This window comes from Echiichthys vipera (genome assembly GCF_963691815.1).
Source record: "Echiichthys vipera genome assembly, chromosome: 2".
In the NCBI taxonomy this organism is placed as follows: Eukaryota; Metazoa; Chordata; class Actinopteri; order Perciformes; family Trachinidae; genus Echiichthys; species Echiichthys vipera.
In genome coordinates this window covers 15,901,035-15,973,123 of record NC_139827.1, presented here as the reverse complement: position 1 = coordinate 15,973,123, position 72,089 = coordinate 15,901,035, and the positions used below count along the sequence as shown (strand labels likewise).

Below are 72,089 nucleotides of genomic sequence, written 5' to 3'. Positions count from 1 at the left end.
TTTCCCATTCAAGTGAATGAGAAAAGCGTGCCCAAACTTTTGACTGCCACTGTATATAGTGTACATAGTTCAGCAGACTACTGTATTTTACAGTGAAATGACTACCGCCCTGCAGCATTTCTGCCACGGCCTGTCAGAGGAGCGCAGCATGTTCACTAGCTGGAGCACATGTAGCCTAAAGCAGTAATCAATTGTTATTTGTTGTGTTTGTTTGTTATATTGATAGTATATTGACTTTGAGTTCCTCTAAAGAAGGTTATGGAAGGCAGGCAGCTGAGTGTGCATGATGACAGTAGAAAGAAGAATAATGATACATGGAAGACATTAATGGATTGGTGGATGTGAAGGAACGAGAGTTTGGAAAGAGATAAGAGCTGCAGAAGGAATGCAGACAAAGCGGGAGAGTCTGAATAGTGATGAAAGGAAAACAACAGAGAAAACAAAAAAAAGATAAGGAGGTGGACTAAGAGAAAGAGCAGACCAACAACTGAGACGGATAAACTAAGCAGCACCCTTTATCTAATTTATTAATGTGAGTGACAGGGCCTATTAGTGCAGGTGACACTCATCAGGCCTCACTTCCAAATCAGTTCTCTACTCAGATGGGAACAAGAATGAATGATATGGTCAGGACAATATGGTCAAGTGTGTGGGGTCGGCTCTTTGACTGCCTTTCTCAAATAGATTTTGAGTGTTGGCTGATCCTGCAAATCCAGTGAATAATGTTAACTGAAGATCTAAAAAGCGGTGAAACATTGCATTTTAATTGTTGCTCATCAAGATTTTTGCTATGTTTGGGGCCTCCACAATGGTGGAACAGCTCCCCTCTGACTTTAGGGCAGTAGATACCATAACCATACACATCCTCCAAATATTCGGTTAACGCTACCTCTGTTTTACAGTTGCCTATTGTCACAGTTATTTGAATTGTAAAACTTGCTTTTATGGCATCCTATCTAACATTAAAAAGGTCTGCAGGCAGCCTGTGTTACTAGACTGGAAACTCATTCTGAGTCTCTTAGCTTTTAGTAATGATAGAGTCTATTCTTCAATGCAGCTTTTGATTTTTCATTATTTAAAGCCATCTAATCGGTTATGTCCGTGTCTCTCTATGCTGAATTGACTGTTGAAACAGAGAGTACATCTACATTTACTGAACTTGGAAAAACTCGAATGATCGCATGAAAAAACAGTAACTGTAATGCAGTATTGTGGAAAATCTGCCCAATTGTTCACCCATCGATCGAAGTGCTGCTGCAGAAGTCTCCTAAATACCCTTGAGAAAAGATGCCGTCAACCCAATACTGTGGAGTTGCTAATTCATTCAAACTCTATTCAAGCAGAGAGTGATCAATGGAGAGTATCAATGAGGAAATGCAGTGAGGCATCCTGCTAAAACTGGGACACAGTGCATGTAGCTGCAGCCATTGCTATGTTTCCCCCATATTTCTTCTTGGTGCTTTTCACTGTCAGTAACCAATATATTCCATTAAAAAATATTTAATGGAGAATATGGCAGTCACGGCTGTTTCTATTGTTAACCGTCACATTCTCAGAGGATTAGAAATGTTTACACAATAGGCTGATTGGGAAGGAAGGGAATTACATTTGTTGATTTGGAAGAGCACAAACATTGCTGCCTCACAATTATTGGCACCAGTGTGTGTGGCTTAGTCATTTAATTAGAGTTTTGAAAGACTTTCTCTCCCTCTCTCTTTTTTCTCTCTCTCTCTCTCTCTCTCACACACACACACACACACACACACACACACACACACACACACACACACACACACACACACACACACACACACACACACACACACACACACACACACACACACACACACACACACACACACACACACACACACACACACACACACACACACGCACAGTCTGGAATAGAGACAAACCAATGACAGTCAAGGACACACCACCAACAAGCTGACATGATTATCGGGGTATAAGAGAGGATTGCTAATGAACAGAAACATACCTTCTTCACCCTGAGACCCTCCACCTCCATCTCTCTCTCTCTTTCTCTCTCTCTCTTTCTCTCTCTCCATCACACGTACGTATTTTCCTTCCCCCCATGATCTCACTGACTAGCAATGGCTATAAATCATACACAACTTCTTCTCAATCATATCTGCTGTGCTGTCTTATTCCCCAGTTAATGTGAAGGGTATATTATACATTAACATATCCCCTCCCAACCTTGTTACGGCATTTCTTTCATAAATTCTCTTGTACTTTTTGTATTGTTGACCAGATCATCTCTCCGATTCTCTCTTGCTCTCATTTCACCCTCACAATCTATGAAAGCCAGATTGCAGAGCCTCATCAAACACAGAGGCAAGTGATACTCTTTAAACTATCTCATAAATTATGCCTTTCATTGTCAATTGCTCAAATCAGCCAATCCCACCATGTTGATGCATTGTGTGTGTGTGTGTGTGTGTGTGTGTGTGTGTGTGTGTGTGTGTGTGTGTGTGTGTGTGTGTGTGTGTGTGTGTGTGTGTGTGTGTGTGTGTGTGTGTGTGTGTCCCAGGGTGGTTCCTTCTATGTCATGCAGAAAAGAGTTGCAATGTTTAGCAAGTTACAAACGCTACTAAAGGTGTTTAAAATCTTTTTATAGCCACATTCATATTGCTGATATGAGAATATTACATTACGTTACATTTCGAGCTTGAGGCAGTGTTGTGAGATGAATTAGCATTTTGAATCAGACGAGCAACCCTGGAGTCTCAGAGGAAGCTGGAGAAGGTGGTTTTTATTGTAGCTATTTCTACTGTTCGTCTAACTAGTTATTCTGTAAGTTTACGTGACCTTGATTCTGACTTTGAGCAGGCTTTGAGTCTCTATATTTGTGTGCGTGTGTGTGTGTGTGTGTGTGTGTGTGTGTGTGTGTGTTGCCACGGGTCCTGACCGTCTGTTAGTCGACAGAGGCCACCTCCTGCCAGGAGCATCTGGGTTGAGAGCATGAAGCTCCGTCCCGATATTGATGAGCTTTTTCATACTTTTTTTTTTACCTTGCACACACACACACACACACACACACACACACACACACACACACACACACACACACACACACACACACACACACACACACACACGTGTACATTTACACCTGCATTTATTTTTGTGTGCTCACGTAGAGGGAAGCTGATGAATTCTGTAATGCAAGTGTTCTTATACTCACAGATAATCAGACTGAATTGCACAGGCAGTCAGAAGGCAGGCATTTTAAGGATGTATTTGAAAAGGGACAATGAACATTAATCATTATTAAAACAAATGTAAAGTTTCCCTAGTTTTCATTGGGCGGGTCCTCCACTAATCGGAAGATCAGCGATTTGTCTGCATGCTGAAGTGTCCTTGGACAAGAAACTGAATTTGCTCCGGAAGGCTTTGTCATCGGTGTGTGAATGTGAGATTAGATCCTGATGCACAAGTGGCAAGTAGTGTAAAAGCACCTTGAGTTGCTTGAAAGACTAGAAAGAGGCTTTATAAGTACAACTCTGTTTACCATTTATTGGCAGTCCCTGATTTTGTTAGGCATCCTAGAATGATGAAAGCAATACCATAAGCCCAGTAGTTACACACATATTACATTATGGTAAAAAGCATATACAATACAATTAATCAACATGAGTGCACAAAATCCAAAAAGACGAAGATACAGACACAGTATTCTGTAGTAGTTTTCAGCTTTAACTTGACTTTGCGGGGACATGGGTGTGATCGGAGAAGGGGGTAGGAACTAGGCAAGAGGCCTTTACCCGACCATTTTACGCCCCTGGTCCAATTTGGCATCGCAGCTGGTGTGATCCCATTCCAAAATGGTGTTTTAGTTTTGTTATTTCCTTGTCCAGGAAGTGTCTCTGTATTTTTTTGTGAGTCGCCAGATGGAGAGAGTAGAGATGTATTGCACACCCTCAGAGAAAAGCATAGCATTATCAGTGTGTCTTTTGAAAGACCAGTTCGTCCCCCAGGAACAACGACTGCATCAGAAGGAAACCAGGTGACATTGTTACTGAGCCACAAAGTCAGCGTAGGGAGGAATTAGTATGACCGCAATCATTCCCTAACCTTACTCCCATGTTTATTATTGCAACCTTTGACAACAAAGGTGATTTATATTTATCTTAACCCCTTCTGCAATTTTCCAGCTTGGGATCAATAAAGTATTTCTAATCTATTCTATTCTAGAGGGCACAGACAAACGCATATTTTGTTATTTAATCTGGAGGACTTGTTGGGATAAAGACAGTCTATGCCAGTAGTGTCAAACTTATTTTAATTCATCGGCCATGTACTGGAGAGCTCAAGTGTGTCATACCAGTAAAACCATTGCCTAATAACCAATTAATAACAACACTTACAGTTTTTCCCTATTCTTTTTGTGTAAAGAAGTACAAGTACATTCTGCAAACATGCATGATGGTTAATGAACAGCCTGCAATATCTTAATTGCTTCTCTGCAAATTTCACACTTTGCAAAGTCATCCAGCGGGCCGAATGGCTTTATCACTGTGTTTGACGCCTGTAGTCTATACTGTACTGTATGTGCTCATGCAGCTGTTTTGCCCTCACTGTCCATCTCAGTATGTGTGTGGGTGATCTTCTCTGGCCCTTCCTTTTTTCTTGACACCCCCTCTTAACACTTTGCTTTGCCATCACTTTTAACTGTTACTTTCCAAACAACTTCTCTTTCTGTCCGGGGGCCTCTTTCTTCATTATGTTCACAAAAAAAAAGACATGCGAACTGGCACAGCTGTTATGTGTCTTTTCTGCAAAGAATGAAGAAGGAAGTGTCACAGCACTTAGCAAAAGACAGTTAAGTGATTGTGTATGTGGATCTACATTGTTGCAAACATAAACATGGATCTGCAGACATTTTCTTCATACACTTGTCGATATAAAACACCAAATCAAATATGTGTGCGCTCAAAACGGAGCTGAGAGACTGTACTGTATATAACACACCATTATTAAATGTATTTAGAAGTGATTCCACCTAAAAGAAACCCTTAATAACCCCCACAATTGCACAGACTGCACTGTGTCTTTGTCATACTGATTCTGAATGATGCCTTTTTCAGTATCAAAGTGTCATATAGCTGAATAAGTGTGTCCAACAGGATAGATTCTGTCATTTAGTCTGGCTTAAGTATCTAGCAGAGTCTGCTTTTTTTCCTCCCATGTGGATTTCCCCCCAGTTTTATCCCCAGTTTATGCTTTAGATTATGTAGATTATACTGCAACTGGGTCTTCATAGTAGTAGGTAAAAATAAACCATCAGCCATGTGTCCTCGGTCTTATTAAATAAAATACTCTCTCTCTTACTTTATGTCCTACCCGCCTCTCTCCCTCCTTATTTTTTTTTTATCTCCCTTGACCAGTGCTGGAGGTCAGGGTAATGATCCACCGTCCGTCAGTCTGTCTTGTCCATAATTAGTATCTGGACCCTGTCTTCCTCATTTCAAACTGGATAAACTGAATTTCTTGCAGCAGCACTGTTGACCCCAACCTCTTTCTTTCTCTGCCCCCCAATCTGAGCCAGCATTTCTAATGTTGCTCAAGAGACGTGTGTAAACCTCTGCACCTATCCTCAGTACCCCTGTTACCGTCCCTCTTTTCATTCTCTTATGTTACTGTCTTTCTACTCTGCTGCTCATGTTTTATTCGGGCCTGGTTTGATTAAATCATTGATTTTTCTCCACAAGTTCTTCAGATCCTCTCCGTCTTTGATCCCCATTTTCTCTGTTTTTCTCACTAGCTTTCGATCAGTCCACACATCTTTTTTACTCCATCACTTTGTCCTTTCTCCCCTCATCTTTACTCTCTGTTTCTCTCTTTTTGTCTTTTACTCCCTCATTCTCTTTCTGTTTGTTTAATTAGGTCGCTGATTGTCCTGTGATGTGTGGACCGAATAGAAAAGCTGTCACAAGAGCTCAGTTCTGGATCACTGCCTCCTCCTTCTCTCTCTTTCGCTCTCTCTTTCCCCCCTCTTTCATAAACAACACAGATATACACACACACGCCCACTCATAGCGGGAGTTATGACATTGCAGCCAAAATAACTGCCTCAAGGGCAACAAACCTTTAAGAAACTGTTTTGTTTTGAATTTAGTTAAAATGGTGGTTTAGTATACGTTTTTAGTTTAGCTACAGTACCATTACATTTGCATTGTAATATATTGTTAAACCATTATCAGTGGTGATAGTGACTTGACCAACGTGTTCCGGCTGTGAGGAGAAAGACTGATGAACAGCACATGTAGCAAGTTTACAAGGCAATTTCACACATTAATGTTGCCGTCTCAGGGTCACAGTGCAGCCATAAAGGGTGTCTCTTGCACAAACTGTTTCAACAGGTGTTTCAGAAATTGTAGCCTCCACAGTGTCCTAACATGGTGACACACAGAAAGGCACCATTACCTCGCAGCGGGCTCAAATCCTTTTTCTGCGCAAACGAGAACTGTGAGTGAAAGAAAGCAGTTATCTTGGTGTGAATGTTTACCACAGACAACTTCCTGTGTCAGGTGTTTCTAGACCATCAAACTGCTGCACTGCTTTTTATGTGACTGTTATAAAAGTACAAAAAAAAACCCTTAGGTTAAAATTGCACTCATCATAAATTGAATAGGTTATCGCTGGTGTCCTGTTGTGAAAATACGTTTGGTGTTGGTTTCAGTGCTGATTATTTTATAGTTACAGCTGATTTGTGTGCTTTAGTACATTGTGTTTGTTGTTGGCACTTTGCAACAGCTGTAGAGTACCACTACGATGTAAAAACAGCAGCAGTCTTCATGCATAAATTAATGTTTCAATTCAAAACATGTTTGTGAACACTTTGAAAATACAGTTGTCAAGTTATCCCACTCGTTGAATTCAAATACCTCGCCTGCTGTGTGTGCGATTTGTGTTCATCTTCTGTGTTTGTTTATCTCTTTGAAAAGTGCATTTATATTCCATGACCTTGGTCAATAACTCCTTTCATGGTTCAGAGTTTTCCCCTCCTGTCTGTCGGGCTAATTAGCAGCCATTGACTAGTTGCATTGTTTCGGTTCAGCTCACACCAAGTACCCTTTCTACCCACTGTAACCTTTTAATAGAGGGAGTGAAAACCACCATTAAACCCTGCAAATCCTACCGAACCTCTGTAGCACTTCTTCTTAATCTTCTCTAAGCTGCAAATACACGTAGAAAAACTTTGAGTGTTGGTGTAAGATTTTCTTACTGTTTCTCTCTCTCTCTCTCTCTCTCTCTCTCTCTCTCTCTCTCTCTATCTCTCTCTCTCTATCTCTCTCTTTCTCTCTCTCTCTCTCTCTCTCTCTCTCTCTCTCTCTCTCTCACACACACAAACACACATACACACACTTTCCTGTCAGAGTTTCTAATCAGACTTTATCTTCCTCACTTCCTCATTGATTGTTCGCTCTGTCACTTGCTGTCCCAGTGGTCTGATCGTGATTTGATAGATGGATGGCCAGGTCATGTATTGATCATTGGGCTTTGATCTGTTGTCAGTCAGACGCTAGCTGGGCCTGCTCAGCATACAGTTGCTCTTTTTTACTCTTTTCAAGGGAGAGGTGATACAGGTGGAATCGATAGCTTCAATATAGATGCAAAGTACAAATAACACAGAAAGCCTTCCTTGCATACCTTCAAAAGCACAGCACTCTGACGTTCAATTATGAAATATTCAACATGAAATATAAAACTTATCTGCTGTTATCAATAATCATTAATTTTAGACAGAAGCGTATAGAAGCCTTCTGAACCATAACTAGCCTGTAATTTACCAGGTGTATCAATAACACAGCAAACATTTATTCAAAGTTCTATTGAAGTGCCATAAGAGAACTGAACTGTTATAACATGAACTATGATACTTTCAGTTATCAAAGACAAAAATAGATCACATCTCATTGATTGATATATTCACCATTTTCTTTCGAAGTGTATAAAGTAGCCTACTATAACTATAACTTGAACAGGAGTAAGCTCATGAATAACACAGCAAATATTTCCCAACAATCAGAAACTAGCAGTTTAATTTCAGTCAGTTTGATGACCAACTAAGAGACTCACTGGGACTGAGATTTCGGTTCTGGTTTCAGAGCTAAGAAAAGTCACATTGGCAGGTTTCGCAATCAGTTAATCTGGTGTTTAAGCGGTGCTTGTTCAGGTTCATAACAGAGTGAGTTGAATAAAGTTGATACCTTTCACTACCAGTTTGCAGAACCTTGTCAAACAGACATCATACTCGTGATGACTTGGTAAATATGACAATATATACTGTATTTCATGGCTGCATCTGCATCTACAATTTACTCTCACAGTAGGCGCTTTGTGTGTGTGTTTGCATACCATCCTCTCTGATGTCTGTTATTCATAACTGTGTCAGAGCACATTGTATCCTTCCGTAAAGAGATGCATTCTCAACCATGTCAACCACAATCAATACCTCCACAGCTGTGTGTGAGTTTTCCCTGCAGGCAACACTAACCCAGTAGCCTGGTTTCACTCATATAACAGCCATACAGTCACCAATAGATATACATATCCTGATGTAGAGAGGGCTCATTCTTTACATATTTCACTTCAAGAAATGCTTTTAATCATTAACTGTGTTATTGGATATGTTACTACTTATATTTCAATTTAACTACAATTCTGTGAACGCCAATCATACTTTGTTGTCATGACTAACGCTAATATTTCAAAGCCTCAAACGTTTTTTGTTACCAGATCTTCAGTAGAAGGAAATAATGTACACTCATCTTGCTTGCTTCCTCTGTATGTGATGTATTATAGACACACAATGGTGTATATTGTTGTATGGTGTGTGTGTGTGTGTGTGTGTGTGTCTGTGTGTGTGTGTGTGTGCGCGCACACACGTGTGTATTTATATATATGACCTTATTTTTGTTTGTCTATACAGGGTATGTGTACATTCTTTGTGTGTTGCCTCTTAATGTAGTGAAACAATCCATAATGCATAGATGTATTTTTCTGCTCTGTCTTTTCATTTGACTTTTATATTTCCCCCTTCTCTTCACACCCTCCTCTCCTCTTGTAAAATTCCTGTTATACTTTTTTTCAATCACACGTACTGAGACTCAGTTCTCATGTGTGGAAGTGCATAGATGAATGTTTACAGCACATGTAAATCTGGGCATGCATTTGAACTTTTGTATGCCTCGGTGCCAGCAGCAGCAGTGGCTGGAGGCGTTGAGTTTTCAGCTTGTCCACGTCACATTACACATTTTTGGCCACAAATCAAGAATTCATACACACATTATGACAATACTTCACACAACTGTTTAATAGGATAAAATGATAAAGTGATGACATTTTATATCCAAAAGGTCACAGGTCAACTTCACTGTGACATCATAATGTCCTGGAAAAAAAAACATTATTTTGGCCATTATTCAACACTATACCTCAGGAACAGAAGGTGAGACTGAGACCATATTTCCCATTTGGTTGGGTACTGAATTGATAAAACTAATCTTGGGTACTGAGGTGTGGTGATTGTGTAAATCTTCTGTGATGCCGGGTTGAAAATGTGTATGAAGAAAGCATTACCTGTAATACCTATTTCATTAAACTCTCTCCTAAAAGACCTCACTACATATATTATGAGTCTGGACAGAAATTTATTTCTCACTCAGCCCAAATAAGCAGTTGGTTGATAGTATCCTTGCCTCGTTTTTATTTCTTGTAAGCTTCTTCTGCTGTCCTTTCTCTCTCTTACTCTATCCATCTCTACCCCCACCCTCTTCCTCTCCTCTTCCTCTCTATCATTCGTCTTGCTGCATTGCAAACCCCAGCAGCTGGTTGAGAATCCCCACAGAGCTGTTTCAGCTGCAACATGCACATTTGTTAATCGTTGTTTTTTTTTATTACTACTGTATGTGTGAATGTACTTAAGGGTGTATGTGTGTATCTATGTGCAGTAAATTGTAGATTTGTCAACCACCACCTACCCTCACTTTAATACTGTACCTCCCATCACTCCCACCACTCATCATACCCCATTACAGAAAGTAATGTAATAATGTCTTTCTGAATAGCATCCACATAACTGTGTTAACACTTTGTGAAAGCACCAGTCCTTTGGTCCATAACTATGTTGCCGTATGAATGAGGCAGGTAGACATGAATAGAATTGTAAATGGCTTCTTTGAAAAGGGGGAAAGAGGCCAGCCCTCTAACAAATTGCACATAAACAAATAGCCAGAGGCCATTGGCTGAGCCCCTGCCAACATCTTTTAAAAGTAAAGGAGAAAGAGAGCAAGAGGGCGAGAAAGAGAAAGGAGACTGTAGGAAGGGTGCATTCCTTTCCACATAATTAGGTTTTATTTGGCTCTCACCACTTGGATCATATCTCGTCCCTCCTCTTCATCTTTCACACCACCTCTTCCTTCTCTTCCATTCACCCCATCAGCATAAGAAGAGTCATATGAAGCATCTACGTCTCCGACAAACACTTAATGAGAGAGATTGGCCAGCATGCAGAGTATGAGTCATGAAATCAACACTGAAACACTGAAAATATGTCAACAGGCAGAATAGAGAGCGAGAGAGAGAAAGAGAGAAAGAGAGAGAGAGAGAGAGTAAGAAGGTAATAAGTAATTTTAGCAGGATTAAGTTTTGGCTCAGCTGCCATCCCCTCCTGCCAGGGGCTGCTGGGTCTAGTTACTGGAACAAGAAATGAGGTGGTGAAACTTGAGCACCATACAAACAGAAGCTTGGAAACAGATATCCATACACCCAGGAAACAAGATTTTATCATTGTTATAATGACAATATAAGTTAATATAACTTAAAGACATACTGCATATATTAAAGTATCTATTAACAGCCAGAATGTGATAGAAAATAGCATGCAGAAACTATCATCCTTCTCTTTTTATTTCAAGTGGCACAGAGACCAGAGGGGATTTGTTGTGATGGCAGTAGAGTTTTTGATTTATGTTTCCACAGCACGGGGAACAGGTCCTTCAAGTAGAAGTAGGACAGCATCAATATGGGAGGCAGGGATGTTTTCAGATGACAATATTACAGTAATGAAGCAGATCATAATAGTGGCTTGTCAGTAAGCCAGAAATAAAGCAAATATATCAGAGAAAAGGGGCTTGTGGACAGTATGGCTGACATCTTCTATCCCAAGGTTATTTTATTTCTATAAAATCAAAAGTGCTGTTTTCTTATTTTATTAAGAACTTAAGAGCAAAATGAACATAGAAAAATTGTATAGCTTCTCAGACGCAGATATACTGAGTGGCCATAAAAACAATCAGTATACAGCACCCTGTCTGTAGTCATTTCATGGTAATGCCCATATGGTCCTCATTTCAGTTGTGGTTGATGGGGGATGTAAAGTTGGTTGAAATTATAATGGTAGAGCCTATAAACTCCAGCCACATTCACATTTTCACTAGGCCAACAAGATGTTAAAACAAGTTGAATTTTGAATACAAAAGGGGGACTGACACCACCAAACAATAGTAACACATGCAATAATTGCATTTTTTGGAGCTATAATTAGAAGAGGTTGCTTCAGTGCTGACTGTGAAAGTTGTTTTCTGTTTCACTGAAGAGGGTCTGGTCAACATCCAACTAGTATTGCTAACTAGCCGATGAAAGCAGATGAAAGAATGGTTGAAAACCTGCGGAGCTGACATAAGAGTTGAAAAAGAAATAACGGTCAACATTATGGGGAGCCCGCTCAGAGAGGATTTACCTACATTTATTGAAAATGTCTGTAGACTCTTTGAGGCAGAGATTAAATGCTTGATCACACATCGATGAGACCTTAAGTTCTGTGAATTTATTTAGAAATGTAGAAGAAATGGTACAGCAGGAAAAAAAGTTGTTTTTGTGAAATTAGCATAGCAAAAACAGTTATGCTTTCTAGAGGGATTGGTACAAAGGGAATTTGTTTCCATCCATCCATTCTGACATCAAATAATGAAAATACTAATATATATTTATCGGTTTACCTCATGAATTTAAAACCAATAATCAACTCCTCTGAATATGAATATGAGTAAGTTAAAATGGCGATTGAGCATATGACCCATAAATGAAAGAGCTTGTATTTGCTGCTTTGCCGAAAAATACAATCTGTGGCGACTTTGCCGCGCTAAAATTAAATGCGCCGCACAGTAGGTGACGCTTCTTACGTCATTCCCCTCCTCTCTGCAGACCTCCTATCAGTCTAGAGCATGTGAAGGCATCAAGCTGCATCACGCAGGTGATAGCTGCCAATCTACTGACGTAGGACGTCACTTCCGACACTCTTCGGTTTCGAAAGGAACTCTAGGAGATGAGGTACCAGAGGCTCGCCTGCCATTGCATCTTACCGCCAAAGCGGACGCTAGAAACAATGTACCGTATTTTTCGGATTACAAGTCGCAGTATTTTTCATAGTTTGGCCGCGGGTGGGACTTACACTCTGGAGCGACTTATGTGTGAAAATATTAACAAATTACCGTAAAGTATCAAATAATAGCCCGGGCTATTATTTATGTCAGTCACGTAAGAGACTAGGCGTATATCAGCAATCGTCACACACACACGTCAACCAATCAAAATTCGGCGGGGGCGGGTCATGGCAGAAGTGCATTGTGAAAAAAAAGATGCTACCTGCTACTTGGAGTTGGCGGCGTTGTTCAGAAGTGACACCAAGGAAGAAGAGTTCCTTGGATTTAGTGATTAGGAGTAGGGATGCTCGATATTGGCTTTTCTGCCGATATCCGATATTCCGATATTGTCCAACCCTTAATTTCCGATACCGATATCACCCGATACCGATATCACCCGATACCGATACATGCAGCCTTTTTACACCAAAATTCATCACATATCACCTATTATGGAATTAACACATTATGCCTAATTTTATTGTGATGCCCCACTGGATGCAAACATAAATGCAACATGGCTTTTCAAATGTAAACACAGTCAGTACAAAATAAGTTATTGAAAAAAGTGCCATTCATTTAATTGTTTGTGTTTTTTGAGAGAATATTTTGCCTCAAACACACTACAGACAATATCACAACAAGGAAGATGCATAGCTTCAGTCCAGAGTAGTAAACAAACATAGTTTTCTTTTTCCAGACTGAGTAAAGACTGAGCCGTATCTTGGCAAATAATACAATCAATAAGTCAGCAGTTAAGCTCAACATGCTAACCTGTATTGGATCTAACGGATACAGCACCAGAAATTAGCTTCTCGACGTGACTGTAAACAATGCTGTGCAATTCAGGTAAGCACTGGTCTGAGAAATACTTGCGACTGGGCGTTATACAGACATAACGGGGCTCGAGGAACTCCACGCGTTTGGTGAATCCGGCATCCTGAACGATAGAAAAAGTTTGTTTCTCGGTGTCGGCTGTTGCTTCTTTTCATCACTTTGCTGCACAGATGTAGCGTATCACTCCGCATGATTCTTCTTGAGGTGGGTGATCAAATGTGATGTATTAAAGGAGGACGCCTTGTTGCCTCCTCTCATAACTAACGCCTTGCAGTCATTGCAAAGCACACATTTACTGTTAGTAGATGACACTTGGAAATACTTCCAAACCACGGACATCTCATGCACCGGGAGAGCTGAAGCTTGTTAGCCACGGTTAGCAACCTACGAGTGAAGCGTGTTGTTGTTGTTATACGTCATCAAGCACGCGCCTGTAAACGGCCCGTGTTGCATTCAGGTACACTCGGAAATGCTGAAGCCTACGGCCCGTGTTGCATTCAGGTACACTCGGAAATGCTGAAGCCTACAGAACTTACATCGGTTGTAAAAACCCGATACCGATAATTCCCGATATTACATTTTTAACTCAATATCGGCCGATAATATCGGTGGGCCGATATAATCGGACATCCCTAATTAGGAGTGACAGAATGTTTGGTAAACGTATAGCATGTTCTATATGTTATAGTTATGTGAATGACTCTTACCGTAATATGTTACGTTAACATACCAGGCACTTTCTCGGTTCATTGTTTATGCGTCATATAACGTACACTTATTCAGCCTGTTGTTCTCTATTCTATTTTTATTTTAAATTGCCTTTCAAGATGAAATGTCTATTCTTGGTGTTGGATTTTATCAAATAAATTTCCCCAAAAAATGCGACTTATACTCTAGTGCGACTTATATATGTTTTTTTCCTTCTTTATTATGCATTTTCGGCTGGTGAAACTTATACTCCGGAGCGACTTTTAATCCGAAAAATACGGTATGTCAATTCTTTAGGATTATAACTTTAAAGTGACTCGTCAGCTGTTTTGTGATTATTTCCATTAATAATTAAGATATTATAAGTTCTAAGTTATTTTCTTGATTGTCAGAAAATAGTAAAATATCACATAATCGTCACAATTTGAAAATTTTCAAAGGCAAAAATCAGTGCTTGACCAACAGTCCCAAAGATGTACAGTTTAATAACATAGAAGACTAAGAAAAACAGCACACAATTTTAGCATATATTCAAACAATTGATCCATTATAGAAATAGCTTCTGATTCTGTACTGTAATGGTGAAGCTCAATTGGTGTCTTCTCCTCTTTTTAAAGGACAGTTTGCAGAAACAAGTGATTTTCTGAGCTCATTTGTCAGTTTAAGCTGAGTGAAGTGAACAAACAAATGCCTCTAGCTGCTTTTCCTCACCTATCTCCTTCTCACTAATGCCCCCCTTCTCTTTCTCCATTGTGACTAACACATTAACAGTACATCTTTTCTTTTTGACTCGTCTTGTGGAATCTGCTGCATCACCGAAGACAAACTGTTTCAGTTTAGTGACAACAATCACCTCCCTCCCCCTCCTCACAGCACATACAGACACTGGCCCTAACACAGCAGAGACAGACCCGAAGCAGGCAGGGCTTGATATGCAAATATAGCCTGAGTAGGCGGCCGAGAGCAGAGTGTGCAGCAATGTGAGGACTCTTACAAGCCCCGCCCACAGAAGCCAGTTGCTACGCAACCACCCGCAAAGGGGAGGGCAGGTGGAGGAGGAGGGGCCATGAATTCAACAACTGTTGCCTGATCTGAGCTCTCACTGTGTGAATGCAAGTCAGCCGGCGAACCAGTCAGCGAGAAAGGCAAAGTGTGAGTGTGTGAGGTGCAGAGTTTGTGTCTGTGTATATTTGTGTGTGTGTGTGTGTGTGTGTGTGTGTGCGAGTGTGTGTGTGTTACAGAGAGAGAGAGAGCGAGAGGCAGTCTCTGTGGATGAAGGAGAAGCCAGGCAGCCGGTGCAGTGTTTTAAAGTGAACGATACATCCTGCTCCGCTCTGCCTTTCTTTGGACTATACCACTAATAGGGACTCACCCTTTGGACTATCCTGACTCTTGCCTTTGAAGGGAACACCTGTGTGTGTGTGTGTGTGAGCCAAGACAACAGACTTATTCCTGGTGAACTGGGAACAGCGGATGACTTCAGTGGATGAGGGTTTTGCTGGTGGAAAGAGCGGGACTGCTGACCATGGATTCCCCTCACTAATAAACGGGGTAAGAAACCAGACTGCACCCACCCAGCTTGAAAACGGGGGTGAATGATGAAAGATCACTTGACAGAATGAGAACAAAACAGAGAAAAATACTCTGTAGAGCGGCATGAGGGTTTAGTGAAAGAAAGACAAAAAGAAGAAGGGAGCAGAGATAGTTTAGTTGAATGAAAGACTTGAAAGTTAAAGGGGGGCAGTTCAGCAGCAGTGCATAGTCCATTGTCCCCCAGTTTGTGTTTGAATGTGTGTGTAGCATGCAGCCGATCTTGCCTCACAGCTTCCCTGACTGTCTTGCTCAGCTGTCGGTGTCCGTGTCATCATCACGCCACACTGTCCTGTCTCTTCTCATCCGTGTCTGCTCTCCAGTGTCCCTTCTTATTATTTTCTCCCCCTGCTTCAGCCACTGGTGGCTCTGTTGCAGCAACATCTCACTGATGCTAATGGGATTAATTGGGAACCAGGGTGGCTGCAAGAAGAGGGTATGAAAGAGAGTGAATGAGGGCAAAAGACATGTGCAGGGAAGAGGACAGATATAGCACGTCCAGGTAAAGATTGGAAGAGACAGAGTTGTTGTTGTCCTAACAGGAGAATGATGTTTAGTAGATACATGAAAGACAGTGTATGCTGCTGTGATTTATTCTGTTATGTGTATTTTACATCTTCAGTATCCATATTTAGAAATAGTCTCAATTCATAATGCTCTTTAGTTCAGTAAATTCAGTTAAGTGTAATTCTGTTTTTTCAAGGCCATAGTTCAATGAATAGGAGGGAGTTTATACCATAACAATCATGTTGTGTTTTGAACCAACTACGCTGAAAATTAGTGCTGGCAATCACAGAGTAAGTCACGCCCACGATAACGGTAGCAACTCTGCGATACAATGCAAGACAATCGTCTACAATATATCTGTGTAACTGAAGAAGAAAAAATACCCCTAAAAAGGCAAAGAGCAGGAATTATGTATTTCTTTACTGCATTGTGGTGTCTGTTTCACAGAATTTACTAAACTAAAAAAAAAACACTATTAAAATAACGCAAAAATATGCATTTCTCTTTATTAGAAATATGCTGTGTCAATATTTTATACTGTAGACATAATACACACAAGTGAGTTAAAGTATTGTCTCTGTGGCAGTGATTTTATTTTAAGGTTTTACTGTAATATAGTAATTTGTAAACTCTGATGACACCACATCTGATACTTGCTGTACATTTTCTAACTTCTAATATCTATTCGTTATTCTATTATTATATAATAGAAAGGCAAGGTGAGTTTTATTTGTATTGTGGGGATTTCAATAGCAACACATGACGTCAAACTCTGGTCTGTGACTGGACATTACATAATGAGATTTACTTATCTGCCGAGCAAGAAATTCTCTGTAGATTGTCCCGGGCAACAAAAAAGAAGACTTATTTTCTACTAAAATCATTTTGCTTAAGGTCGTATAGTTGCTTTTTACAGTAACTTCATTTTATTTCCTTAAACAAGATTGACCTTATGGCAAGATTGTTTGACAGAACACAGTGTGTACACCAGGACTAGAATAACTAGATTAGCATGCAGTACTGAGCTGTACTGGATGAATGGAGGCTAATCTGCAGGTGTTAGAACAGTCACTCCTCTCTATTATCTCTTTCATACTTACTAAAACATCGATACTGTGAGAGAAGAACGTATCACCTCTAGACAAAACAACAAGTGATTATCTTAACACAAATACATTCACATTTTCTCAGAGTTAAAGGAATAGTTTGTTTTTCTGCTGCCCCCAACCACAGCAGTTCATTCCTTAGCTTAGTGTCGGTGCCCATGCACTGTAGGTAATGCATTGATCATGGCTAAGTACCTCCTACAACCCCACTTCAAAAAAGTGTCTTGCAGTTTTAAAGTCAAATATTGTCTCTGATCTCCTTGTTGTTTTTGTTGTCTTTTACTTTTTAAGAAAATATTTAAACAATTGTTTCACAATTCGAATCACAAAATTCACATGCAACAGCTGAAAAAGAAGCCGGGTCCTGACCACCTGCTGAGGGTCTGCCACTGATGAACACACTGAAATGCCCCCATTCAACGGCCGACAGCAAGAGGGCTGAGAAAGACAAAACACTTTGTTAAAGAAAGACTTTCTTTTCTTTTCTTGTCTTTTCACTGGGCTTGAGCTTGATAACACAGAGAGGACAGTCAACACGCTAGACACAACACACTTCACACGCTGTGAGAAGACGGACTTGAACAATGAAGGAGACAGAGTTGCATGTTTGTGCTGCTACATATGAGTCACGGTGTTGTGCTTACGTCGACCGACAGAAAAATGAATCAAAAAAGAATGTAGACATCAATTTAAAGGTCCTATAACATAAAAGGTTAGATTCCATTACATTCCCCGTCTGTTATGATTGTGCAGAGACGCCAAGAGCGCAGCCAATCAGAGCAGACAGGGCTTTTTCAGGAGGGGGTCTTAAAGAGACAGGTGCTAAAATGGAGCTTTGCCAGACAGAGGCTGAATACATTTTCGCTCCGAATAAAATTCTTTGCCGAGCTTCCTGTCTGTCATCTGTCGCAGCGTCGCAGTTACTGCTTGCGAGTCGTGTGCCTGTCTGCAGATAGTGTGGTGGTCTGTGAGAGATAGAAAGGAACGGCGAAGAACTGATGCGTCAAGAGGCAAGACGCGAGTCAACATCAGCTCTGTTTTCCATCAATGTTGGGGGCTACTGCAGCATTATCTGGAGCTAAAAAGAGATGAGATGGTCGCAGAGTTTCAGCTGGACAGGTACTTTTAGTTTGCCTAATCCTAGAACGCAGCACTACATGAGATCACGCAGCATTACATGTGATCACGCAGCATCAAGATGCTATCTGTTTCTAGTTCTGTAATACTGTGTTAATCGTGCAAGGAAGATTAGTGTTAGCTTAAGCCTCATCGCTAACTGGTAGTGTAAACAAACCAGCTGTTTCACTTGAGCTGCTCACTTTCTCACCGCACACATCGGGGGAGGAGGTAGTGTCAGATGTTAGGCAGGGAGAAGAGGGTGGGACTTTGGAGGGAGGCAGAGTTATTCATGTTCAAATCTTTACAAAGGGCTGTGCGACATGCAAGAAAGGTAAGAACTGTTTTAAAGCATGTAATAGTCTAGTAGAAACCTATAATACAAGTATGAACCTGGAAATGAGCCTCATTTTGGACCTTTAAGTCAATTGTCTAGCAAAAATTATAGAAATTCTCAGGTTCCAGCTTTCTGAAAAAACAACAGTTTGCTGCTTTAATATCATTGTATATTCATCTCATATATAATCGTTTTCGGGTTTTAAGACAACACAAGAGATCTGAAGATGTCATTTTTGGCCTTGGGAAGCTGTGAGGGTTGTTTGTGCTGTTTTTATGAATGGCGATCATCAGTTGCAGCCTCCTTTTGAGGTGAAGTACTGTTAGCAGTTGTCAAACACTTCAGAGTTTAGAACAGGTGGTTGGCACGCAAATATCAAAGGACTAATAACCCCGCACACACCTGCCTACTTGCTGTAAAAACTTCTCTTAATTACACTTCAGTATGTCAGTGATGCTGTCTGGACTACATTTAGATTTTTATAAACATTTAGTTTCCTTTTTACTTAATTGTTTTTCTCTTTCAAGGATCAGAAATACATGCACAGGTATGAGAAAGCACATCACTTTGGTTTATCTTTTGGAACAGATTGAGTGCTTTTTCTGATATAAACTTTCACATGTAGAGTATTGTTGAATGTCGTAAATATTCACTAGCAGCAGACAGCAGGATACAGTAATTGTTTTGCATGCAGCTTTGTGATCTAATAGAGCTAAATTGTCTTGTCATCTGGGAGTTGTTGCAGACACAGTTAACTCGTTGATTCAGACACAACATGCAATATACAGTAATCACTCATAATCAGGGGATGTATTTCAAGTTCTCCTTGTTGAACGGGCCACCTGTGTACACACCCACATGTCAGGATGTCAGGATCTTTGCTGACAGCACTCTTTTATTAACCGCTACCCCCAGATCTCTCCACTACCTGGTCTCAACCCATTACTCTTATCCCTTACTTTAAATTAAATCCTAATTTCAATATAAAACAATTGCCTGATTAAGTCAGGATCAGCCAAAATAAACTCACTCGTGTCCGCGGCTTTCTACTTTTCAAGGACATTTTCCTTTCATTCAGGGGATTCAGACATACAACAGAACACACAGTGACTCACACTGTTTCACCTGTTGGGGTTTCCTACATGTAGCTGACTGGGTTTCATTGATAATGCCTCCATTCAGTCTCCAGTGTGCTGCTCTAGTCCCTCCCTACACTGTCCTTTGTTCTGGTAATCCAAGCAGCTACCTATTTAGGGCGCACTCACACTATCTGTCCGTACCGTGCCCCGGGTTTTAGGGTACTTGTGTGTGTGTGTGTGCCCCCCGCATGGGCCAGGCTCGTTTGTACTCACACTACCTGGGCCTCGAGCGAATGCTTCTTGCCTCCCTATACGTCATCATGCCGTAACACATCACACGCATTGATTAACGTCATCGCGATGCGTCGCTTTGTTTACAAATCTTTCCAAAGACCTCAGAGTTTTTGTAAGTCTTGTCCGAATGTTTTTGAATATTTTCATCCGACCAAATCTGCAGTGAATCTCCACCTCCGCATCACACCAACGTGAACCTTTCGCCGGTATTTTTTAAATGTCCGCACATGGTCTCTCCTTCTTTTTCTCTATGTCCGAACAGGCGCACATAAAATGACGTCAGAAACAGGCCGTTGCTGGTAAGCGTGCCGCAGCTAGGTACGGTACGGTTGTACTCAAACTGGTCAAACGTACTAGACTTTAGCCATAAAACGTGCTAGGGCACGGTACGGATGGACAGTGTGGGTGCGCCCTTAGACTCTAAGGTGGTCACAAACTTCTATACAATACAATCACATTATTATTTTATTATTAGTGTGTTAATATGTTAATATTACACATATATTAACATCATTATTACTATTCTTCCAAATTTTTTTACCGACCTTACAGTAGGCCTACACATTCTTTATGTCGTGTTATTACTTTTAGTAAAGTTGCTTTACTAAACACAGAACAGTGGCCTCCGTAGGTGTCCCCTGTATATAAATAAAGCATGACTAAAATAATATATATATATATATATATATATTATAGCCACTATACTTTCCATACTATAAGATGTAGAATTAGCAAAGGTTGTATTTAACATGTGGTATCGAAGTAACGAGACTTTCAACAACCTTATTAGACTCAAGTCGGAGCAAATGTGTGTGTGTGTGTGTGTGTGTGTGTGTGTGTGTGTGTGTGTGTGTGTGTGTGTGCAATGCTTTTATATACTGTATTTGTACTTGTGTGTCAAGCTGCCTGAAAAAAACATTGCTTTTGTTGATGTTTTACTTGAAAGACTTAAAAAGAAAATAAGCAGGGAGGAAGAGAGGCTTTGTTGCACTGGGGAGTGTCTGGTGTTTCAGTGCAGTTGTTCTGTCTGACATATGTGTGTGTGTGTGTGATTTGCTAAAAGTTTCACTCCGTGTTGACTTAACAAAATGTTCATGAAATATGAGTCATTCCTTCCTCCTTGTGTGATATGCAAGTGTGTGCATGCGTAGGAAGAGTATTGCCTAGCATAGGAGCTGAATCATAGGTACACAGGCTGAAACATGCACACACAGACACCGACACACACACTAACAAAGTGTTTATGTTCCCTTATCATGGTATTTTGCATCGTGGTTTTGAGGCAATCAAAATAAGGTGTGAATATGATCCTCTGAATGTTCTCATTTGTCCAGGTCATCGTTATGCCCAAAGCAATTTCAGTCAGGAACCCTTTGTGCTCCCAGTGCCAACGACCGTCGTTAGAGGCCTTGTGAAAGGTTTTTGAATATTTTCATCTGACCAAATCTGCAGTAAACACTCCACCTCCGCATCACACCAATGTGAACCTTTCGTCACCATTGTTTTAAATGTGCGGGCATGGTTCGTCTTTTTTTTTCTATGTCCGAACAGTCAGAAACGCTGTAGGCCTCGTGCTCGTGCTCGTACACGTGCGCACGCTCGTGCTTGTACATGTGCAGACGTGCTTTACAAAAGCCCTCCTATCCCAAACGGTCTGTGGCCGGCAAGCTGGCCGCAGCTAGGCGCAGTGCGGTTGCACTCACACTGGTCAAACGAACTAGGCTTTTCCCGTAAAACCCGTTTGTCCACGGTACGGATGGACAGTGTGAGTGCGTCCTTAGTTGGACCAGTCCCAGCCTGGTCAGTTGCGTAAATGAACTGATGAAGCCTCTTGGATGAGAGGTGAAACGTCTTCCTAGACAAATAACCAAGTCCAGTTGCTTTTGAATTTGCTTTGGGGGTGTGAATGTGATCATCACTAAATAATTGAAGACTATTTAAAGGTTATATGTGTACATTAAGGGTTACAACTATTTTTTGAGAGAATACGGAAAATGTCAAACGCTATTTCCCAGCATAAGCTGGCAAACAACAGTTCAGAAACAAACATATAAATATACAAATATGACAAAGAAAAGCAGCAAATCCACACATTTGAAAAGCTGGAACAAGTAAAGAAGAATCCCTTTATTTTTCCCACCATTGGGAAATTCAATTTTCACTCTATTATTATTTTTCATTTTACTCACACACAGGCCCAAAATACACACACAAACAGACAGGATCTTTATACATGCAATTAATGGAGAAATGTTAGAGCGAGGGGGCCAGTGACCGGCAGGGGTTCGGTGCGTTCCTCAACAGCACCTCGGCAGTGCCCAGGAAATTAACTGGCACCTCTCCAGCAACCACTCAACACGCCATTCATGGTCCACACAGGGACTCGAACCAGCGACCGTCCGATACCCAGCCATGTCACCTATGGACTGAGCTACTGCCACTCCAATGTTAGCACAAATATTTACTCAGAGGATTGTCTAATCAAATAATTGACTAATCAGCTACACTTTGAGAAATTAAAATATCCTTTTACGGTTCTCTAAATCCTCCAGAGCTTCTTGTTGCCTACTGGTGGGATCTGAGACTCAGAATGACAGCAGCACCCAAGAGTCAAAATGCTGAATATCAAAGCAGAAGCATGGAACGATTTCACTTTATAGGTGAATATTTTTGTTTTTGCAGCACTTGGGGAGCTCAGGGCTTAGAAGAATTGAGAGAAAGAGAATAAGAGTGGATGGAATTAAGAGAGAGAGAGAAGGGGGAGGGAGAGAGAGAGAGAGAGAGAGAGAGAGAGAGAGAGAGAGAGAGAGAGAGAGAGAGAGAGAGAGAGAGAGGTAAAGCCACTGAAGAGAAATGCCTCTTATTTGTGGAGCTCGCTCTGGCAAACACAGGCAGTGAGGCTGCTGCTCTTTCTCTGCCCCTCTCTCTCTCTCTCTCTCTCTCTCTCTCTCTCTCTCTTTCTCTCCCTCCTTCTCCCTCTTTCTTCTCTCTCTCCCTGATCTGTTCTCTTTCTCCATTTGTCCATCACTCTTCTGCTCATCCTGTAGCCCCCTTTACTGCTGACTCACACTTAATCAAAGCTTCACTAGTGTGGATCGATCCAGTTGATGTCAGTTCCTGCGTCTTCTCGTCCAATCCCTCCCCACACTTGTGTAGCACTCCATTTCTCTTCGCTGTCCTCTGTTGTCTTTTGCACAACACTTGCTTTGTGTGATTGTACAGCAACAAGACGGTTACTGTCCAACTAGTTATACAACACATATGCAACAGGAACAACACCTTTTAAAACCATATAAGCTGTTTAATTCCTTTAATCTAGTTTTGCTCAAATGAAAAACCACAAAAATGTTCCTTAAATATTTTAAGAGGATGGTCCTCAATGGTGATCATAGCTCACTTAAAGCTGCATAAAGCCCTTTTTGCACAAGACTAGTGTTACCTGGGTACCTCAAATAATTGCGGAGGTCATCTGCGATCTTTATCCTGTGCAAATCTGCCATGTCCTTTAATTTGTCATGTAAAAATTCCACCGCAAATAACCAACCGTTTTTCGCGAAACAGAGGTTGTGTGATAACATTAGTCCCATATAAATCGGCATCTCTATGATTTGGGGTTGTATTGGCTGCACTGACAATTATAATTAAAAGTTTTGTCATCATATCCGGGAGATAATGCCAGTAGATTTGAGTAAAATACGATAAGAATATTGCTTATCTCATGCATCAATGCTGCAAGAAACAAAGACATGGAGGGATAATTTCTCAATCACTGCCATAGGGAAGAAGCTTAAACTTGATCTTGATTATTGTGTCTTCTATTGATATAGATTCTTTGGTAATTGGCATGTTTTTGGCAAAATTTAGCAAAAGTTAAAGAACAAGTTTATAATTAAAAGAGAATGAATCTCACTCTATGGGCAGTATTTTCAGTTTAGAAGAAAAAAGATGTTCAGGTTGCACCTCTCTTGCTCTGGCAAGTTCAAGCCAAATTCTCCGTCCTTTTACATTTAGATCAGTGGGGCCATGAAATGCATCGTCATCCACATAATTCTCCAATGTGGGCCTGAAGGGTAGATTAATTATTTATTCGGCAATAAACTTGTATTGACTCTCCGCACTCAGCGTAGACCAAAGAAGTGTGAGGAGGGGTGGATCAAGAATCTTATCTTTTTAATGACGACTGTTACAATGCTTTTGTTGTTGTTGTTGTTGTTGTTGTTTGTTACGGCCTACTGACGGCTAGACCCTAAAGCAGGGGCAGGCAGGTTAGGTAGGTGCGTCAAAAGTGTTTATTTTAACAAGGGGCTCCACAAGTAAAAGCCACAAGTGGCTGGCAAGGCATGCAGGGGAAGTCAACCGCCAGAAGACGCTCAGGCACGGGGCAAACTCAGGAACTCAGGCAACAAGGCAACTCAGGGCAAACTCAGGAACTCAGGCAATAAGGCAGCTCAGGGCAAACTCAGGAACTCAGGCAAAATGCAGCGAGGTACGAAGAAGGACAAGACAGAATTATCTTGCAGGGGAGCAGGGCCAAGACCAGGTGTATATATTGAGGTGGTAACTGGCGTCCTGTCCAGGGTGTACCCCGACTCGCGCCTGATGTCAGCTGGGATTGGCTCCAGCCCCCTGCGACCCCGACAGGGGCAAGCGGTTGAAGATGAATGAATGAATCATTTGCCCATGCCCTCTAGGGTGACACCTGTTACATTATAAATTCAGTTTCCTACAAATAAAGAGTCAAGCTCACTTCCTAAGAATAACCCTTACTGTTTGTGCATGTAAAGTATGTCCATAGGGAATTTGCATCATGTATTCAGATGGTTTGATGATTTGACTACAGGTCATGTCAAAGGAAAGAAGATTGCAAGTGTAAATGAGCAGGGGGATTTTGAGATAGCTTTTTCAGTCAGTGTATTTTTGCACGTTTGCCTTCCACTCTTATGTCTTGTTCCACATCATTCTCTTACAAAATGCAAACATACAAACATACTGTATGTTGGCCTCCCTAGTAACTAGTATGGTAGCAATAGTTGCAATACAATAACATCATTACATCTCACAATTGTCAACACTGTAATCTCCCACAGTGTTGCTCAACAACTGCAGCACGACAAATACTTTAATCCACATTTTGAGTTTCAGGGCTATGCCAACATGTGATTGGTAGTCATCATTCATGTTACATAAATATCCATCTATGCACTTCTGAAAGACAAATGTAGCTGGCTCGCTGCGAAGCTTGCCTGAAAGTTAATAAGGCATTTTAATAAGGTTAAATTATTTTCTAGTTACTTCAAAAAAGATTTCCATAGTTGAAGTGTGTGTGTTGTGTGTGTGTGTGTGTGTGTGTGTGTGTGTGTGTGTGTGTGTGTGTGTGTGTGTGTGTGTGTGTGTGTGTGTGTGTGTGTGTGTGTGTGTGTGTGTGTGTGTGTTTTGCACAGATATATAGCAGTGCTTGTTGTTTCAGTTGTCTCTGGTCTTTTCTCTCTGCTCCACCACCTGTCTCTCTTTTATTGCTTTTCACCTGACCTATGGTGATCACCTGACCTGGTCTCTCTCTCTCTCTCTCCCTGCTCTTTACTTTCTGTCTCTTTTTCTAGTCACTTCTTATATTTCTATTGCAGCTGCAGTGGATGCAAATAATACCTTTTTCCCCTGTGAGCCTTGCTGTGTTAGAGCCTCTTCTTTATTCTCATACATAACTATTAATGCTGCACAACTGTACCTTTGGAAATCTGGGCTACCGATCTTTGTCTTTGTGTTTTCTGTATTTTACCAGAGAAAGTTTACACAATGCACATGCTATTCAGCCACACATGATATGTAATAAATCTCCTCATGTCACAGTTGAGTAAGTGATGATTGAGGATGTGTAATAGCTCATGTTTAAACACCTGGACAGGGCCCTGCTATGAGCATTCGCACATAGGACGGGTCATTGTTGGTATCATACAGTTGGGTTGGGCGATTGCTGATATACAGTATTCGCCATTGTGTGTAACCAAAAGAAGTAAAGTCATGTTTAATTTTTTTCCCTTATTAAACAGAAAAATATAGCCGTTTACCTACAGAATTCAACTAAGACGTTGTTAACTCATAGTAAAACACACTTCATTCAAACTCGACAGAAACAAAATAAAACCCATCTTAGTTAGTCGCTCCACTGTTCCAACAACCACAAACTCTGGTTTGGTCAAAATAAATCCTTAATTCACGAGTAACATGTAAAAAGGCACAGCAAAGTCACCAGACTTCATTGGAAAAATACAGCTATTTTACCTCATTAATTACACACACTTCATTCAGACTGGACAGAAACAAATTAAAACTCACCAAACCACATCTGTTAGTTTTTTTACTGTTCCAACAACCACCAACTCTGGTTTGGTCGATAAATCCTTGATTCATCTTGAAAATGTGCCGGCTCTAAACACTGTTTTCCCCTGCTGTCTGAAGAGCGGCTGTCTGCAGGTGCAAACGGAGATATAATTTTGTCTCCTTCACCCCTCCATTTTTTTCTCTGACATTAGCCTCACCTGGGAAAGTGCTAAGGAAAGCAGGAAAGATAGGGTGCCTGTATTTTAACTAGGTCAGACCCTGCAGCAACAGACTCAATGAGCGATCAGAATATTTTTCCTGTTTTATTTAAAAATATAAAAAACATATAGACCATATTGCATGCTGTGCAGAGTAATGCTATAAAGCTGCATACTTTTTACATCTGTTCTGTCCCTCTATGTCTTTATGATCCTTAGACATTATGAAGAGACAATACAGTGTAAATTCTCTTTCCGTTGATACCGTTCGATTATGGATTTGGACCCATTAGAAGTCATCGTCTTTATATTTGTTATACATTTTAAAATTTTTGAAGGCATTTAACTCTTCATTGTGTTTTTAAAAATGCTATACTGTATCCTGCAAATCAAATATACTAAGGTATAAAATAGGTGTTAATACATTAGTTACTACCAAAGACAGAAAGACCTCAGACACTCATAGATTCATTCGCCTGATGAAAACTGATGACACATCATCAATGACAGACCTGATTTCGCCCAAGCAAACATTTAATGGTGATAAAAGTCCTCCTTAGACCAAAGGGTGATGTGAAAGCGCTTGAGGCTTCATGCAGAGCTGGTGCAGTTAAAAGCACAGCAGATCTTGGTGTCTTTGGTTCAAAGCCACTGGCAGTTTGGGCGCTGTTTGGCAGGCCAGCTGTGTTTGTGCTCTGGGGAATCTAGAAACTCAAAACACTCTGTAGGCTCATGTTTTGGCAGTTATAGCCCCCAGGCTGCTCTGGAGCAGGCTCTTACAGAGATAGTACATACTGTAAACACACTCACACACAGCTCCTCCCTTGATCATCACTTTCCTCATCAGAGCAATTGGCAAAGTGCAAAGTAGGATGTTACTGTCCATCAGTGTCTTTGCCTGAAGCTGTCAGAAAAGCTTTGATTGATGCCAAAAGGATGGCACGTGCACTTCTGTTTTCCCAAAAATAGTACCTGACTAACTGCTCAATGTCTGTTGTTTCTGTTTCTGGTCACTTGAGTGAACACGCGTTCACCTGAATTGGGGAAAATAAATCTCTTTAAATTCTTTTAGACAAATAAATACAACCTTTACTAGGCGTAAACAAAAAAGGAAGGTATTAATTACTATATAGATAATAATTGTATTTCATTATGGCTGTATGTTGTCGCTGCATCTGCTAGAGAATATGTTACTTTGCTAATGAAGCGATAACTTACAGTTAATGTAAATTTACTGTATAAGCAGGATTTTCCTGTTTTTGAGTTCTGTATATTGACTCTAGTTCTTCTAATATTATTTGTTTATATAACTTGAGCGAAAACTGCATTTGAAAAATGTCCTGTTCTCTCTTCCTCAGAACAGGTGTCAAACTTCACCGCTGTGTTAGCTTGTTCACTGTTTTAAATTGTTGTGATGTTGTTGAGTAGAGAGGAGGGGCCTGCCTATTGCCTTGCCTCGCCCCAAATAAAGGTCTAAGGAATGCCCTTGGTTTTATTCTTAGTGACACAGCTCCAGACCCCCTGGTGTTTCTTTGTAACAGTACAAAGCCTCATTTTATGAGTTCAATGGGTGCTTTTTAATATACTGTAGTTGTACACAGGCATGCAGGTTTGTGTGTGTGTTTGGTTGGGTATGAGATAGGAATACATGATTCGGATATGAACATTTTTTGCAGTAATATTAATAATTTACAGACCATCTCAGAAGTGCATGTGAAATGGCCGAGAGAGATTTTTGTCAATTGCTTTCTCTAAAAGTGACACAAGTCCTTCTAGACTTTAAAAAAAAAAAGTTTTAAGGTAGGGTTCAAATACAAATCATGTTTTATTATTATTTAGGAACATGGAGAAAATATTTAGTAATTTTGTTTACATACTTAAAATCTGGACATTTTCTAACAATTGCATGAAACCAACATAGATACAGATAGTAACGTTACGTTACACCTCTTGGATGGGATGGAAAAACCTGCTGTTCACTCAAGATCTCTAAATCAGAGGAGCTTAAAGGATCAGAAGTCGGAGTTTTGTGTGTGAGAGAGACAGAGAGCAGTCTGAAACATTTATTAGTCTGCAGTGTTGTCTAATACCCACCTGACTGTCCTCAAGCTACTTTTCTCTCTGTGTCTCCTATATCTTCACAGTCCCCTCTAATCTTGCCCTTACACTGTACTGCTTATTCCTCTTCATTCCTTCTTGGCTTTGTTCCTCAAGCCCTCTTTTTCTTCTCCTCACTTGTTAGCTATATTAGTTTCTGCTATACTTATTCTTCCTCTCCAACACCATCCGTACCGCCATCCATGCCTATTAAACTCCCTCTCTCCGCCTTTCTGTTAGTCACTACCCAGCCTGTTATTCACCCTGCTCTCTCTCCCGACTGATTACCTCTTCGCCTGCCCTCCTCCTTCACGCTTTCAGCAGTTCAGTCATGCTGAGATAAGTCCTTGTTCTTTGTTGCATTAGCCAAGATTTGAGTTGTTGAAGAGTGAAACTTGATGGAGCGGGACTTCTGACCTTTGACCTGTTGCCCTTTCTCCTTTTTTAGCCCTCGAGTCCCCCTATGTTAACCTAAGACCATTCCCACAGTGAAGGAATTTACTAGATGGGAAATCCAACCTATCACACAATCCACACTTGTTAATAATTGCAACAGCCATGATTTGTTAACAGCTCTTTTAAAACTAAAACAAATAAATGTCATTTTACGTAATGGATTCCAAAGGACTTCCATTGTCTATGCAGCATTGCCTTAACCCTTATAGATTGAGCCAGTATTATACCACAGAGATGTCAACAACAATTGGTTAAAGAAATAGATTATAAGCCTAAACAGGGAACAAAGAATTAAGAGAAACTCACACAGAAACAGGAACAGAGGGGGATTCATGAATATAAAGATCTGAAATTATTTTATTTAGTTCAATAGAAAACTGTTAGTAATGGAAATAATGCTATTAATGGAAAGAGTCAATTTAACATCACTGTGATCACAAAAACAGCCGCCCTCAAACCTAACTCCATTTATGCAAATATGTGTGTATGCAACCACCCCCCCCCCCCCCTTTCCATGGGTGTTAGTAATTTGGCCTAGTCCGCAAATTCAGACAGCACAAGGTATATCGCCTGATTTAGCACCCTAATGTGGCAGCTCAATAACCATGTAAGGCACAGGTGTGACTTGGGTGGAGGTGTTGACTTGAACTGTTGTGCGACCCGCAGCTGGGAGTTTTAAAAGCAGGAAACAGCTGATCACAGAAACAAGCTGTATGCCCAACTCTGTGCTTCACGTCATATCCCATGTTTAGGCCTATTCCAGAAAGTCGTCTTTTGGGAAAGGAGGAATACTACACCTCCGAATGTGACGTATTTTCTTTATAAAAAAATGTCTTTGCCTCTCTTCACATCATTCCCCAGGGTGGTGAGGAGGAGCGGCTTTGTCCGGTCATCATGTGCACGCGGGCCTATCCTGACCCTGAGTGCCAGCTGTTCCCAGGTGAGGTGGAGGAGCCTGAGGAGGAGGTGGCAGACGAGAACAGGGAGAGGGAATCAGACAGAGACAGTGCTGTGGAAAGCACCCAAGGGTCAGACACTTCAGACGGGCCGATCAGGCCTGGAGACAAGGAAGACGCACTGGGGGATCTTTTTTTCCCTGGGGAGAAGTAAGCTTTGTTCCATCTTTTTAAAAAAAATGTTTTTACTGCTTTACTGTCTGTCTCTGAATCTTACTTCCACATTCTATGATGCTCCTTTTTCCAGTCTTCTTATCCTCTAAACTCCAATAAAAATACAATATACTTATATCAGATCTGAGTCTACAATAAATTATGTCCTTCTACCATTACTTACGGAGTGCCTTTTGTTTTAATTCACCACCCAAACTGAAGATAATAAAGGCAGAGTGTAAGTAAGTATACCATCCTCTCTCTTTTTCCTCAGGTGTGGTCAGACCAGTGTCTCAGTGACCTCTGACCTATCGACACGTTCCTCGGCTTCTCTGAACGAGGAGCAGTTTGAGGACTACGGAGAAGGGGAGGAACCAGACTACATTCCCAGCAGCCCCTGCCCGGACTACGAGACTCGGACCAACGGGAACTCAGACCTCGGCTCATCTGTTCCCTCTAGGTAAGAGAGAGAAACAATGAAATATTCAACATCTTTGAATGCGGGGGGGATGAGTAAGGCACTGAAGTAAAAGTACAATATTGGTATCCGCACTGAACCTAAACATTGTGTACTATAGCCAACAAAATGATCAATTCATAAGATAAGAGAGACTTTATTGTCATCCATCCCCATGTGCATTTATTATATAGAGGAATGAGATTGTGTTTCCCTTTTCCTGATGCAAAACAAAAAACTGAACGAATGAACAAACATACAAGACAAGGTACAGAACATGGGTCTGCGCTTATTATGTTGAGCTTGGGGGCAACAGGGTATTAAGGACTCTGACAGCTTGTGGAAAGAAGCCGTTCTTGAGACTGAAGGATCGTTCCGGACGACAGCAGAATGAAAAGTACGTGGACTGTTCACCCCCTCACAAACCTTGAGCTGAGAAACATGTTGATGCTCTCTGTCTGAGGTATCAATGAAAGTGACTTCTGAGATTCTCTCACTCTTAATGGTGTGAATTCATGATGTATTTTTTTTTTTAATTTGGGTCCAGAGGTATGCAGAATTTCTGTTTTGGGCCCTTGAACTGAAATAGTTTGGGAAACTCTTGGTTAGACTGTTATGAGACAAGATGGATTACGATGTGTCACAACCACAATAAAAGTCAAACAAAATGTATGTAGCTTTAACTCTGTTAAATATTATGGACTCTAGGCTCCACTCTGCAGAATTATTACCTGATCCATAATGTGTATAGTGTAGTGTATCTTAGGAGTTTTTGCTCTTAAGGCCACATTAATATTCATCAAAGGCTTGTGTTTAATGGGATTAAGTCTCCCGGCTGATAGAGTGGCAATACTGCTACATGCTCCTTTCACACATACCAAGCAGAAGAAAGTCACCAAATGGACGTGAGATGAGATTTAATTTCAAAATGTGGCCCGCACTCAGCATGGTAAAGAAGTTTGAATGTGGTGTTTTGGGGGTTGAGAATTTTAGAATGTACTGTGTTGACTTTGACTTGACAGAAAGCTTGGAGAAAATAATTAAAGTTATAGTTTCCAACTATAACACAATTGGAGAGGTTTTCAGGTTCATGTGATGCATTGTGGCTTCTCGTTCTTTTGGCTGCCAGCAACTTTCCATCAAACTGTAACCCAATAAACTAATAAAAGTGAAGACTGCTTTTAAAGTTGTATTTCTGGATTCAATATCCACTCCAAGTGAATTATCACACACTGAGTTTGTTTTGTAGAAAGAATTTTCCTCAGAATATATGGATCATCTCATAGATCACCTTCTCTGTTTCAGTTTCAGTATTAATTATCGTTATATAGTGGAACAGTCACGTACAGAGCCGTGGTCACGTGGTATTCATGTTTCTTGTTTAAGAGAATCTTAAAAAAAAGGAAAACTATGACAAATGGAAATAAAATGTAACTCTGTGTGAAACCCCCTATCATGAAAATTTTACTTACACTATTTATTTGTATGAAGACGAAAAAGGTTTGCTATTAATTCTTCTCTCCTGTGCTTAATTGTTAATTCAATGAGATGAGCTGGTTGTTGTGATCATCTGGCTATATAGGATGTACTGTATAAGTGTGTTTGACTATAAGTGTGTGGACCCCAGGAAGAATATCCTGTTCTTATGCTAGTGCTAATGAGGATCCTAAAAAAGAAAGAAAGATAGCCTGATCAATTTTATAGTTGTCTTGGCACCGGCTACATGGTTTTATATCAGCCTCACTTCTCTACACTCTCAGATGGTGTCTCAATTGTTCACAGATGTACATGTCATCAAAGCCAGTTAAATTTAAAAAGACTCCTTCTTAGTGTATCTGCAGATTAAAAGTTGGTGTGTCTCTGCGTGTGCTTGCAGTGCGGGCCAGACTCCTCGCAAGGTGCATCAGCATTACACCGGAGAACTGATGGACGTCTACTGTTCTCAGTGCAGTAAAAAGGTCAACCTGCTAAATGACCTGGAGGTTCGCCTCAAAAACCTCAAGGCTAGGTAGGACACACACACACACACACACACATACACACACACACACACACACACACACACACACACACACACACACACACACACACACACACACACACACACACACACACACACACACAGGCACACACACACACACACAAACCCTCACACCCTCACACACAGCCACACACACACACACACACACACACACACACACACACACACCCTCACACACACACAACCCCACACACACACACACAGCCACACACACACACACACTAATTGATTGTTATATAAGGCTGTCACTCCTGTGCTTACCTCATCAACTATTGTAATAGGAAATCTATTATTAGAAACATAATCTATGTGGTGATCATTAATAGCTCCACTGGCTACCTGCAAACAAAGGTGCACACAGACACATAGTTATTTGAGAGCACTGAATGTTGTATAATAATGTTTTTGAAATAGTGTGAACTGTGAAGTCACTTTTTTTCTGTGTTCCTCGGACTAACTGCTGACTCTGCAGGATTTCTCCCCAGAGAGAAATGGCTCTATAATCAAACACGTCTCTCCCCACATGAAAAATTTGGTAGAGTTTTGGCAGAAAGAAATAATAATCAAAGAATGGAAACAACTAAATAGTATAGTGGTGGGAATGGATTTTGAAGAAGGATGAATATGACTGCCCCATGTAGATCAGTCCAAAGACTGAAGGATTTTAGGCAAAACAAAGGGATTCAGAATAGACAGAAGAAGGAGCCACTAAGCAGCATACAGTATTTTAAGGACCACAATTAATCAAATCAAATTAAATTGGCCACAGTGACGCATTGGTAATAAACTCCTGAAATTAGTGGGTTAGGTTTGGTTCATTTGAAAACAGGGCATAGAAGGGGAAGACATGTATGCATTCACAAAAAAACTGAATTTTTGCTCTTATTAACAAATATTAGAAATATTATTAAAGTATTCATGTAATATATTCTTTGTCATGCAGTACATCTCACTGTTAAAGTTAGAGTTAAAGTTTTGTAGCACAACCTTAAAACTGCACTGCTTATAATTCAAAACATTTAAAAACACAAAGTGATAGAACTTCAAAATGTCTTTTTAATTAGTATTTTATAATTATAGAAAGAAAGATTAAAGATAAATTCTGCCAGTAATAAATCTTCTTTACATTTTAGCCTCTTCGACTTCTTCAAAGAGGACATTGGGTTAAGTGAAACAATCGCAGCAGGGGAATCCTTTTGTCACTCAGGATTATAACTCCCTGTAAAACTTGAGTGGAAGATCAAGGGACTTTTAACACCCTTGACAATTATTTCTTGTTGAAGCATCTTGATATTGTACCACAAAAAGCAACATGTATTTAAGATGAATCTTTTTTGACCTTCTTCACAGTTTGCGGTACTGTTGAAGCAGAATTTTGAGAAAAACACTTTTTAAATGGCATGATCGACTACAACCCCCATAATCAGTAGGCAAGTTGTTAATTTTCAACATAGGGACGGACCCGTTTATTTAATTTCTACTATCAAACTGCCACATGAATGATTTTGTTTCTGTATTTTTTCAGAACAATGTAAAAAATATAGTTAATTTTATAGATCCGAGATGAAACTGATGGACGGAAAAAGTTATAATTTAAAATCCTTCTGCTGCTTCAGCGCCACGGACAGCCCCATGGATTTATCAAGACGCAGATAAGGCTACTGATATTTCAGAGCCATGATCCGGGCCATAGATTCTAACTTGCACAAACCTCAGTCAGATCAAGAATCACTGAGTCAGGCAGACTCGACTAACATCTTCATCTAAACAACCCCTCTGCCCCTGCACTAGGGGATGGAGAGGGGGGATGTCAACCCCCTTCACCCCCCCTCAAATCAGCTAACAACAAATTTGTTTTGACATGGATAGAAACACAGAAAGCTGTTTCACGTGGATGCAACACCGAGCATTTCTGTATTGGCACAGGAAATTTGTTTTAATAGAATAGAAACCACCTTTACTGCACAGTGCTCCTGCTGTCTCTTACTGTAATTAAGCCTTACCGGGAGTTGGTGATAGCATTACTTTCATATCAACTATCATTTGGATGGCCCTGCAGTAAGTTTGCTAATTTTTGTTAATCAGATATGAAACCCGGCACAGACTTTTCTGTGGGCTTTTTTTGTGGGCAAACCCCCACTCACTGAACCAGTCAAATTGTGTTATCATGGACATGTCCTTCGGTGTTTCTTTCTCTATCTCTTGCCTGCATGTTTGTCATAATGAAAAGCCAAATCTTAATTGCCATCAGCAGTTAATTCCAGTGCATTGTTGAGCTGTGAGTCTAGACGTATCCATGGCAATTCATTGTAATAAAAATCTGTTATTTTGCTTTTCCCTATGTAGCCCCAACAGGAAAATCTCCAGCACTGCTTTTGGAAGGTAAGCCACTGGTCTGTGTGAGTGTGTGTGTGTGTGTGTGTGTGTGTGTGTGTGTGTTAGTGTACTTCTGAGTGTGTCTACAGGGAAGGTCACTCACTTGTACTCTGTGTGTTTATGCAGTATACGGCCTGTGCTGCACGTGTTTGCTCTATTTGTTGACATAGGCACACACACACACACACACACACACACACACACACACACACACACACACACACACACACACACACACACACACACACACACACACACACACACACACACACACACACACACACACACACACACACACACACACACACACACAGCAAGATAAGTTATCACTAAGCTAACCGACCATTGCGCTCTAACAGCCAGTTAATTAGTAACTGGTTATTCAGAGAATCACATGACATCTAGATGGAATTAATCTTATCTGAATCCAGACGTGAGTTAAGAAAAAATACTTTGGACATCAGGTTTTTCAGTGTCATCCCTCCAATGTATCCCTCTTCATGGCCTGTTAGTCTGTACTGAGTGATGAAATGTTTTGTATCAGCTTTTGTCCTATCTCACCCCACAGTAACTGAGTTATAGCGACAGAGTGAAAATGGCCTGTCAGACCTGATCTATGTATTCAATATAAGGTTTGGCGCTCTCGTCTTGTTCCTTCTACTGTCCTCTCTGTCTGGTTTGATTCTTATTTCCACTTTAGTGCTCTCTCCATCTGTTCCTCTATTCTATCTCCTTCCTGTTTCCTGTCTTTATGTCTCCGCGTCAGCAACAGCCGGGGCCGGTGGCATTATGTTTACTGGTTCATCTGCACCGCTGTACGTCTCTCCCATTCTTGTGAATGTGATATCTCAGGAACCCCTGCAGGGATTTTCTTCAAATTTGGCACAAATGTCCACTTTGACTCAAGGAACTAATTAGAACCGAACCACTGTGATCTTACAAAACATTTTTTTTTTTTTATCCATACTCAAGAATTCTTACACAACATTTCACACGAATTTTTAACAGGATAAAATGATGAATTGGTGACATTTTATATCCAAAAGGTCAAACGTCAAAATAATGTTTCTGTCCATTATCCAACACCATAACTCAGGAACAGAAGGGTAGACATTTGGTCGGATACTGAAGTGATGACATTAATCTTGAAACTTTGCTGATCTAGATCTTCTGTGCAGCCAAAAAATACACTTAATACCTTTAGTTGAATTCCTTCAAAGTCTTCACTACGTATACTATATGAGTCTGGACAGACAGGGATGTAAACATACATAATTCTTGTTTTAATTTATCTCTTCTCTTTCCTCCTGTCCTCTCCATATTGCGAATCTCAGTAATGGATCAGAATCTGTTCTCAAGTCATTTCCATCAGAGGAAAAAGACAGTAGCTGTAGACACATGACAGCATGAATGTCACACTTGATTGACACAGTCAGATATACGCGTGTGTGTGTGTGCGTGTTCATTAAAATCCTGTTTGCACAAGCTTCTCTGCTTGACGCTGCCCTTATAGTCTTGAAGTAGGATCACTGCAGAGTGGAGTACACTTCCTTTCACACTCTCTCTCTCTCTCACTCTCTCTCACAAACACACAGAAAAAAACCCACCAAGAACCAGCTGGTCCTCACCTGGATCTATTCAGGGCAGATTCTTTAAGTCTGTATGTCTGTTTGTGTTTGAGCAGGCAGCTGCTTCACAACAGCAACTTGAGCAGCAGGAACGGCAGCACGGAAGACCTTTTCCGAGACAGTATCGACTCCTGTGACGTTGACATCAATGAGAAGGTATGAATGCGCTTGTCATTTCCGTGTCTGTGTTTTTTTGTGTGTGTGTGTGTGTGCGCAGTTCTGTTTGTCCATATGTTGATCTTTGTCAGCAGACCTCTTTTAAGCACTAACCAAATGTTTGTGGGAAGTTATAATAACCCTTCCTGTTTCAGTGTGACTACTGAAAACTCATAAAAAAGATTAAATATATCTCACCTTCAGCATCTTTTATGCTCTTGGCACTAAAATCACAGACTAAAGAGTTGTTCCTGGTGGTTGCACCGCTTACATTCAGAATGCTAATTTATAGGAATAACCCTGTCAGGATTACTCTTACGTCTGCAAATTCTAGGAGAGGGGTTATTATTTTTGAGGCTTTAAAACCTTGGAAGTTTCATAATTACTTTTAGGAAGTCTGGACAGTGTTTTTATTCAGTGCCAAAGTGGTATTTCTTGTTTTGTTGGAGGACATTTCGTAATCGTCGTACTGGACAGCAATTTTCAGCATACACAATCTTAAATCCCTAAATCTAAATCTGAGGCCATGCCATGGCTCCCAGCAGGAAACCGTTGGATTGCTTACTGCGGGTAGAGAAAGAGTCCATACCCCAAGTGAAGGAGTTCAAGTACCTCGGGATCTTGTTCACGAGGGAGGGGATGATGGAGCGTGAGTTTGGCCGGAGAATCGGAGCAGCGGGGGCGGCATTGCAGTCGCTCAACCGCACCGCTGTGACGAAAAGAGAGCTGAGCCGGCAGGCAAAGCTCTCGATCTACTGGTCAATCTTCGTTCCTACCCTCACCTACGGTCATACCTCGGAGTAGAGCCGCTGCTCCTTTGCCTTGAAAGGAGCCAGTTGAGGTGGTTCGGGTGAGGATGTCGTCCAGCTGGGAGGAGGCCTCGGGAGAGATTTGGAGAGATTTTATCTCCACACTGGCCTGGGAACGCCTCGGGATCCCCCAGTTAGAACTGGTTAATGTGGCCCAGGAAAGGGAAGTTTGGGTTCCCCTGCTAGAGCTGCTGCCCCCGCGACCCAACCCAGATAAGCGGTTGAAGATGAGTGAGTGAGCGAGTGAGTGAATGACATTTTATTATGTTTATGGTGCACATTCGTGTTTAAGTAACTGTCTCTGTTTTTATTAGGTAAGTTCTCTGGAGAAGAAGGTGGCAGAACTGGAGCATGAGATTCTGATGAACGGTGATCTCAAGTCCAAGCTGAAGCAGGAGAACACACATCTAGTACATAGGTAGGAGTCAGAAATCTGGCTTTTAGATTTATTTTAGAACAGATAAATGACCAGGGGCCTCATTTTTAAAACTGTAAGTAGAATCCTTCCCAAAACATTGAGTTCCCACAAAACCATGAATGTGCAGGAATGATCTCCGCCCCTTGTCATCCCACTTTTCCTCCCACTATCCACCTTGAATTGCATGTGTTAAATATCTCATGAATATGGACGCTATCTTAATGAGGACGTTACATTTACTGACATGAGGAAAATGACACAGAAGAAGGTGGAAAAAGCAAGGTTCTCCAAGAAGGAAATGGAGGCGCTTGTTAAGGAGGTTGAGCACCGCAAAAATGGCCACACCTGCTGATGTATGCAGTTCTCAAATTCAGTTTAACATGTTATTAAAAACATGTAGACTTGATAATTATGTAAAACTGCATCTTAACTGTGTGCCAACAGTATAGTCCTATATAAGTATAGCCTATCCACAACTACAGCTAGACTTTATACAGTGTGAAATACATTGCTGCCAGTTATTTTATAGTTAATGTGTGTATTTTTTCTGCTGACTGAGCTGTATTTCATAGTGTTTCCATCGAGTGTCGCTGATTCCCGAGTCGGAAAAACTTTGCGGGAGCTCTACTCATGGGTGATAGTTTGCGTGGGAATATGTACGCTTCTCCGCAAATAATTTTTTCTATAAATACCAACTTTTGCCACCGCACATATTACTACACATTTCTGCCTGTCTACGCAAGGTTTTTGTGTGCAGCAAGCTTTATAAATGAGGCCCCAGATCAGTTTCATAAAGACTGTTTTTTTTTCCAGAATGCAGCCAAGTGTATCAGTAATTTAGTATTCACTGATTTAAACCAACAGCTCAGTTATGATACTGCATTGAATTAATTTTGTGTGATATGTTCATCATCTCAGGGTTCACGAGCTCGAGGAGCAGCTGAAAGACCAGGAGACGCGAGCAGAACAAAATCGCCAGGAGGGGCTAAAACGACACAGAGAGTCCTACAGCAAGATGGAGAGAGACAAGAACACACAGATAGAGCTGCTGACCAACCGGTGAGAAACACGCAAAAATCTAGCAGACACACATACTACACATTCTTTTTTTTATATGCAAATGTGTGAATTTTAAATTAGAAAAAACTAGACATTATCCAGGGGCTCTTAAATCCCCAGGATATGGACATTGACGTGCCTGCATGTTCCAAGAACATGCAGAATGTAAAACTGTATGCTAAACAGAGCTCACAGATTCCTCCTGGGGTTAGTCCGTTGCCTCTGCAGCTACAGCATATACTGTGGATGTTTGCTTAAATCGATGCCTTAGCTGACTAAGAAACACTCTGTTTATATATAAAAGTAAGCTAATGTATACAAGTTTGTGTTTTTAGAGTTAAGCTGTTGGAGGAGGAGAACAGTGAGATGGGTCTTAACATGTGCCGGCTCAAATCACAGACTGAGAAACTGGACGAGGTAAACCATATATACTTTTTTCTTTCTTTGTATGTTTTCTTTATTTAATTTTGTTTGTCTTTTCTTTTCTCTGCCCTTATTTTTACATGAGGTGAACACCGTTTGCACCGTTTACAGGTTTACAGAGTTCTGCTATTATATGCAAAAGTAGTGAAAAGACTTTTGTGGCTCCAGAGAGAGCTGCAGGAAGTTTGATAAATTGACTCACGTGATATAATTTGAGCCAGCATCATTTCGGTCTGAAGACTACAAGTACATCTCTCCTTGAGACTAGCAACTCAAGGCTACATTAGCTGCTACTAGCCTAACACACCTGAATCTCCAACCGAACTGCCAGCAGTTACAGTTGTATTGTGGGTAATGCAGATTCGACAAAGAAGAAGAACATGTGGAATAAAAATGACAATGTCTCTCATTCCTGCTGCACTGATTTTTATCTTGTTTTTAGCTGTGCTAATTCAATAAAATGAATGCTAAATTGTTGGACTGCGCCGTAGCTTCCTTTTGAATGCATCTTTGTGATCTGGCACCTGGTCTCTACGGGTTTTTTTTTATAAAGGTTGACGCCCAGAAACGTCCCCAACACAGCAAATTAAAAAAATTCAGGCAAATTTGACAAAAAACAAAAACTGTAACTGTTTGTGGATGTCTGTCTTTCCTTAGGAGAAGCAAAGGATGACAGACAAGCTGGAGGACACCAGTTTACGGCTGAAGGATGAGATGGACCTCTACAAGAAAATGATGGACAAACTCAGACAGAACAGGCAGCAGTTCCAGAGAGAAAAGGAAGCCATGCAGGAGGTGGGATGGACTATTTTTGCAACCAGACACATGCGTGGGATGTGTGTTATACTGTTCACTCTGTTTCTTCTCTGTAACTCCTCTCTCGCTCACTGCAATAATGCTGCCTCATACACCTACAGCTACAAAATACTGCACTGGCATTATATAACATTATTCATTTGTCCTTGTGTAGCTGATAGAAGACCTGCGCCGAGAGCTGGAGCATTTACAGCTCTTCAAGCTGGAGACAGAGAGGCCTGGCCGCAGTCGCAGCTCTTCCTCTGGGCTGGCAGACTTCAACACCAGGACCAGGGAGGTGGAGCTAGAGCACGAGGTCAAGAGGCTCAAGCAGGTACTGATGAACGATTCTGTTCAAATGTCTTTGTTATGGACAGTCAGCTCAGTGAGTACTGGAGCTGCTGAGTGTGCTTTATGATACGGAGATGATCATAAAACGCTTATACATTGATTTTAGAAAACCTGTATGTGGACAGACTGAATGCTGCCTATTATATACAGTATATATGAATATTTGATCTCTTACAGAATATTCATAATGATTGTTTTTTTTCTTTTAAAGCAGCATTTTAGTTTACCAGTTTTTATTTATTTCAATCATTGAACAAATTACTTGTATTCTTATTCTTGATTTTCAAAATGACGGCGTACAGGCTCATCTTATTTTTCATGAGCTTGTAAAATTGATATTTTCCACCATTTAACATGACTGAGCATCATGTTTATTTGCTCTGGTCCAAATCAGTCTGTAAACTTTGTTTTGGTTTCTTTTGACAGAGAAAAATCCAAGTGAAATGCAAAGTACCTTCAAGAATTTGCAACTTTGTAATTGTCCAGATGAACACAAACTCAAGTTTATTTCTAAGGACAACAATTACATGCACAGTGGCCAAATTAGAGCCTTGTAATTTGGTCCAATGTACAGCACCTGTACAGTGATCCAGATGAGCTATTTGAGTTGTATTTATCCCTGCTGAACTCACTTGCACTTAACCTTGCTCTTACAGGAAGCATATTCATTTCCATTTAACACTATAAATTGTTTTGTGTACTTCCAGGAGGAACATAAAGTGTGCTGATATAATAAATCAAGCCACACTTCTGTTACTTTCATGGGTGCAGATGCTAAGTGGCTCAAAGTGAAACAGGGTGGGTTTAGGCAGAATACATTATCATACATTACCAGTGTGGTTAGGGGCTGGTAACGATCACTGTCAGTCACAGCAGCACCGTACTCTACATGTTGTACTTATTTGGTTTGGTAAAGGAGCTAAACCTTGCTTCATCGCAGTTTAATACTAGCTACAGAGGACATGTGCTCTGTATATTTTCTCTATTCTTTGGTTTCTGTAGTCCCAGATACTGTGACATTTGGCTCAAGTGATCTGCCTGCCAGACTTAAATGTCACACAGAGTTACTGTTTCCAGTCCTGCAAAGTGTACAGATGTGGTGCAAAGTAAATATCAGAGGCCAGAGGAGTAGATGAGAGTGTTTTACAGGTCTCTCTTATAAGACTAAGAAAGGTAGATGATGAAGTTGCATAGAAACCTGTCTTATTTGTCATTTTCATGACATGTGATGATTTGCATGAGAAATGATGCTTCAAAGTTCCTAAGCCAACAGAAAAGGCATTACAAAATGCAGCAATTACTAAAACCACCAAGCCTTGAAGCAAAGCGTAAGTGATGCATAGCCAGTCAGTTATAAGTGCTGATTTGTACAGTGTGTGTATCTTATCAGGGACTAAGATGATAAAGCCCATGTCCCGATGTAGCCTCGGACCAAACCTGTCACACTAAGTGCAGGCAAGCAGGAAGGGCAATTATTATAATGGTTTTATTGCTGCTTCAGTCTGCAGATACTTTTTTATGTCTTTCTCTCTCAATATATCAACTTCTTATCCTGAGCTTCTTTCGGCATTTTCAGAGTTATAACAATTCAGTTTGACTGTCCATGATTGGACAAATTATGTGGACAAATTCTCTAATTTGAGAGGCGCTGCCCTGTGACATCCATGAGGATTAGCTCACTATCTTACTATATGTCCTGCACTTCTGTAAATGTCTGTATGTGTGTGTGTGTGTGTGCAGCGATTTGTGTCCCAGGACTTTCTTCCCCCTGAATTCCAGCACCTGGTGTTATCTGGGGCTCGGCTCCGTCCCGGTCTGATGGTAAAATTGCTTCTGTGACCTCCCGATTAACAACTAATCACATCTGGAGTAGAGTGAACATTGCCCAAACTGAATTGGGGTCAGCGCTGCGATTCCCTCACTAATAGAGTGAGGGAAAAGCAAACTGACCTCCTGTCAGCACTCAAAAGGCAACATAATCATGGAGCTTTCATAACACACCAGACAAAGCAGGGGAGCAGTTCGTTCTGTAACACGCATAACCCTAGTATTGTTCTGTAGGTGTTGCCAAAATAGATTGCTGTGTTTGCTGCTGGATGAGGTACCAACTGAAGTGTTAGGTCTTATGGTTTGAGTGAGGCTTCAGTAGCGACCATTTTTTAAAAAGCATCGTCACCGCTGATACACTGATTGTGCATTTCAGATACTCATCTCAGTCTCTCTTTCTCCTCTATGTCCTTCCCTCCCTGATTCTGTATTTTTAGGAGAACCAGAAGCTGAAGGAGCAGAACGACGAGCTTAACGGTCAGATCCTCAGCCTCAGTCTATATGAAGCCAAGACCCTGTTTGCCACACAGACCAAGGCCCAGTCTTTAGCTGCGGAAATAGAAAATGCCTCCAGAGACCAGGTAAAATGAGAAACATATACACACTGTTCGTTTTGTACTGTTCGGTACTATTATTTAACGCTTCTCTGCCTGTATTGTCATTTTTGCCTGTTCTGCAAACTACGAGCTTCTCAAATGAATTTGATTTTCTTTAATTTATGAGCTGTATGCCTCACTGTGTGGAAGTAACTGGGATCATTGTTTTATGTACAAGGCAGAAACTAGCTTGCCTTAAACATTGGTTTCCCAACTTTGTAAAACAAAATGTAACAAATAAATACCTAGATAAAAAAATAATGATTCATTATTGAAAAATGAATAATAAAGAATGTAATTGAATAGATCTGCCTCATTATCACAGATACCCAATCCAGGTATTTGAGTCCGTATCGGCCCAATATTGGTATCAGTATCAGTGCACCCCTACTTAAAATAGAATAACTGAGCACTATACTATCTGTACCAATAGCAGCTAAAACAATTAGTGGACTGATCGATTAATTAATAGGTCCTTAGACAATTAATTTGCAACTATGTTCATAATCAATCCATGGTTAAAGTCATTAATAAAACAAAATTGAAAAAATACACCTTCTGTAATGTGAGATTTTGCAGCTTTTCTTTGTTTTATGTGTAAGAAAGAGTTTTTTTGTCAGTGTTTAGGGCTGTTGATTGGACAAAACAAGCTATTTGATGACAGCACCTGAGGCTTTAGGAAATTGTGATGGGCATTGTTTAGTATTTTGTGACATTATTGACCAAATTATTGATTGATTGATCTAGAAAGCATTTCACTTTTTTTTAAATGAAAATAATTGTTAATCACAGCCCTCAGAAGCATAATATAACAATTCATGTGCCTTATTATTGCAGGTGTTCCCATTAAAAATGATTTGTATGTAGCCAATTATTAGTACAGAGTATTCTAGCTGCACAAATAGTCTTAGTAAAAGTAAGAAACTCTTCTGTAGTAATGCTTTTTAACTTTTTCAACTGTTTGATGTACGTCTCTCTCCCCAGTTAATGGAAGCCCTGAAGGAGCAGGAAGAAATCAACATACGTCTGCGACAGTACATGGACAAAATCATCTTGTCCATCCTGGACCACAACCCCTCCATCCTGGAGATCAAAGGCGACTAGCAGTGACTCAACTGGGATGAGACTCGTTCCCGGTCTCGGGAGAAGATCATTCCAGTTGTTCGATCAGAACCTGCAACCCAAGTCGGGTATCTGTACAGGAAAGCAGAGAGAACCAGAGCTAGTCTTACAAACTGGAACATATAAATAGACATGCATTGCCCCCTGCTGTTTATGGTGGGGAAAGAACTTCCATAATGGGATTCTGTGTTGAACTAAAGGGAGTTTTCTCAACCAGGCATTGCTCTCTGACTGCGGGTCATACGACTGAGACTCTTCAACTTGATCTCCCCTGCTCTGTTTTTATGTTCGCTATCTATTCTTTGAACTGTAGCTACTGTCATATCTTTGATCTCATATGACAAAACAGGCTATTTCTTCCCAGGAATATCCTGCGCTCAACTTGCTTTGAGGCTTGAGGAAGTTGCTGGATGTGGTACACTGGACATACCGTATGTAATTTGGCTTAAAAACTGGAACAATGTCACAAACCTGATGTGGGTTCTACTGTATCCTGGTGTAATTTAGCTCTTTTATCAACAGATAGACAGTTTGCAATGATGTTTTAGGAAAATACAGTGAGACAGATGAACAAGCTGGCAAGACTGTAAACCCGACCCTCAGGCATGAAGGCAAACCAGTCAAGTTGTCTGTTGAGCTATTTTGAACAGGCATGTGTTAAGATAGGAGAGAGAAAAGTGTCAAAAGTGGTCAGAGAAAGAAAACAATAAGAAGCCCAATAACTACAAGGGAAGCAGATGATTTGAAGTAAAGCATCTCTTCCCCTAAAGAATTAAGGTGTCAGATGATGGACCATGTATGCAAGTAAAAGAGGGATTTAGTGAAGTGGGTGATGGTAAATTGAAGGTGAATTTTTTTTTATTCTTGAGAACATGTCTTCCAGTAACCTTGCAGCAGCACTTGCAGTGTCAATCAGTCCAATAGTGAATCTTTTTCACTGAGAAGTGGCCCTTAGTTGGTTCAGATGAGTAGTAGAGTGTCACTTTATGGAGCAGAAGCTGCAACCAAGGAGTGTCTTTTAACTGTAACTTCCATGGCTGCTACATGCTAGCACCGCATTGGCTTGAGAAGGTACATTGTTGCTAGCAATAGACCCAATGATGTTGCACAGAAATGTAAGGATATGAATGTACAGGGTGTGTGGTGGATTTACGTTGGAGTGACTGGAAGCCATCGTAACATGGTTTACTGAATCACCTCTCTATGCTCAGTGAAATCAACGCAGAAATTGTATGTGAGCACGCACAGGAGACCTTTTGGTACAGAAAAAAATGGATTAGCAATCTCATTAAAGCCTACAGGTTGTAGATTGTTTTTAAAGCCTTCTGAAACTCCCTAATACTGTAAATATCGTGAATGTACAACTGGATATTTCACTTCCTGTCAGGCCAAAAAGGATTTTTGACTTTAAATGGTAATAAGTTGTAACACACGTACAGTATCCAGTACTGTAATGAGGAAAGCATTGTTCGGGGAGGGGAGACAATTTCAATCTGCTGTATTATGTCATTATTCTAAACTTGAGTTTTGCTTCCTTGCACAAAAAAACAATGTTTCCCTTTGCATGGTTCACATTTTCTTCTGTCTGTGCCTTTTGAGGACATTTTTCAAGACGATGTTGCTATAGATTTACATAGTTTTTTGACGGTACATTCTATGTCCTTGTCTGACATATTGACTTGTAAATGTTGTAATTATATAGTGATAATTTGTATTCATGTGCCACTCACCACTGTTTTTCAGATTGATACTATGAAAACAATTTTTTACAGTTTTATCATGGAAGAACATGTAATTGCTTCAGTGTCCTATTAGAAATATGATATAGCACAATGCTTTGTATGGTACACAGGCCAGGTTAGCATTTTGGTAATATTTTGTCAATGTAATAATTTTGTTTTAATGCAGTGGGAGATGTTTTTTTTTAATTTCTCACTTTTTTCGTTAGTCACGGTAAGTCTGTTGCTTCTCAGTCTGCTATACACCTTTTATATGGTTGTAAACGGTCTTCCTAACTTAAAAATAAATGGTGAGCACTATGAGCAATATTAACTTATTTACCAATACCTGCTGATTTGTGTCTTGTTTAGCTTCACAAATCATTTCACTCTGGCTTTATACATAGGTGCTCATGCCATTCTAGATTTTCTTTTTAAATTTAACAGTACATTAAGCTGTAAAAGTTGTCACAAACCCATTTATTGTAGCTCTTAAATTTTGAATCAGTAGGGCTATCCAATGAGATGTAGTCAACATAAACAGCAATAAAAAAATGGTATTGACAGTAATTCTGTCTCATGAATTGATTGATTTATCAATTACGTTAATTTCTTCTCATTTCCACGTATACACTGCTGATGTCTTAGCTACCATTGTAATGTAAATGCTGTTTCAACCAATAAAAAGATTTGACCTGACATTAAAATAACCCATTCTTGTCCAGGTACATGCTGCATTTACATAGGTACATTTCAGAATTTACAATCACTATTGAGAGCATCTGGAATCATATCTCTATACAAATAATTAAAAGAATTCAAAAAAGCAGTAAGCCCACAAGACTGAAGTTGGAAGAAATGTTAAAGGAGGTGTAGATCTAGACATGTCTTGGTATCTTTATTTGGCCAAAAATATGTGAACAGGCGAACAAATTATTTATCTTTACCCAATATCAACACCCATGTGTAAGTGTTGAACATCTCATTACACCATTAAAATACTGCTGTAACAGACAACACTGTTCTGGGGAGGCTCTTTGAGTTAGAAGCACATTATGTCTGTACTACTCCGTGGGATAACATGAAGATTTCCTTTCATTTAAATATGACGCTTTGCCAGAGTTGCCTACATAAATGCATGAGGACAGGACAAGTTGTCCACGTGCTTTTAACAAAAGGGTATATGGACTTCATAATTAAAATGTCACTGTTGGGCAAACAAATCCATAATCATATTTCATGATATTGTAATTCAAGTGTTCTGAGAGAAAACTTTGGCCAATCAATGTCATAGCTGCAGGAAGAGGCATCCCTGCTGCTAATTCTGGCGTGTTTTTGTTTGTTTTGCTTTTTTTTTTTTTACCTTCTGTAGCTTTAAATACGCAGGGCTGTTTACTAACGGCTAAGTGATGAAAAAAATAACTATATAAATGATGTAATTTTTTACTTTTGTATGTTGAAAGGAAAAGCTTGCTTGCTTCTGTGCAGTTGACGCAGTAATGAATATAAGGAACAAACTACCTTCATACATGAAAATCTTTAAGCCCACATGTGTGTGTTGAATGTTTGATACTCAAAACAGACTACACATTTTGTTTTATTTTAACCCTTTTAAACTCGATATTAAAGTCCTAGCTCACCTGTCGGCGTATTACAGTGACGTACTACTCCCACAGTGGCGTGTGTGTGTGCGCGCGGGAGGAGGTTTGCCTCGGGCTACAGTACAGGTAAAAGGTAGCTACATTTACGACTAAACGGATACATTTTCAGTTAAAAAGCTTTGTTGGGAGGTTTCCGTAGCTGCATTTTGTTAGCTAACTGTCAACAGACACTACAACAATAACGGTCAAACAACAGTCAGTGACGCGCTGAAGTTAGCAATGGGAGATGGTAGCCTGCCAGTAACTGTAAGCTAGCGACCAACGGGCACAGAGCCAAAATGGCGAACTTAACCCCGAATTTGTGCCACCAGTTGGACAGTTTGGGGCTAATTTATTTTAAACTTTCTGTTCAGACTACAAACAAAATATGTTATGATATTTTGATTTAATTAATGGTGTAAAACTAAGGTCTAACTTATTAACAGCCTAATTTAGCGTTATATTTATGAGAGTGTAGCCTATATGTCCTCGCTGAAAACACTGGGCGCTTTCGGTCCAAATTAATACCAATGCTGTAAAAACATTCAGGACCGCATTTCAGTCCTTCACAATAAAATGACGTGCTTCAAAATATATGTTAAAACCTTATGAATTTCCATTTTTAATGTAAACCACCACCTGAGCTGCTCAGGCTGAGCGTCGCCCTGACTGCTTTCTCACCAGTGTCACTTCCGTATACTATGTAGACATGTAAATGGCCTTGTTCAAATATAAAATTTTACTTGTAGATTCTTAGAAGTGTGTTAATTAATTCTACTTGCACTTTGTTGGCGATTTCCCAGGAAAAGGACCGCGAAAACACCGGAAACTGCGTCGGACTGGATCTGTCCGGATAGGGACAATACCAGCGAACGGCGTCCGGCTTCTGCCAAGTTGATGTTAACTCTGCGGGTAACACGATGGTTTCAACATGTTGGATTAACCGTTACCGACCATCTAATTGCTTTCACGGAATCGTGGCTTACTAACGCTATATTGCGACAAACCGTAAAACTCCCAATCATCACCAAAGCAACGCAAGCACAGTGTGAAGAGCCAATAGAAATATTAATTTAGGGCAGAGATCTTCAACATGGCAAATTGTTTGATTATTTTTCCAACGTTTTTGCCCAAAACAAATGTATCTGAAAGTATGCGTTAACAAGAATGCAACGTATTATTAACAAAGATATATATTTTTGGGGGAAAAATACATTTGCACAACCTTTATGATATGCTTACCGGCTTAAAGGCAAGGTAGCCACTAAGGTAGCCATGCACCGATACAACTGAGCTGAAGGATTCAATGCGGCTTCCAAATATATGTTTAATATTAACATATGGTTTATAAATTATATGAAAATGTCAATGATCATTGTTATATCTTAGTATTGTATGCATTATGCACCATAACAAGCTGTGTGTAAAGGCTTTAGACCACCCTAGCTGCTAATTTAATGTGCAACTCAATTTAATACATTATTTATAGTACAGGCTCCCTGCTTTGTCTCTCTTTCAGCTAAGGGGTCTTTGGCCTAAAAAACATTGAAGACCCCTTATTTAGGGGGATTTGTCGTAGTCATACTAGTCTTCGGTGTCAGCTTCACAATTGATCGTTTGGTCAGTTTAGATCCTAATTCACACAAACGGTAAACATTTGTCTTCTAGTTTTCTGCCAATGATATTGAAGTAACTTGTATAGGTTGATGATATAACAGGTTTATATTGTGGCTGTTAGTTTTAATTATTTCAATTTACTCACGTCAGATTGCTTGGTGAATGGCTTAAATACTACAATACCTTAGCCGAGCAAAGATGTGGTTCAGATTGAACAATAGTTGCTTAACACATCTAACATTGATCCAAATAATTAAAATTGTTGCAGTTATTCTTACCTACTTTTTAAAAGATGTTTTAAATCAACTAACGGCATAGTCTCTAGTGCAGTTGCTCATTGGAGTTTCATGCCAATCCAAGTCTTGGGAATACTCTCACTGCAAGTCATCTAACAGCCATGTCATTCATGTCTATGCAGAAAATAAACTTTTAATTCCATAACCCTGGATGCCCAACATAAATCCGCCCACTTTTCTACTCTATTGAAAATAGCTTTGCAAGGGCATCAAAAAAAATTGGGTAAATTAAAGAAAATTCTAGTCAAATTCCATCTAAAGTGTATGTAAATTAATTCAGGGTGCATTTCATGCAAGTGCATTTTGCAGCAGATTTTAAAATATTCCAGGCTCCATATATATTATTACTGGTTTTATTATCATTTGCAGTTTATTCTTTTTTACCAATACCACCTAGATGTACTAAGCACAAAGAGGTCTAGGTAAGAGGGTCACCAAAGTCATAAGGATTCATCCTCCAGCGACCATGATTCAACCTAATTTCATGGCAATGTATCCGATAGTTACCATGTATAATATTTTCACAAATATCTAAAATAATTCATTATATCAGTTTTCTATATATGTTCATGTTTTGATGATTATCCAGTTGATTTCTTTCACTCTTTGCACTTCTATCAAACCCTCCAGATACATTACTGGTGACGTGATGCCTCAGAATGGTATGGTCTATGATGGTAGAAGAGGAGACACACGTCACAACATCTGTACAGCCAACGGTCAAATCCCAGGAACAGATTTGGTTAATGGAGCTGTTTTTCACAGTGACTGCCCAGCTGCTGCCATTAAAACCAGTGAGAGCACAAAAGCTGGCACATCCAATGGTACCAAACCACAAAGTATGATTAATGGTCATATTAACCATGGGTACAAGGGCAAGAGTAAAAAAGCAATACCTCAAAAGAAACATGGAAGCAAGATTTCAGCTGTCACTGATTCCTCAGCCGCTGGCAGAGTCCCCAGTGCAGGAACTCCATGTGGCATCTCAGTGAATGGGGCCACCAGTTTAGACACTGTTGCTATTTCGATTAACTCTGACCAAATGGCACCACCCAGCCTTTCAGCAGCAACAAAGAACCAGAGGAGAAGGCCGAAATTCAGACGGCAGAAAAGGTACGTCACCTACCGAAACATCTCCTTTGAATAAAGTACATTCATGCATAGTTACTCACATCTGTTGATTTTATCTGGAATTGAATTAAGGCTGGTGTAGATGATTGCATTGGAAATGTATCTGTTTAGTCATACAGGTGACTTAAAACGTGACTGTAGTCCGTGTTAGAAATACTGTCTCGCTGTGTCTTTGGTGGATTTCTGCTCTTGTTAGAATTGTGTGATTCAAATTAGTGCAGTATTAAAGGATTAGCTGTACATTTTAGGCAAAACTCATAATGCCCTTCCTGCTGAGGTTTAGATGACTAAAATGTATACTACTTTCTTATCTCTATTAAAATATAAGGCTGCAACCAGTTAGCTTAGCATAAAGACTGGAAACAGCAAGGCCATCAAAAGTCCCCTACGTAACCCCCTGCAAAACCACAAATTGTTGTTTATGCACAGTATTTTTATGGCTTAAAGAGAGAGATACTAAAGGGATAATGTAGAGGGAGCGGGTCATTATTCACCTTAGGATCCTACATCACTTCAGCCTGGAAACCAGACAAATTGGTTGATTGTACATCTATCCAACTGTAACCAGAAGCATTTTGCTCTGCACTGTTGATAACACCCTTTGGATATTGGAAATGAAGAGAGCCCAGACTAATATGTATTTGCAATATTACACAGCCACTTAAAAAGGAAATCAATAATTTGACACAAACTATTGATAGAAAACTGTTCCTCCAGAGTCTATTAGAACTGTGTCCATAGCGGCGGTTTGTTATACATAACGGCGATCTGCTGTTCAGAAATAATGGATTTTGGTATTTTGCAATTGACCAATCAAAATTTAATTATTACATCCAAGCTTTGTAATTGATGTAATAAAGAGCAGTATCAATATTTTCATCTGATTCGTGGCAAGAAGGCAAATAAACGATGCTCCCACTACTTCCTGACTAAATATTTAACAAGCATATATTAACAAAAAAAACCACAGCATCAGATAATCAAAAATGTAAAAAAAAGTAATTTTCCTTGGGGTCTTTGCGAAGAAGAAATTTCCCCGATTGTGGTATGCTGAAGTAAGCTTGAGACCTATCAATTTTCCAACTTTTATAGAGTAACTGAAGTCGTCTGTCCAGAGAACCCTACAGCCCCACTGATGCCTCCACAAGAGGAGGAAGATTGGGAAAATGAGATCAAAGAGGTCACACAGACTGACTGGGAAAAGATGTGTTTTGGCAACACACCCTATGGTAAAGAAAAAACTTTTTAATATTACAGTTTCTCCCTCCAAGCACTGTGTACTATGTGCGGATGTCACAAAATGCCTGAAATACATATACAAGTGAGTATATAAACTTGAAGAATTTGCATTTACTTATTTTTACAGTAAGGGTATTTACAGTAACTATTGCACTCAAATAAAGGAAACTAGAAATGCATAGAGCCAATTTCAGCTTTTTTAAGGTTTATTTCAGGGTATTTCTACACAGGCTGACGTTTGGTTTCAAAGCTGTTGTTAGGATTGACATCAGGCCAAGTTCAAATGTTCTTCTGGTAATTTGTGGCTCTTCAGGTCCAGAAGATGTTCTCCATTTTGCCTTGTGGGATTTGACGCTCAAGCAAAGGGACGCAGTTGACCCGCCGATGACAACCAAATATAGCCCAGCAGTACATCACCGACGCCCTACCCCATGGTCCTGCCACAACATTCCCTCTGAGACGGACCAGTTCGCAGACGCTGACGAGTAAGCCAGACACATGCTGCTATGTTAGGGGATTGGTAGAAATCGATGTTTATGCACCAAAAGTAACTAAGGAGTTCTTCTGTGAATCTAGCTGGCCCATATTTGCATTTGTGCAGATTTGGGGTTCCTGGATAACACTTGTGTTATCAGCATACGTTTTATTTTCCTCATTTAAAACATCAGTGAAAGAAATTAAAAATAAAATATTCTAGGTTAGTATGTATGCAAAGCTTCAAAATCAAATAGGTTAATGTTGTCTTAGGTCAGAGGTTGTAGCATGGAGCCTAGGTGGCATTCAGGGGTTTTTGTTTTGTGTGTGTGTGTTTTTGTTATTATAGGTTTTAATTTTTGTTTTATATTCAGATTTTATATTGCAACGTATTCATTTCTTTGGCTTCTGTGTTCTTAAGGAATGATTTTAAACGAACAACTATACTTTGCTGTTGTACCACTTCAGTGACTGTTGTTACTGAAAATGGGCATGCATTTACTGTTTACTTTCATTTTATATCTTCATCATTTTGCTAGTACTCCAAGAACTAAAAGCATTTTTATGCCTTTTGTGTTTTAAAATTACTGAAATGGAAACACTGATGTCATAATTTGGTCTTTTGAGCTATCAGTTCTTTGTTTAAAATTTGCACATTCATGCCTGCCAACCGAATTTTCTGCCCTTTCAGAATTTGCACAACCACAATAAATCAAATGTTCTTCTACCTCATGGTCAAGCTTTGCATGTTTGTCTCCACTAGTCCACCGCTCTAGTGAATGAGATTCACCTGTGTAACAGGGCTTTCCAGGAACAGTAGGTCCTCCTCTGATCAGATCTCTCACTCCTGTTTTACTACATATACTTATGTCATGTGGCCTAGTTTTAAATCCAACTGCTTTCTTTTATGAAGACTTTAGAGGTGATGACAGCTGTAGGCCACTAGATGGCAGAGTTGGTGTAAGCTCTCAGTTATTTCACACACCTTTGGGAGTTCAATGGGTTCATCCCTCAAGGACTTGAGGGATACAAGCACTTACTTGCACAGTTGTTTAAGTCCCTTTTCTCCCTGGTGTTTCATTCAGAATGCAACTAAAGATGGTGTTGCAGGCAGCTGTTACTAAGATGATTAATGTCATCTAATAGTACTAAATCATTCATGTCCACAGACACCATGTCAATAATATACTGAGGTCATAATCTCTTGTGAAATCTACTCATGTACTCTGAAGAGACTTTGTAGTTGAATTCTAAGAAGAGCTCTCCATTTTCCCCAAGTATACAGCATCAGACCATTCACTATCAAAGAGATGAAGTATCTTTTGATGTTCCCCAGCCATCTGTGTGAGTTTCATTGTTGATGTAGAGGGAAACTGTGACTGTAGCAGTGGTGATGATAAGGGGAAGATAATTTGGTACTTTTCTGGTGTGTGCGCAAATACTTAAGAAAATGGAGTTTGAAAGGTCACTGCATTTGAATCCTGTTGAGTTGTTCACTGGGGCTTCAGACGGTGAAGAATGCAGTTCGCGAAGTAAGAAACATGACATACTAAAATCAAGGGTGTCGGGTAAATCCTGCCTCTCAATCAGTACATGTAGGTGTAGCCCATCAGCCCATCCACCCCTGAACAGCACGAGTAGTATACAAAATGGATGGATGGATGGATCAATGATTGTCAGAATTTTAATTTTAATCTGCATTTGTCTTTGTCTGTTTATGAAGCATTAGTTTCCAGTAAACTGACCCACATTGAATGTCATTGTCAATTTACCCTACTGATGGATCATTCTTTGCAAACATGGCTTGTCCCGAAGTGAAACTTAACTCCAAAGCAGAGTTCACATATGCTATTTGTTTGATTGTAGACGTTTTAAGATGCATTTGTGAGTATGAAGAACTTTTCCAGATCCCGGAAACCAGAAAACCCAGACTAAAATTTGTAACGTCGTGATGAGTTTATGTCTTGTAGCTTCTTTTTTGACAGGAAATGTAACTGTTGCTGTTTTCACATCCATGTGACTTATTAAAGGGATAGTGCGGATATGTTATAGTTTGGTTGTATGAGTTACTTACCCATAGTCGATGCATTACCTATAGTAGATGGCTATCAGCAGACCCCAGTTTGGAGAAAGCAGGCCGGAGAACAGGCACGGATGTTAAGTATATATACAGCTATAGATAGTGTTGGGAGTGTTACTGTTCCTCATGGGTGTGTGGTGGACATCCTCAACAATAAACATAAAAGAGAATAACAGTCTGTTTTTCTCTTCCTGATATTTGACATCCTGCAATCAAACACATTACAGGTGACTAACAGCAGCTACTACTCATTACATTTACCAATAACATTTCAGTATCTTCGAATCTATCTATTTATCTAGATCTATCCATCTATCCCTCCATCCAGCCATCCATCCATCTCAGCCTTCATGATTGACAGGGTGTTACGACTGTCCCTGGACCGGATCGGCCATGTTTTGACCTCATGTGGCCTAGCTTAACTGCTACATGGCAGATGTTAGATATTTTTTATTTATCTTATATAACAGTGATTCTAAAAATGTGAGTTTTGATTTCTGTGCTATTTAAGATCAGGACAGTATCCAAAAATTTATTTTTAACGTCAATAACACACTTTTTGTTGATAACATACTTTCTGAGATCCTGATGTGGCTCCTTTTTTACAGCAAGGAGATGTGTTCAAACAATCTCCAGAATGAGTGATGTCACTGTAGCTTGTGTCTGATTGGAGCAATCTATGGTGTTACAACCGTCCCCAGTTATGACTGTACCTGATCTCCCCTACTACGAAATGTATTTTTCAAAGGTGGCAGTAATGTAGTGCACACTTACACAATCATAGCTCAGATTTACCACACACACACACCCACACACCCCACCCCCACCGTAGTGGCTCGCTACCACGGTCCCACCTGCGTGGGTGCAGTAAAGTAATTTGTAACATCATCTTTTTTTAAGAAAGTAACTATTCTGAATACACCAATTTAAATACAGTTACCCGTATTTTGTATTTTAAATACGTAACACAGTTACAAGTAAGCTGTTACTCCTCAACCCTGGCTATAGATGGGGGCAGCAGCCACACGATTTTAGCCACCCAAGAAGGCCCACCTAAAAAAAATCGATATCCGTTTAAGTTTGCTTGGAAGGGGTGTCACTGAAGCTATTCTATGCTCTTGTCAAAGCCAACAGGCTCCATTAACAAAAACATTCATTTTACCTTGCAGAACAAATAAGTTTCTCTGTCTCGATCAGTTTGTTAGTTTGTGTTATTGTGTGACTTTAGTGCTTTAAATGGTTAGGGACTAACTATCCCTTTATCACTACTTAACGCGTTTCACTAAAAATATGCCTGCTTCCTCATTTAAAGTTTCCCTCAACACTGGGAATCTGTTCACAAAATCCATCTGTTATTCATTGTCATTGGAGCAGCTCACATTTAGCTGTGTGGGAGGCTGCTTCACATTCACAAATCTTGACTAATCCAGCGTCATTAAAAAAAAGTGTTTTCTTTAAGGTGGATTTCCCCTAGAATGCTGCAGTAGCTGTCATAGTCTTGCAATAATTTTGTGGGGGTGGTATCAGAGTTGAATTGTTAAGAAATATTGTGCATAAATGTTGCAATTCTCATGAGTGATAAATGTCCCTATATGTCTCAATGGACCTTTCTCCACATCCAGCGCTTGGCTAAATAAGCAGACTGCTTTCTCTATTACATTCACACTGCAGTTTCTTGTAAGAGTCAAGTTCAGATCAGTGCTTCATGTTTTAATTGAGTTCGAGTACATTATAAGAGTACTGGTAGTACTGACCACCTGTGATATTTTGTTGTATTTATAGCCAAATAGACTTTGAAAAGTTACATTTCCCAGTGCTGAGATGACTTTGGGAAATCAGTTCAAGGCCTTTTAGCGCCACATTTCTCAGATGTGAATCACTGCCAGTTGTTTCATCTGGTTCCAGTGTGACCAGTCATTTAACATTCAGCATTTTGATTGATCTGGCAACATAATGGTTTGTTAGCCTGGCACAGGAAGAGACCGAGGAGGAGACAGGAAGGAGGATTGTGGTCAGTTTAACCTCCTGCAGCTAACCAAACCAAACACACTGCAGTATTGGATAGACATTTGTGACAAAAAATTCCCATTATTCTAAAAATGTTGTGCTAAATTGCTGATCCTTCCTGTCCTTTCACGTGGAAACTGCAGCCAAATGCTTTTTCTTCTTGATGTAAACCACGGGTGTCAAACTAATTTTAGTTCATATGAAGCCCAATTTGATCATAAGTGGGTAAAGTAAGTAACTCCACTCCAGTAAGATCCAAAAACCTTTCTGATTTGCTGTTTTTTGGCAAAAGCCTGCTGCTTGTTACATCACATGATTTCTGTGCCTTCAGTGTGCATGTCTTCACAAACTCACCCTCACAGTATGGCTTTGGTGCTGATGCTATTTTGTTAGCTAGCTTTCACAACTGTATAATCTCTTGGCTACTACTGCAAACAGACTTCTGTTTCATCAGACCTGCCAACAGTTTATCTTCTCTGTTCTCAGTTGTCCTTAGAAGTTATTGTATTTTCGTCATGATGAGCATAGCGGCGCTGAATATTCCTTAAGCACTGAAAGGTGCTGTGAACACACTATGCACCCTGGCTTCCCATTGAACTCTGTGAAGAAATAGGAACTCCATTTCACTGTGACTGCAAGTTTTTTTTCCACCGGGAGCTCCTGCATGAACAGTAGCCTACGCTTGACAGTTTCACCGATGACCCACACCTGTGCACGTTGCCATGGCATGTTCCTTCAATATGATGAACACATCCAGTGTAGTTTATAATGAGCTATTCCCAAATATACCTCCCTGCTGTCGTTACTCACTAGAGAACCAGATCTATATTTATCCGCTATTTAAAACAGTCCCAAACAAATTTAATATTATCTGCTGTTTGAGTAATGTTTGCTAACACCTACAGTGCCCAGCTGTTAAAGGAAATTTCTGAGCCTTTTTCCTACATGAAAATGTATATTTGTGAACCTAAGATTTAGAACTAAAGTTATGCATAATCAAGGGTTGGCTGCTTTGAATGAAAGGTGGCGGCCGTCACAGGTGGCGAGCATAGACCCTAGGCCCATTTTGGCCCGCCTCAGCTCCATCTCATTGCCCATATTTGGATTAGCTGGAGTTGGGCGGCACTTCTAAGATGGCGACAGCCAGAGCCACCCACATTGAGCTTCACATCGGCTCTTCAGAAACTAAAGCATGTCCATGTTTTATACAGACTTTTTATGGGATTTGTTGGCAGAAAGAAAATATAGAATATCAAAAACAGATATGGCAATATGGCTGAATATTGACTTTCTGCAATGTTAATTCAAGCAAGTTATCAGATTTGAGCTTGGGTTTCCTAAACTCTATATATAGTGTGTATGGGAACTAAGAAACTGAACCAAAACGTAACCAAATACTGTATGTGACAATGAGGCTATGACCAACCGGACAGAGCCCTATGTTCCTTCACATTTTTCTATACACAAAGCAAGTAATGTGTGATATATCAATACGCTCCTTGCCCCCTTCCTCCTCCTTCAAATGACCTCCTGCGGTGAATGATAAATTGCACAACCAGTTCAGAGTCGCTAAGCTCTGTGTTTCTCCTCTGTGACTCACCTCCAGTCATGGCTCTCTTCAGTGTGTCCAGTCATTTGCCTATGCCTTCTCTTGATTGATCTTGTAACAGTATGTTGGCAATTACAGGAAGATGCTTGTGGTTAGCTAACCACAGCAGGACCGAGACATAAATACATTGTCTGATTTAGGGGGTTAGGGATTCTGGTAAATTAGAACAATTATCAACAGTCCACTAGTGAAAATTGGTAAAAGATTGAAACTGCACGGCCCTTTTGGAAAATGCGCTTCAGTCAGGATAGATCCACAGCAGTGGTATTTAATTTGGGGTTTTTTTTCACCGAAATTTTGCAGCATTCATTTTAATGACTCCTTGGCAGTTATCAATCCCTTAACTTTCCAGAAATAGTGGATAGTATTTAATTGTCTGTTTTTAGGCTGTGAGGAATATGAACACATTAATTTCTGAGGTTCTATAAAGCCAATTGTACTGCTTCCAAAAGAGAGGGTTCGTGGTTTCCTGTCATTGTGACTCGACCCAGTAGGAAGACATCCAGGGTGTAGGGATGTGGGTGACAGACCATCGAGAAAAAAAATGCACATAGCCTGTGGAAATAGCTGGCAGCAGTGACTGTGAAGGTTACAGCAGCCTGAGGACCAAGCACACTGTTTCTTAACATTGTGATGAAATAAGAAATGGTGCTGCAATGCTCCTGATTGATACTTCCAAGTAGGTTAGCTTACATACTGTGGGCCTAACCCTGGGTTAGTTTATTGGGGCTCTGTAATTACATTTAAGAATACATAGTTTTTTTTAGGGTGGATTATGCTGAAAGAAACCATTACCACATCTGTTAAACAGAAGAAGGCCAACTGATTTTGCTGAGTCAGAGTGATTGGAATCAGAGGGCGTTTGTCTGGAGTAAAATCTTCACCATATGGTGAAACTCGAGCCCAGTGCCAGTGCTACAAGCCTGGGTCTGGTAAATTCACTCCCTGAGTGTCACTGCAAAACTATTCTATGACATTCTTGTTGTAACATGATGTTTTTTATTTTTGACATGCTCTGCCTGACTCGAATTATAGCAACATATTTCATCTATGTGTTTATGGACGCTCACAGCACAAGCTTTCATTAAGACTTGTTTGTGTTCTTTTCATGGTTATACAACATAGGAGTAATATTTTCATTTTATATTGACTGCAGTTCCTCTTCAAGGTCTTAGTATAGAAAGCCACTGGGACTGTGGTCAGCTATGTCAATTAATGGGGAAAAATGTCCATCACAATTCCCTTATACCCAAATTGACAGAAACCCCAAACCCAAAGATATAAAAGTTTCTGGATGAAAAACTGCCAAAAATATACATTTTCACATTTCAACATTTTCGAAACTGGAACCAGAATATTTAAATGACTATTTGACTATTAAAATGGTTGCAGATTCGTTTTTAACTAATTGAAGAAAAAAATAAATATTATTATTATTATTATTATTATTATTACCGAGAGAAACCCATTGAGATTAAAAATCTCTCTTTCAAGCCAAGACAGGCTGCAGCAGAGTTACAACATATAGTTACAAAAGAAACACAAGGACAAAATCTAAATAATAAAAAATAGGCAACACAATTTACTATACATCATTTCAATTACAAATAAAAGTAAAGGAGACATTTTTGCAACCAAGAATACATTTAAGAACAATGACATGATCGGGAGTTTGACACGATTTATTTCATTTTCTGATTTAAAACCACTTAAAGGAATTTATGCAAGTTTCAAAGTTTTAAGTCATTCTGCAGCAAATTCCATGTTGAGAGAAAGCAAGCACACTTTTTCCCTGTTCTGTGCTTCTATGAAGCAGTTGGTAAGCAACAACTGTTTCAATCTTATTTAAATTGGAAACTTCCCACTAACATTTTGATTGTTCTATGTTGAGTTGAACCCCAAACCCAAGTGACCTTAATGTTATGTACTATAATATACTACATTCCTCAATTATCCTTATCCAAAGCCTGTACTTCTGATTCTAGGAGGAGATAACCTCTTTTGAGTCTTTGACTGAACACAACAGTAATTGATGTGTTATTCATATCTATGCAGGCATCCTTAATGCCTGTAGTACTGTCGCAGGCCCAGACAGAGGCAGTGTTTATCAGCCATGTAGCTACTGACCCTCTGGCCTGTTGGGATGCTGGGCTCGTAGCTCGACTGGCTGCTACGCACCGGCCCGTGACGACCTGCTTGTGTGTCTGCTCTACCTACCTGCCTACCTGCTTATATCTGTCTATCTACCCGTTTGGTACTCTCTTACTGACGGCATCTCTGTCTTCTTGTCAACTACTCGCCTGGGTGTCTCAGTGCTGCCTCTCTGGACGTCTCTAGTCCAATTTTTTCTTCTGCCTTTACTCCTGTCTGTCAGTCTTACTGCAGTAACTGCCGAGCTGTCAGTCTTTTCTCCTCTCTGGTTGTCTTTTGTCATTCTGTCTGGCTTCCCAGCTGAGGGGTGTCTGGATAGGTGCTGGATAACAAGGACCCCGCAGACCCACCGCTCATATACAAGAACAGAGACGAGAAGGGAGTGTGAGAGAGGGGAGGAGGAGGAGGAGGCTGTGACAGATGAAACGAGATATAAATGGAGAAAAATAAGCAGGAGAGGAATAGGGAGAGAGCGCATACAGTAAGAGAGGGTGTGGAGAGAAAGGGTGAGAGGCAGGGAAGGAATGACCAGAATGAGATAGACATGTGTTAAAGAGGAACAGAGGGAGAGGACGAGGGCAGGATAAAGCAGATGGATAGGACGGGCAATGAAAAATAACAGAAGCTTTAAATGATACATTGCATTGGTTATTTTTTGTTCAATTCTCTCCTTATACTGTGTTTGTTCCTATCAAATGAACATTAAATGGGTGTGCTAAGCAGAGCGGAGTGATGCTGGTGGTGGTGGTGGTGGGGGGGGGGGGGGGGCATATAAATGAGGCACATTGCTTATTGGGAGGCTTACACTCTGCTGCTGTTCCTTTAATTTAAATTGAATTAAATGCAAACGTACTGTTAGACTGAAGAGCAGAACCATGACTCTGTAGGGGCTTAATATGCACAAAAACTGTCTCACCTTCTCATACACACGCACACCCACACAGATAGTCATGTAGCGTCGGACTCCTGGGTGTCTGCACACAGTCATTGTGATGAGACCTGCATCTGAATCACCGATGGTCCGTTAAGTGTAAAGTGCTGCAGTCGGACCTACAAATTTACATTAACTGTGACTGTAGTTATTCTCATCAGGCAACCTGGACCCAAAGTGTCTCTTCCTGCATGATGCTGTGGCCAATTACTTATGTATACCTAAAGTGTAATTCTGAAGCAAAATCTTCCCATGGTCCTTTTCGGCACTTACATAAATCAAATAAGCCATCAAGACAGTTTTTTTGTGTATAAACTATTAACGGTAAAATTCCGGAGAGTCGCAAACAGCCGGACGTGGCTTACACTGATTTGCTCGGGGCAGTACAGTGAAGGCATTAAAACAGCTTTTTTAACTACTAATACTGCTCAAAATAACACCTAAACTCTGCAGAAGCATGATAAGTATCCCTACACATAAAAAAAAAGCACCAGCAACGTAGTTAGCAAACCCGGCATTTATTAAGTGTTTTTAAAGAATTACTACTGGCCCCAGTACCAGCTCCTCTTGTAGTAAAGTCCATTCAAGTCGTTTACCAAACGCAATCCAAAAGGAAGGAGCCCATTGATGATTTATTCCAGCAAAACACATAAACTTGTGGCAGTTTGGTAAAATATTAGTTTATAATAGATGTAAAAGGTTTGGAAAAGTCCCAGACAGAAACTCTCCCTGCAGCACTGAAATGTCACGCAAGGGGGTGGGGATGTCTGTTGCCCGAAGGGGCTACAGTACAGGTAGAGGTAGCATTGGCAAGTGTGCAGGCATTTTTTGGTGTGTCTGTGGGTACCGAAGAAGAATGTTTATGCAGCTGGGTGGGACATTTTTCGCCATGGCCTGCAATAATTGAATACTGCAACACGCTGTGTGACTGCTATGGAGGATTCCACATCCCTCATCAACTGCACCGTACTGGACACTTTTTTTCCATCTCCCCAAAAGAAATTGGAAGAGGCGACGATTCCTAAATAAGTCATCAATGGGTTCCTTCTTTTTGGATTGCATTTAAGTTATGCAGGGATGAGATAATTAGTCAATCAATTGGTCAAGCAACATAGGATTAATCACTGTTTTGATAACTACTTTTTCTAACCTGGAAACCCAACAAATCTCCAAGCTCATGCTTAATTTATTCTGGCAGTATATCTGGCCCTCCTTCCATTCAGATTTCCACCAGACCAGGCCCTCTCCGGATCAATCAGAACTGGTTATCTCGTGTGATGGGTTTAAGACGATAACTGACATAAGAGCCTCATGCTAGAATATAGTTACTGCGTCCAGGGCAACTTACCAGGCTCAGGAAACTCAGATCAAACTGTCAAAATATGAATCAAGATTCTGTTACTGTATTGCTTATTTCTCACCTACAATGTTTTCAGAAACACATTTTAGTGTACCGTCTAGCTGTAATTTGACAGTTTGTTATCCAGCTGCAGTTTTTTTACTCAGCACCACATTGTGTCGTTGCTCTGATTGGTTGTAGTTGTGTCTATCTGGGGCCCAGAGACATGTTGGTCTGTCCCCATTGAGAACCTGTTAGAAATGAGTGTTCCGGACTAATTCACGAATTAAGTCTTGTGATGCCAGGCTATGAGAAAATGCCATTTGAACACATACCCTTGGGCTCAAAGAAATTGTGATGGTAATTTTTCACTTTTTTAGAACATGTTATAGGTTAAACAGAACAAGTGCTTGATTACTTAAAAACAAGTAAATTAATTGAAAGTGAAAATCATTGTTATTTGAGATCTAATCCTCTGCACTCCAATGTGTGAGATGCGGAGAACAGACTCTTCAATAATATACAGTAAAATGTAGTCAGTAGAAGCTAAAACAGGTGGTAGGTGGTATTTTTCATTAAAAATGTACAATTCACATATTTAGCTCCCTCTGCCTTTTATTTGTTGTAGAGTGGTTGCTCATGGCATTAGCCTGCATGCTATTTGCTGAGCATGCGTGTGTGTGAGAAAGCTGAAAAGAAGAAGAGGGTGGGAGTTTTTTATTATTTTTTTTTTAGATCAGCCTCTCTATGTGTCTTTGATCAGCAGGGCTGAACCCAGAATCCTCATTCTCCACATTGCTCAGTGGAGTGATAAGAGGAGTTGTTGCTAGCTAGCTTCCACGCCCATTTCTACAATACACAAACACACACACACACACTTGCACTCTGAACACACCATACATCACATAGGAATCTGCCCTTTTAAAGATGAATTACATTCACTTTCCTCTCTCTGTCTGCCTCTCCCTTTCTCTATCTCACACACACACACACACACACACACACACACACACACACACACACACACACACACACACACACACACACACACACACACACACACACACACACACACACACACACACACACACACACACACACACACACACACACACACACACACACACACACACACACACACACACACACAAAATCTAGGAACAGGCTGATTCATGACCAAGGCCAGAGGTCTTTAGCTCTCCTGCCATCCATTCAGAAAAACCTTCTTTGCACCTCTCCCTCTTCCCCTCATCTGTCCGTGCCCATGTGTTGTCTTTCCTTGCCTTTTGTAGTTGTGGTCAGTGGAGCCATCTTTGCAGCTGTATCCACAGCTATAACTAACTTTCCGTAGGGGAAGGCCCGTCCGACAGCACATAACAAAAGAATGTGACCTGACTGTCACAGCTGATAGAGATATCTGCAGCCTTGTGTGTTAATTTGCACCCTAGCATTAGCTGGCGTTCAGCTGTTTTCTCCAGTATGGGTAACTGTCTTGTAATACAAGTGTCTGACTTTGTAATATTAAAGGGGTTCTCTTCTCTTGTTTATCTACATTGGAAAACACCTCTTATCTCATGGTCCAGAGTTAAATCGTCAGTGGTGGCCTGGTTATAATGTTTGTAAAAATGTATAATTTGAAAATGAGAAGCTGCCCCTTACATTTGGCAGTGAGATGCAGATTCCTACAGTGAAATATGTTTTTGGCCATCTGCTGCGTTGGGATGCTGCCAGGCTTTGGTGGTCACACCTCTCCTAAAGTAAAGATGTCAGATGCTTTTGTTTTAAGAATCACTTCTTTCAGGATGGCATATAGAGGAGCATATCCATGTGATGATTTTGATTAGGGCTGAAACAATTAGTTGATTAATTGATGAGTTGGAAACAGGAAGTTAATCTTCAACTATTGGGATAAACGTTAATCATTTAAGTCATTTTTAGATTCAAATATTATTTTGTTTCAGTCTCTCAAATGTAAACCTTTGCTGGTTTTATTTGTCTTTAATGAAAAACTGAATATTTGTGGGGGTTTAAAGTGTTGTTTTTAGTGCCCGACCAATATGGAAATTTTGAGGTCGATTTTAGAGAATAAATATTCACAGATTACCGATATGGCGGCCGATATCGTGAATTTATTACCTGGAATGAAAATAGACTTTTTCCATGAGTGATTGTGTACCCACATGACTCTGCAAAGGTACTCAGAAGGCTGCATTCCTAAACAAATAACTGTATTGTACTGTATGTTCAGTGAATTTCTATTCTGGCTCACCGGATGTCTCTCTCTCCCTCCTCTCCTCCTGCTATCTCCACTATCAGGCTTAGAGCTGCCCAAGATGATTGTGAAGAAGAAATAAAAACAAGCCAGAGCACCCCCCCCCCCCCCCCCCCCCCTTATCCCAGAAAGATAAGCTGGTGTAGCCAGACCATACTCCAGTGCTGATATAGTTCTGTGGAGGTAGGTCTGGCTATGCAAGCCTAGTCAATTTCTGACCATTTAAGTAAAGAATAATACATAAGTACTATATGTTCATTATCAGTCAATTGCATTTGAACAAATAAAAATAAATAACTATATGATAACATTTCTAAATCAACCAAGCACTGTTTTCTGCATAATATGTTCTTAATTCCTATTATTAGCTGATATATCGGTCTGGCATTAGTTGTTTGACACAAAGTTAGCCATATGAACAGACCGAAATTGTGATGGACATTTTCACTATTTTATCATCTGATTATAGCTTAAAACAATTAATCGATTAACTGATCAACACAAAAATGTAATCAAAAGCCATTGTCACAGGCATTTTAAACTATTTACAAACATTTTTATAAACCAACTAATGGAGAACTAATTAATGTTGTATTTACCAACTGGTAATTGATTAATCAGGGAAATAAAGAATGATGATAATAATGGATCAAAAATTTTATTAAATTAGTTGCCGGACTAGTTTTGATCCATATGTTGTTTCTGTTGTGTAGTATTGTTTATCAATGACTACATGCGTCTGCATGTGTAATTTACAGGATTTTCTGAACGGTGTCCTCACATGATGCTTAATATACATTCACTCATCATTCACTCTATTTTACTTTGGCAAAACCATCCCTTCATAATGAATAAATCCTGTTCCAGCAGTACATCATCATATGCATATAAAGAGTGAGAAGATCCCCCACATACTAATTAACCTGGGCATGATACTAATTAACCTGGGCATGATTTGTCATGATCCCTGTCAAAGATCTCTCTTAGCATAATACACTGACATACAACAGAGCTGTGTGCCACTGAAATTGTGGCACAGCGCGGGCAGAAAAGTGTGCATCTGGTGTAACGGCACTTCTGTGCTCCTGGCGGTGTAACCTGGCACCAGCTGCAGAGAGATGGCAGTAGGATGGCAGCTTAGCAGACAGAAAGACAGAGGGAGCAGGCGCTGTATCCAGGACGAACAAGGTCACCGGCGCAGGTTGATTGAGTGCTTGTAGGAGTGGGTGACCTCCTTCCCTTTCCCTCAGTGGCAAAAGAGAGTAGAACGATGGGAGGATGAAGGCGGAGAGGAGAGGAGGGTATAAGCTTGCATCGCTGCTGTCTGTCCCACTTTCTCCCTCCCCTAGCTTTCTTTCTTTCTCCATTTCTGTCCCTGTGGTCACATTCACAGACATGTTCTCTGTTCCCATACACTCACATATTTGCACCATACAGTACACTATACTTCCATACATAGGGCACAGTTAAACTCTCTGCCCTCACATAGGGCACAGTTAAACCCTCTACATTTCTACATACAGTGTACATGTCCAGTGTGCTTTGGTGTGCCTACACACCACATATAAACGCCTTGGACCTTGACCGTGTTCATTATAGCATCAAAGCAACGCCCTATAATTTAGAGCCTATGTTAAGTTTGTGACTTTCTTTGTCTCAGCCACCTTATTCATCTCAGCCAGTTCCTATTGTACAGACAATATTATTGTACATTAGTACATGGTTGCAGTGCAGCATTGATCACACTTAATCACTGTGACAGACAAGCAGGTTGGTGAGTCAGCGGGCGTGCACGTCCACGTGCGTCAAGGGGTCTACCACTGAAATGTAACAGGCAGACTTAAAACCTGGTCATCATGTGCTAATGTGAAAAGCACAGCAGGGCTGATCTGTGGAGGGTGGAGAGGAAAAGGAGGATGAAGGAGTGGATTTAAAGGAATAGTTCAACATTTTGGGACACAAGCTTCTTCTTCGTTTTGGTCTGGGGTTTTTGCCAAGAGAAGAAGAATGATACCACTCCCACGTCCATGCACTAAATATCAAGCTAAAGCAGTGAGATAGCTTAGCTAAGCATGAAGACTGGAGACAGGTGGAAACAACTAGCTCTCAGAAGTTCGCAAAATCTGTATACCCAGAACTTCTAAAGCTCACCATAGGTCATATCTTGTTTCATACAAAACTAGAATTGCCACTTTGCCTCCTCTTACCAGTCAAGTTGCAGTTGTCAAAGGAATGAGAGTGGTACGGATTATCATCTAATGCTCAGCAATAATCCAAATAAGCGTTTTTCCCATAATGTCAATCTTTCCCTTTTAACAATGCAGCGGTTATCAAAGGTGCTTTTTTTTGTTTTAACAGTGAGTTTTTCAAGCCTCCTCTCTGATTCATGGCTCTTTTGCCCTTCCTTCTCCCTCTGCCCTTGTTCTTCAACCTTTCACTCTCACTGCTGTTGTCTGTCTCACCTCTCTCAAATCTCTCTCACTGTCTCTCAAGTCTGTCTACCTTCCGGCCTTGAAACATGCCTTTTAACGCCCACACTCACACTCCTTGTTGGCCTCCATGGCTGCACAAGTTTGTTAAGCTCGTTTCATCTCCTCATACACAACCTCACAGTATAAGTCAGTTGCAAATTGTGCGCAGGGCTCCTTCGTCCATGTGGGATTTGTGGAACGTTTCTTGCTCCTTCTCCCCTACGACCACTAACACCTTCCTCCAGGCTGGGTCTTCAGGGCCACGACAGGGATGCATGCTTTGTCTGGAATCTAGCCTTCCGGATGTTTCTAACAGGTGCCCTTAGACACCCCTGTATCTATGTCTGCTGAGATATGTGGCCTGGATGACGTGTGGGTGTGTGTTTTGTGTGCGTGTTGGCAGTGACTGCATCCCATGGGGGGGGTCATCAGGGGCACTCACTGTAAACAGATCTTCGTGGGCATCAGCAAATATTCTGGCTGGAGTACATGCTCTATACCATTATATCATTTTCTCTTTCTCACACACGCACGCACTAAGGCACATAAACACTCCCACTCATACATTCACACATTTTGCTTATCTGTTGACCGGAAGATTGATTTTCTCTCTGCACACTCTTTGTCATGCACCATCTACCCCTTTCCCTGACAGTGGGGCCTCCCGCTTGCTTTACCGTTTCCAGGAAGCGGGTAAAACCAGTCTTGGGTTTCCCTCCCCTCCATTCCAAGCTTCCAGGTGGAGAAAATAGACTCCGCTGTCACCCTTGTCCAAATCTGTCCCCACATCGGAGTGGAAAACAAACAGTGGAGCTGCCTGACAGGTCCAGGAGGATATGAGAACTGAGGTCTTTTTGAACAGAGCCCAAGCAGAGAAATGAAGGATTGAACTTCATAGCTGCAGTATTTCACCCAGTTCCCTTTATCCTGCCATGCCATTTATTTGTCATTTCTCCCACCTTTTACCTATTGCTAGACAAAGAGGGCATTAAGTCTGCCACCGTAACTGACTCTCCCTCTTACATCACAATCATAGACTGTATAAAACATGGACGTAGACTCTGTGACATTGACTATAGGTTTCTGAAGAGCCATTGTGGGTGACTTCCGGCTCCAAAAATGGGCAAATAGTTAATGCGTGGATGGACCTTGGGTAGGCCTAATGAAGGCTGTGCTATGCTAGCCATCTGTGACGACACCCACCTGTCACCAAAAGTGGCCATGCAACTTAAAGACTTAAAATGTAATAGTCTATTAAGTTTCTTTCACGTTGTCTACGTAATGATATGCAGTTACAATCAGTATGTATTTATGTCTCATGTCATTCTAAATTTAGATGACATGATTCCTAGTAGGTGACCAATGTTCAGTCGTTTCTTAGAAATCATCGTCAATCATGTGACCGCATTGTCTATTTCCTCTTCCAAGTAGCACCTACTGCGGCTTGGTCCTCCGGCTTCTAGTAGTAAGCTGGCATCCTGCCAGTGCTTACAGGCAGCCCTTAAACTATGTTCTAGACACAAATTAACTACAAAGTCATGTTAAAGGAGCTATTTGTTTACCTAGAGCTATGTGTGTTTGAGGACTGATAATTTTAGGTTGTCGTCTTTCCTCTATCACAGCTAAACTGATGTAACACAATTATAACTTGTCATAAGACACATGTGGTTATTATAGGTTATATCTTAATTTCACTCAGAACTGTTAAACGAACATTGCATACCACTCTTTCGCATGGATTTTTAAAAAACATTTTTTAGATTGTATGGGAAGTATTTTTTGTCAGGCTGCCAGGAGGAAAAGAAAACAACAGATTCTACGAAAGTAAACTTCTCACACAACAGCTTTCTACCACTTTGGCAGGTCTCTCTGTGAGTAGTGTTTTGGCAGATCTCCCTTTGTGTGTGTGTGTGTGTGTGTGTGTGTGTGTGTGTGTGTGTGTGTGTGTGTGTGTGTGTGTGTGTGTGTGTGTGTGTGTGTGTGTGTGTGTGTGTGTGTGTGTGTGTGTGTGTGTGTGTGTGTGTGTGTGTGTGTGTGTGTGTGTGTGTGTGTGTGTGTGTGTGTGTGTGTGTGTGTGTGTGTGTGTTAGTTGTTTGCTGAGTTTCAGGAAGGCTCACTTTGCCAGCAGGCCTGAAACAATAAAGCATAGTTTTCTCAACTTGTTGCTTCTCAGTATAGGCCTTCGCCTGTAAGAGCGAGAGGGAAACTCCAGACTCTGGACCTCCTGCTTCTCCTCCTCCCCCTTCTTCTTTTTTTTCGTCTTCTTCTTCTCCACCTCCTCCTTCTTCTTTTTTTCTTCTTCTTCTCCACCTCCTCCTATTTCTCCTCCCCCCTCTCTGATGACTCATAGAAATGTGCTTGGCTCGGCTCCCGCTGCCAAAGCGCAAACTGAGGTCTGATGAAAATGCAGTGAAACTGACAGAAGATTCCTTTATAAGAATTTGGCTGGATTAAGGCCTTAAGCTATTTCAGATGTACCAGGTTCAATAAGTGCAGTAAAAGAGAAAGATTTGTTGAAGATAGGCCGATGGGTTCATATTTCTGAATTCATACATGTTTATGTGCTTGTGCTTTCGTGTTGGAGCCGGTTGAAAGCAGCCAGTTGCTGCCAAGCACAGTTGCAAACATCGTAGCAAAGCTTCACGGTTGGGCCTTCTTGAATATAATAACTAACAAGATTTATGCTGATTAATGCTGTCTGTTTTTGATATAATGGACTTAAATGTAAGGCCTTTCTGACAGTGATGTCTGTGTTTTCAAGTATCTGTTTTCCTTTACCTTCTTTTAACAGAAGATTGGCGGGGGGGGGGGTATATTATGGTTTATGACTGACTATAGAATAGGTACATTGGTACCTAAATTGGTAAAATAGATTTGTTAAAACAGCTTAAACTCAAGTTTTGCTCTCCAATAAAAAAAATATATATATTTAACTTCATACTTAATGTATTAATGATAGCATCTCATTTTTGAAGTTACTAGTACCTCTCTAAAAGGGTTGTGTGGACAGATGGATTGAATTAAGAATAATAACCCTTATATGACTCATTTTTGTATAATACTTTACTGAAGACTGGGATCCAAAATAATATAATTGTGCAGAAAATAAATCAAATCAATAACAACAACAAAAACTCATAACAATAGAAATGGCCAGTGGTGGAAGAAGTACTCAAACACTGTACTTGGTAAAAGTACAAATAAACAGACAAAAATGTACTTTAGTAAAAGTTGTACCCCATTAACCTTTCTTCTTGAGTAAAAGTAAGAACTTACTTACTTTAAAATGTACTTAAAGTATTAAAATGAAAAGTACTTGTCTGTGTATTCCGTAATGCGACTATAATATTGAGGCAATTGTGACCACCGTATGTATATTTTGTAAGTACAAAACTAGTAAAGTATGTGCCGTTTTTAAATAAGAATGCTGCAGATGATAATACTGATATTGTGTAAAATCTCATGTCAATTATTTTAAAGGTTATTGTGCTTATTGTGTTTACCCTTCGACAGTTCACCCTCAGAATTAGTTTTTTTCTCAGGGGTGACCTGCAGAGTGAAATGTCGTTAAGCAAAATAACACCAAAGACCGACTATACCTTCAGAATTTTAGAAGAAGAATCTTGTGTTTTGGAGGAACAAAAAGAAGTCACCGGAATCTACATGAAGCATTTAAACCTAGTTATCTTAATTAACTCTTTTAAAAAGGGCCATGGGTGGCGAATGTCTGGCTCAGCCTCAGTCTTGGTGATAGCCTCGCCTGTATCCGTTCTGATCGTTTCTGATTCTTCTCCCACTATTGATTTACGTTTCATTCTGGGGAAAAACAGCAGTGTAGAAATGTAGTGGAGTAGAAATGATAGACACTTGATCTAAGATGCAGTGGAGTAAAAGTCAAAAGTACACACAACTAAATCTACTAAGTACAGAAACATGAAAAATGCACTTGTACTTTGTATCTTTCCACCACTGAAAAAGGCTAACTAATGAAACCATTTAAAAGCTGGAAACTAATATTATTATACAATCTAGTACATTGAGCAGCATTCTAAAAATGTAAAACAATCTCCCGTAAAACAATGTTTCTTTATATCAATTAAGTTAAAGTTTTCTTTTTGAAATGGGAAATGTTGCATTTTAATGTAATAATTAAAAATAAATCACTCATTAAAAGAGCACTTTAATAATTAACAATATGTAAATCAAAACTGGGTCAAATAGATCGGTTAGGTGCTATACTGTAGGTCTATTGCTCATTTGATTCTCTCTGGTAACATAGATTAATTTTTATAATATTAATGTATTATTTATTTTAATCACAGGTACAATTAGCACTATTCTTTTTACAGATTAATCATAAGATACACACATACATTATATCTATGGTAATACACACTTTTATCGCTTTTTATTTATTAAATTAGTGGAAATTATTGTCCCCCAACCTATAACACATACCAACATGGTATCAACATTTAAAAACATGCAGACTTAGACTTCATCAGAGTTGTTTTGTCTCTATGAAAAAGATGTCACATGCTGAAAATCATGTAAGTTGGAGAAATATTCTTTCTTCGTTGATAGGTTTTTATAAGTGAATTGATTAACATGCACACATTCATTATATTTTTTTTGCTAATAACAATATTAGAAGTGAAAAGTAACTGTGGCATTTAAATCCTTCTTTTTTTGTAGTGTTGTAGTTTTTTGTATGAAGCTAAACGAAGTTGACAAAGTGTTGAGGGATAAGTAAATTAGGTTCAAATTTTAAATAGTTGTAATAAATTAGATTTTCTTAGGTATAGTATAATGTCCTTTATATATAGATTGAT

At 40.2% G+C, this 72,089-nt stretch overlaps 1 protein-coding gene across 1 annotated transcript; it reads left to right on the top strand.

Annotated features, from left to right (window-relative positions):
* The first annotated feature begins 15,125 nt into the window (after nt 1-15,125).
* Nucleotides 15,126-46,690, top strand: rab11fip4b (RAB11 family interacting protein 4 (class II) b). Its single transcript, XM_083922493.1, has 13 exons — nt 15,126-15,548; nt 29,977-30,221; nt 30,499-30,684; nt 32,558-32,689; nt 35,069-35,104; nt 36,783-36,882; nt 38,006-38,109; nt 39,028-39,168; nt 39,504-39,585; nt 40,249-40,386; nt 40,562-40,720; nt 43,002-43,145; nt 44,145-46,690. The coding sequence occupies exons 1-13, from the start codon at nt 15,471-15,473 to the stop codon at nt 44,262-44,264; spliced, it is 1,665 nt and encodes a 554-aa protein (XP_083778619.1). The 5' UTR covers nt 15,126-15,470; the 3' UTR covers nt 44,265-46,690.
* Nucleotides 46,691-72,089: the final 25,399 nt, after the last annotated feature.

Excerpts from the sequence above, each read along its gene's own strand:
- rab11fip4b (XM_083922493.1), top strand. The coding sequence starts at position 15,471 with ATGACTTCAGTGGATGAGGGTTTTGCTGGTGGAAAGAGCGGGACTGCT. Across the intron at positions 38,110-39,027 it reads AACACACATCTAGTACATAG|GGTTCACGAGCTCGAGGAGC; the intron begins GTAGGAGTCAGA and ends TCATCATCTCAG. Across the intron at positions 39,586-40,248 it reads AGACTGAGAAACTGGACGAG|GAGAAGCAAAGGATGACAGA; the intron begins GTAAACCATATA and ends GTCTTTCCTTAG.